The 72,089-nt window shown below is 41.9% G+C and overlaps 2 protein-coding genes across 5 annotated transcripts; both read right to left on the bottom strand.

The window, feature by feature from the left end:
• Window positions 1-25,077: 25,077 nt before the first annotated feature.
• Window positions 25,078-43,182, bottom strand: LOC118779899 (general receptor for phosphoinositides 1-associated scaffold protein-like). Its single transcript, XM_036532220.1, has 8 exons — window positions 42,859-43,182; window positions 35,371-35,408; window positions 34,167-34,221; window positions 29,354-29,456; window positions 27,845-27,938; window positions 26,425-26,491; window positions 25,954-26,020; window positions 25,078-25,696 (listed from the first exon to the last, which is right to left on the bottom strand). Exons 1-8 carry the CDS (start codon window positions 43,054-43,056, stop codon window positions 25,206-25,208), a joined length of 1,113 nt encoding a protein of 370 aa, XP_036388113.1. The 5' UTR covers window positions 43,057-43,182; the 3' UTR covers window positions 25,078-25,205.
• A 919-nt stretch (window positions 43,183-44,101) lies between these two features.
• Window positions 44,102-68,653, bottom strand: LOC118779103 (diacylglycerol kinase alpha-like). 4 transcript variants are annotated; one of them, XM_036530995.1, is made up of 24 exons: window positions 68,480-68,653; window positions 61,429-61,551; window positions 60,725-60,801; window positions 60,292-60,436; window positions 59,661-59,735; window positions 59,400-59,449; window positions 58,923-58,997; window positions 57,886-58,002; window positions 56,927-57,044; window positions 56,618-56,706; window positions 55,724-55,843; window positions 55,132-55,230; window positions 54,640-54,732; window positions 54,312-54,385; window positions 53,590-53,664; window positions 53,002-53,087; window positions 47,056-47,145; window positions 46,758-46,918; window positions 46,610-46,674; window positions 46,289-46,379; window positions 45,892-46,078; window positions 45,449-45,569; window positions 44,995-45,055; window positions 44,102-44,439 (listed from the first exon to the last, which is right to left on the bottom strand). In XM_036530995.1, exons 2-24 carry the CDS (start codon window positions 61,502-61,504, stop codon window positions 44,365-44,367), a joined length of 2,220 nt encoding a protein of 739 aa, XP_036386888.1. In that variant the 5' UTR covers window positions 61,505-61,551; window positions 68,480-68,653; the 3' UTR covers window positions 44,102-44,364. The 4 variants fall into 4 exon arrangements, with proteins under 4 accessions (XP_036386888.1, XP_036386887.1, XP_036386885.1 ...); XM_036530994.1 differs by having other exon boundaries at window positions 45,000-45,055; XM_036530992.1 differs by lacking the exon at window positions 44,102-44,439 and having other exon boundaries at window positions 44,455-45,055.
• Window positions 68,654-72,089: the final 3,436 nt, after the last annotated feature.

Genomic DNA, 72,089 nt, shown 5'->3' with positions numbered 1-72,089 from the left:
AGATATTATGCTGAAATTCTGAAAAGGGTCAAAAGAGGCGGTGGAACTGCAAAGTCATGGCGTGACAGAACTCACGTACAGGAAGTAGAGTGACGCAGTACATGAGTCTCGGCGTGAAACCCATCTCTTTATTCGCATACTCACCAAATATGTAGCAAACAAATCTCCTGTTTACTCAGAGCTTGAAAGAATTACCGAAGGCCAATTTTAAAGCACTTGTAAGTGTTCATGCTATATTCTGTCGCCGACAATACAGCCAGTAACATTTACTAAATCGTAAAGGATGGCCCGGCCTTGAGAAAGACTATTGCATACATGACATCAGATGGCGCTGTGAGCAAACAAGAAGAGACATACTGTATTGTAAAAACTCAGCACTGGTCCCCAAAATGGCATATGCAGATAAGCTGCTTGTAAAAAGTTAACCGTGACTTACTAAAAGAAAAGAACATTTCTTTAAAAAGAAAGAAACAAAGAAACAAACACAGTGAAAAGTGAGCTGAAGTGTTCGACGATTTAAGCTGTCTAAAATAATTCTAGGCAGGCTTCTGTATAACCACGTACTGGTTATGTATGTATATCGTTTAAATAGAGGGTCTAACGGAGAGAGAATGAACGTGATCGCGACGTGTCGGGACGCGATGTCGTACTTGACACCAAACCTGTCAGGAAGAGGTCCAATTATGTTACTTTCATCTCCTTGCGTCTGTCTTCCAATTTAAGCCTTTTTCCATTAGTTGAAAAGAGGAACTCCACCAAACATATAAACCGGCAATTTGATGTTTGTTAGACCAAGAAAATACTCTATGAATATTCATTTTTTTGTGAGTTTTGTGAGTCTGCTTCTGCCTTTCAGAATATCTGAAATACATTCAATATTACAGAACAGCTTCTGCTTATTGTTAAATCTGAGTGGGCAGCAAAATCGAGCGTGAAATACATTCACATTTTATGGTTTAATTCCTTATCCAATATCTAAATACTAGAATAAAGCATGTGCATAGTTCAGCATGAATTATGTAAATTTATTTTGCAACTAAAACGAATGCTAATATACTTATTTCTGTAAACATTTCCATAAAAATGCGAGAACAAATTTCAAATTCTGAGTTGATCAACAAGAAGTGATTGTTTGAAAACAGGCCTACTTTTCATTGTTTTCAGACTACCATGTTACTTCATCAAGGCTCATTTTAAATGAATAAATACATTAATCTGGAATTCCTAAGTGTTGTGCACTTTTCATCTGCCTGTCTTTGAGATATTGTTCATTTTCTCACTCCTTTTGGTTCATGAATTGTTGGCAGTGCCTTTGTTTTTGGAATCAACAAGGACGACTCTGTGCAGTCCTTCCCACATGCACATTCTCTGTGGTGTACCCACATTCTGGGCCAAAAGTGAAGATTAATTCCCAGTGAATGTGCAATCACTGGGAAATTACTGACACTGAGAACAAGCTGAAAATAATGTTCTGTACATCACAACAGTAGCCTTTACATGCAAGTGCCAAGGTCTACTCTTTGATCAAACTGGAAGTTATAGGTACATAGATTTTTTGTCACATGATTAGAGGAACTCCTACCCCTGGCCCGCATGCAATCCTCTGTCGATATTGCTGGGATATGTGTCTTCTGTCAATATTGCTGTGATGTCTGCCTGGTTCATGGAGCCAGAAAATGTTAACTGGTGAGACCAAACCCACATATCTCCTAGATCTCATTTCTCACTGAAGACAAAAAATGCTGTCAAACCACAGAACATAAAAATAAGATGCCAAAACTATAAATTACAAAAAAGGAGGTGTGAAACATCATCTGGCAAAGACTAATATGTATATATGTGTGCATCTGCATGCAAGTGTGTATGTGGCTGTGGATATTTGTGGAACCTGGGGTGTTAATTGCTCAGCCAGCAGTTGGGTATCATGGGGATTTTTGCTAGTTTCCTTGTAAATTCCATTTCTGGCCTTAGAGCCAAATGGTATAACAGCATTCAGAAAAACAAAGCCTTTCCCCAACTGAATGTCACAACAGTAGCTTGGTGGATATCAAATAAACTGATGGTTATGCAAAGTTCTCTTTTCCTCACTGGAAAACAATTGCACGCAGCCGCACTGCTTAATGGTTAACACAGTGCATCTGAAATTACTAAGTACTAAGATATATTACACATTTGTGAGAGCTGAACTGCAATTGGTTGCAACAGCCTGACCAGGTGCAATCTGACAGAGCCATGAACTGATCTTTAACTGAGTGATGACTCATAGACACAGGTTAATGAAGTCCCATCGGGTTAAAAAAATATTGATTCCAGTTGTGACAGAAAAGCATATTACTGCTCAACAATGAAAATAAAAATACATAATGTAAAATTGATGTGAATGCCATTCTCACAGCTCTTGCTGTCCTATTGATTGAGCAATAGTCATAAGTTATATGATTACATACAGATTTCTGTGTACAATTGAATATATTATGCACCAGAGCCATGTCCTGGTCATGTATGCCACCTTGATATATCACCTTGTCAATTATGCCCTTTAATAGACTGCCTGTCTCTACCTCAACCTCTACTCTGTCTGGAAACGGAAACAAAGACATGCCTATGTGCACATGTCAATATCTATCTGCTGGAAAACCTGCCAGCTCACACTTGAGCCCAGTGGAATAAAGATCTCATGAAAAAGCCTGGATTGCTGCTCACTTTGTGAGTTTATGCAGGACAGCTTGCAAGTTGGGAACACACATTTATCATGTTTAAATGTAGCACACACATACAGTGTAATATTTAGTCTTAGCCGTTCAGAGTACACCCCCACTCCCTCCCCCCATAAGGAATAGCTGCCACTCCCCTGTTGGGAAATCCCAAAAAAGAAGTGGAGGTGGAGTAGGAATTACAGGCACACCAAGTGTTTTACCACCTGCTGGGTACATTTAAATAGACTACCATATGTACCCGTTGGAAGATATCATTGCTTGGCTTTAGAGGAGCGGAAGGAGAGACCATCGGTTGACATTGATGTGTACCATTGCCTGGCACCCTGGGGAGCTGCCTGCTTGGGCCAGCCTTGCTTCTCAACCTTGAAGTGTCTCAGTTCTACAGTCTTTGTTTCCCACATCAAATATATATTTGATGTGTGAAACAAATACATTTAATAACCATTTCATTTGGCAAAAGTTTCATACACCTGCATTCATGTTTGAAACACTTCATGTGGAAAAACTGCCTTCCCACAAAAAAACAGAAGGGAGAAAACTTAAAAAAACAACAAAAATTTTAAAAATACACAAATGAAAGAAACAGCCTGACCAAAGAGCACAAAACAATTGTATTTAATAAGCCCTTAACTGAGAGGTAAGGCTGATTAACCAATGGCTGGTTTTGTTTGCACCTACACACACACTTACACAATTAACCTGTTTAAATGCATTTGATGTGAAACAAGCTCAAACACTGACAAGGTTGAAAACTGACAAACTGATGTAACGGGTGGTCTTCTTGCGTTGTGTTTTTAATATGATGTTACGTGGGTCGGCGAGCGAGCGAGTTTCGAACCGAGGTTCTTACTGCTCGCTGCCAACCCCTTAAAGCCAGCGTCGTTGCCAGTTGAGCTAAAGGCAAATTGCCGTTAGCCTGTCGGCAACAACGCTACTTAGCCAGGTCTCAGAGGGAGTGACGTAGCCGCTGCAACCACTCGGCTACCTGCTACCCGCTACCTAAGGCTTTACGCAGGACTCACACGAGCTACTTCAGCTCCGCTACACTCACCCCCCTTTGACCTCCTCTGACTCCTCAGCGACCACTGGCGGCCAAGCTGTGCTTTAGCCAGTGATCCGAGTCACGGCACCAATGTAACGGGTGCTCTCTTGCGTTGTGTTTTCATGTGATGTTACGTGGGTCGGCGAGCGAGCGAGTTTCGAACCGAGGTTCTTACTGCTCGTTGCCAACCCCTTAAAGCCAGCGTCGTTGCCAGTTGAGCTAAAGGCAAATTGCCGTTAGCCTGTCGGCAACAACGCTACTTAGCCAGGTCTCAGAGGGAGTGACGTAGCCGCTGCAACCACTCGGCTACCTGCTACCCGCTACCTAAGGCTTTACGCAGGACTCACACGAGCTACTTCAGCTCCGCTACACTCACCCCCCTTTGACCTCCTCTGACTCCTCAGCGACCACTGGCGGCCAAGCTGTGCTTTAGCCAGTGATCCGGGTCACGGCACCAATGTAACGGGTGGTCTCTTGCTGCGTTGTGTATTAGATTTAATGTGATGTTACGTGGGTCGGCGAGCGAGCGAGTTTCGAACCGAGGTTCTTACTGCTCGTTGCCAACCCCTTAAAGCCAGCGTCGTTGCCAGTTGAGCTAAAGGCAAATTGCCGTTAGCCTGTCGGCAACAACGCTACTTAGCCAGGTCTCAGAGGGAGTGACGTAGCCGCTGCAACCACTCGGCTACCTGCTACCCGCTACCTAAGGCTTTACGCAGGACTCACACGAGCTACTTCAGCTCCGCTACACTGACAAGCAATTCAGTTTTTTTGTGGAAAGGTGAAGGCTCTCCTTCACACTTCCTAAATATGTTAAAACATGTATTTGAAGTTTCAACTATTTACTAAATGTTAAAGATTGATACATTTACCAAATGTGAGGTTTCTAGTAATGAGCTCCACAGAGAACAGGGCAAAGAAATACAGGGTGTATACTTGCTGTAAAAAATGAACATATATAGCTTGGTGTGTATCTGCTGTTTTGGTCTACCACTCAGACACACAGAGGACTGCACTGTAAAAGAGGGAACAGAATTAAACTTACCTTGAGCTGTAAACCCAATAAACCACACACCATACATCAACACATCTGCATATTTAATATTTCAAGTTGCAATTTAAAATCTGCAGGGAAATTTTTGGTTAAATTTGACATGAAAAATGACATTTGCTTTAAAAAAAAAAAAAAATTTATGAGACACTCATATGATTCCCGCCCGCAGCTGGTATCCTTCCCCACACCCTGCTACCAACTCCTGTCCTCCCCTTCCCGGACCCAGATAGCAGGAGTGCAATCCCACACACCATAAACCCTCACACCACACACTAGCCTCCCACAGGGGTATGTACAGACACACACACACCCCACTGCAGTACACTCTGATCTGGTGCCCCCGCCACCTGGGCATGGGGGGAGAGAGGACCGCTCTCCCACAGCAGAGGGGAAGTCCTACCGCCACGGGGGAGGCTCCGTAGCTCAGCCCGCGCCACCGTGGCGGGCCTCGCCTACTTCCCAAAATTTAAAAAAAAAAAAAAAAAAATGCAAAGACAAGCCCTCTCCGTCGCTCCTGCGGATGGGCTGGCATCTTCTCGCTGACCGCTTGCACCAGCTCCATGGGGTCTCACTGAGGGAAACCCCAGCTGTTGTTCTGTCAATTTGTCCTACTTTATCGAAATGTCCTACCGTAGCGTAGATCGACAGTCCGTATCTAATCGATCTTTGCTGCCCTTTCAGGAAATGCTACCACAAGTAGCCCTAGGTTGTGCTACCTTAGAAGCCAAAAAAGGTTGGTAATTTTTTTTTAACCTTCAGAAAATGGTTCTAAGCTAATTACATTGTTTTCATTAATGCTGTCAAGTAAATTTTAACAATTAAAACAAATTAAATTTAAATAATTTATCCATCACGTATGCCTAAACTGTAGGCCATGTCTTTCGACAGTCTAGTTTACATGCTGACATGTAAATTTGTAGTCGTTTGTCCATCACACTAATCAATACCAACGTAAAACTAAGTAGCATATTTTGATATTCTAAACCTTATCAGAAAATGCTACCAACATAAACCTACATAGTGTCAATAAGTAGCTTTGTTTTAAACTGAAATCAATTTTATCAATTTAGCACACTATTTTATTACAGAATCACCACAAGGTAATAACACTCAGCAGAAAATATCTGCTGAGAATAAAACTCAGCAGAAAAAAAAACCGTAGAAACCCTCAGCAAAATCTTATAGTGGGACAGTTAGTCTAAACTACTACAGCATGCAGATTTAAAACTCTGTAACAAATTCTATATTTCGGGGATAGCCAGATCTGAGGTCATTTTCACGATAAATTCCAGAAAGAAACTGGTACAGGACAGATAAACTGAACGAAATACCAATTATTAACTCTGCTGTAGCTAATGTTAGCTGGCTAGCGAGCAATTACGCTGACAGCATAGTCTAAACTACACTAAAAAACCATTGGGTCGACAAAAAGTGCTGAGTCACTCGCCTAGCTTGCTAGCAATACTTGTTTACGTGTTTGAACGAATCTTATTTTGACTGTCGAAGTGAAATAACGTTGTACATTGTTCCTTTCAATACTCCTCGTGTTGCCTGTTAGTATAGCTGGTTGAATTAATTAGGCTAAGCAAGATGTTATGTTTCCAAAGTTTCTAACGTTATTCACTGCAATGGAAATGTTTCATCGCGTAGTTGGATATAAAAGGGTGTTTCCTGCTTTGCGAGCAATGTGAATACTTTCACGAATTAGTATTGTAAGAATCGAAGCGCCCTTGTTTGAACGAATGTTATTATGTCTCAGTATGAAATAACGTTGTATTTGTAAATGAAGACGTAGTTGACCAGTATGCTAGATTCGATTCATCGCTGAAAGTAAATACGCTTAACTCAGCTGCAGCTGATCTTGTGTTAAACTCTGTTTATCGTTGGAAAAAGCGATACGTTTATCACTGCAGCGAAAATATTTCATAATCTACTTTAATGTAGTGTTTGCTGCTTTGATGGTACTGTGAATAACATTCGTGAATGCGTTTTGTAAAACCGAAGCGGGCTTGTTATGGAAGAACATGATAAGTCTTATCAGTTTCATTGCTCAACTTTTCTTCCTGATAGGGAGTTTTTCCTTGCCACTGTTGCCTTAGGTTTGCTCTCAGGGGGTCTCAGGCCTGGGAACAATGTAAATCTGCGTTGTGACAACTTGTGTTTATAAAGCGCGATACAAATAAAAATGAATTACATTGAATTTAATTAATTGTTATACATCTTTTTTACACCTTTGGGGCTTGGAAGCATTTGAGGTGGCTTGCGACCTCTTTTTTTTTGTTTTTCTTCCTGTTTTTCTGGCAGGCCAAACATATTGAAATAAAAGTCCGATTTACACCATATTTGGTAGTCTTGTCTGTTATTATATGAACTTGTGCATGGCCCGAAGGCCCCCTCACCCCGATATTTACAAAAAAACTCTTTTTTTAGGAGGTTTTTCTAAGCGATAAGCCTCCTAGGTCGTAATTCTAGGGAGTGTGAAAACTGGTCCTGGATGTAGCCCAAAGGGTTTATTAATCAAATTGCACGGGGTTTGTGGATATCTGCTCTAATTTGGACGTTACCTGGGTCGAAACCCCACCTGACCCCTAAAACGATGAAAATACATTTTTCCCACGCCTATAACTTCTAAACGGTAACAGCTATTCACACCAAACTTGGTAGGTTTGTGGCATATGTGTATGCAATTCTGTCATAAAGTTTGCAGATGTGGGGGGCGAAGCCCCTCTCTATAAAAAATTCTATAAAATATGATCTCAAAATATAATGGGAGTCTATGGCAGGACTTGCAGTACTGCAGTCTTCCATGAGAGGCGCCAATGAGTGTTCTGAACAGAAACTTATACAAGACTGGCAACAACAAGATGGCGGTGCAAGCAGGCATACAGGAACCTTATAAAATTTAGGGGTTTTATGCTACCAATCTCAAGTTTGGTCTTCAAATGAGCTAAGTACTTACGTTAACGCCAATGTACTTTACAAACGATTACATTCCTGTCCTCAATACACTTTGCAATTCGTAATATCACCGGCTTAGCGACTCATTGCGCCGCCTTGTAGCTAACTGTTGTGTAAACGATTGCATTTTTCTTATTACTGTTATCTTTATAGAAAGGTGAAATGGACGATTACTGTATTATCATTCTTCTAACAAATATTAACACACACTAGCTAACTACTTACAAACTTGCTGGTCAACTACGTTTTCCTTTACAGATACGTTATTTCATCACCGGCTTAGCGACTTAGCCATCAAGCTTATTCTAACATTCTAGCATCGTAGGATGGTAAATATGGTGTCACCCTTGAATCCATAATCATCTCATTGTTGTATTAACATTCTGCGCGCATCTTACAAGCTAGCTAAGTTAATGGTTCTGCACTTTATAAACGATTACATTGTTCTCAATTCTCCTTGCATTTCGTAATATCACCGGCTATACGTTTTAGTCAGCTAGCGTATTGTAGCATGCTAGCATCGTATGACGGTGAATATATTGTCATCGTTGTGTCTATAATCATCTCATTGTTGTATTAACATTCTGCGCGCATCTAGCAAGCGAGCTAAGTTAATGTTTCTGCACTTTACGCACGATTACTTTTTTCTCATTACACCTCGTTATTCATTATATCACCGTCTTAGCCAGCTAGCGTATTGTAGCACGCTAGCAGCGTATGACGGTGAATATGTTGTCATCCTTGTGTCTACAATGATCTCATTGTTGTATTAACATTCTGCGCGCATCTAACAAGCTAGCTAGGTTAATGTTTCTGCACTTTAGAAACGATTACATTGTTCTCAGGAATTCATTCGTAATATCACTGTCTTCGTAATTCGTAATATCACTGCCACTTAGCCAGCTAGTGTATTATAGCATGCTAGCAGCGTATTGTAGCATGCTAGCATCGTATGACGGTGAATATTTTGTCATCCTTGGGTCTATAATCATCTCATTGTTGTATTAACATCCTGCGCATATGTAGCAATCTAGCTAAGTTAATGTTTCTGCACTTTAGAAACGATTAAATTCTTCTCAATACTCCTTGCATTTCGTAATATCACCGGCTATACGTTTTAGCCAGCTAGCGTATTGTAGCATGCTAGCATTGTATGACGGTGAATATTTTGTCATCGTGTCTATAATCATATCATTATTGTATTAACATTCTGCTCGCATCTAGCAAGCTAGCTAAGTTAATGTTTCTGCACTTTTACCAACGATTACGTCGTTCTTTTCAATATTGCTCGCGCAGCTTTTTTTTATACAGCTAGGTAAAGAATTCGTTGCTAGCTAGCCAGCTTGCTAATGTTTTGCTGAGTCACTCGCCTAGCTTGCTAGCAATACTTGTTTACGTGTTTGAACGAATCTTATTTTGACTGTCGAAGTGAAATAACGTTGTACATTGTTCCTTTCAATACTCCTCGTGTTGCCTGTTAGTATAATAACATTGTATCTGTAAATAAAAACGTATTTGACTAGCAAGCTAGATTCGGTTCGTCACTGAAAGTAAATACGCTTAACTGGGCTGCAGCTGATCTTGTGTTAAACTCTGTTTATCGTTGGAAAAAGCGATACGTTTTTCACTGCCGCGAAAATGTTTCATAATCTACTTTAATGTAGTGTTTGCTGCTTTGATGGTACTGTGAATAACATTCGTGAATGCGTTTTGTAAAACCGAAGCGGGCTTGTTATGGAAGAACGTGATAAGTCTTATCAGTTTCATTGCTCAACTTTTCTTCCTGATAGGGAGTTTTTCCTTGCCACTGTTGCCTGAGGCTTGCTCTCAGGGGGTCTCAGGCCTGGGAACAGTGAAAATGTGCATTGTTCCAACTTGTGCTGTAAAAAGCGCGATACAAATAAAAATGAATTAAATTGAATTTAATTAATTGTTATATATCTTTTTTACACCTTTGGGGCTTGGAAGCATTTGAGGTGGCTTGCGACCTCTAGTGTTTAATTTTTTTTTCTGAATGAAGCCAAACAAAGTAAATGTTAGACAATAAGGCTAACTTTACTTTGCCCTTCAATTTCACACAACACATCACATTATACTCAAAGCATAAAAATGTTTTAGCCACAAATATCTATAGTGACTCTGGTCTTAGGAACTGTATTTGGCCTACTGTTCACCATTACAAGGCAAAATTTTGAGTGTTTGAACCAGTGTGAAACAAAGCAAGCATGCCAAATGTATTATGAGAACATGAATTATCAGGACTGGATGATTAACAGCTCAATCAATATAACAGTCATAGAAAGCATCTACTTTAACATTTTGAGTTGACAATAACTTAAATTAGTGGACTTAGACCAAAAAAGGCCCTAAATATTACAAATAACATGAAATTTTAACTCACATTTCTCCAAAGAACTGCAGTTATTTACATAAATAATATGAATCCCATTTTATAATATCTTCATCAATTACTGCTCTTAGTGGCTTCTTGAAACTAGTGTTGATTTCTACATCAGACAACTTTATTGCTCAGAACAGGTTGAAAATTTTAAAATCTGGATAAACAAAGAGCCTGAACGTTTGAATGCATTTGTACAGTTCTGTGAGCATAGAACATACTTATAAAAGACAGCACCAATTCTAAAGCCAATTTTTAAGTGCAACACATCTGGTGTGTAACCAGATAATACCTCAAGGTATATTAACTTTGATATTTGTAATGTCAACACCAGTATATGGGTTAAAACTGTCCATCATGTTGAGACAAATCGAGCAAAACTTCCAACTCCCTCAGAGTGCTGAAGTCAGAAAATACTGTACTTGAGACTCATTACTTTTGAGCTGGCTTTTTGTCCATCAAGTTCAAGGAACAGCTTCTGAAATACCTCAAAAGGTTAACTTCAATTGCTTGGGATAGCTGAGGTTAAGAGCACATATTATGCCCATCAGCAAAGCACAGGATCTGGCAACATCAATCCCCTGCAGGATCTTGGTTCCCTCCACTACAATGGTTGCACACCCATCACTGATGATGGCAATCTTCATTACTTGCATCACAAGGTCTGCTTCAAGCTCCTCTGTGTCCTTGTAAAAAAAAAAAAAAAAATTAAAAAGGTGTTAGAATGTTGAAGAAATGCATGACTCAAGCCCTTTTCTATTGTGACTTTACCACACCTACTTAAATGGTAACTCAATGAAATGATAAATTAAATCCATATTTTTCTATTGCCATAACACACATTTACTATGTCAACTTTTTTTCAAGTGCACTTTTCATTGTGACAATGTTCATGACACCACAGTAAAATCAGAAAAGTGAAAAATAAACAGGTTGACTGCATTTCAGTTTTGTCCAGTAGGGGAAGTGTTGGCTGTAACAATGCTTAATGCAAAGCAAGTCTTAACATTTCAGGAAAGAATGGAATTCTGATTTTGATTCTTTATTAGTGTCAGAATGAATGCTTATTTCTCCCCTACTACATTTTTACCTGCTAGTAAAACAAGTCATACCCAAGGCCCAGAGCAAAGCCGTTATTGGACTATTGACTGTAATCCATTCTGTTACCACTTCTATGGTACATCTTCCACAATTTAAACCATGTGTTATTTAATGAATCCAACTGACCAATGGAGACACGCTTTTTAACCCTGATACATAGACTATATCACACAGTCTCAATTACTCCACAAATTACTACACTACAGTCACTACTACAATAAATTACTAAGGAAATGTGTTCCACCAATATAAAACACAGCTTTTTGCTAGTTGCAGAAAAGGACAAGATACTAAAGAGAAGAAGACTTATGTTCAAACAATCTATGTGACTTAGATCAACATGGAAATAAGACAGCTTAAAGGCTTATGTTAAAGGGTACTGAAATACTTACACTGTACTCTTTAAAAAGGTCCTCCTTCTCTCCAAGATAGGCCATGAGGCAGCGGATGGCCGCTTCTCTCCATCCATCAACTGTGTTGTCCTGATTCATGAAAAAAATGTATCAGGGGTTCAATAAAAATCAGATGTACACGTACCCCAATGATGGCAATTTCTTTGAAGAAATGAAGATATGTTAATAATATGCAATAGACCTTTTTGATAGCAGCCATTTTGACATGAAATAGCAGGGCAAGAACAGGTATTACTAATGACATTAATGAAGGTTCTGTTCCATTTAAGTGTAGCAGAACCTTTCCAGCGAGCCAGCATAAACAATAGCAGGCCCCTGGCTCTGTTAGACCTAAATGGAATGGAACCTTAATTCATGTCATTAGCAACACCTCTGCTTGCCCTACTATTTCATGTCAAAATGGCTGCTGTGAAAAAGATCTATTCAAAATAAAGTTCAGTTAATAATTATACCTAAAGAAGCATGTCCTTAATGCGCCTGATCTTCAGGCCTGCAGCTCCTCCCTTTGACTGGACTAAGGCCATCAGTTTTGGGGTGCACTGGTCAGGCTTGGCCACAAAGGACGATTCAAGGCTAACTGTTGTTATCCTCTTAAATTCTTCATTTACCTGCAGGGCACACAAAAGACGTGCTTTGAGTGAACTACTGTAACCCGTGGACATTTATCTACACCACATCAATCCATAGTACAAAAATGTTAGTCTAATAAAATTTTTCTAATGTTACAGTACAGTCTCACCTGTGCTGCACTAAAAAGAGCAGGCCATCGCTCCATGAAGTCAGTGATGGCAGGGGCCTCATTAACCATTTCCTGTCTGCGAAGAGAGAATGTCTTGACCATTTTCTGAGCTACTACCTTCAAAGGAGCTCCACTCTTTTTCCAAACTTGCAGTAGTTTCACCTTGAGCATGAGGGGGTAGGTAATTTACGTCAGCCTTCCTTGGTTTTTTCACATTCTTTGCAGGAGTCTGCTCATGTGCCGCTTTCCTCTTGAGTGAGTTCACTTCAAGTTCAGGACAGCCGAGACCTCGAAGTTTGAATCTGAAGTTGTTCATCTTATATTTCAAGCACTGTATCCATCCATAACACCCATTAAAGGACCCTGGTTCTTTGAGGCAAGGATGCTTTTGAGTCAGGGCCTCTGCTACTTGACTTATCTGCAGACTTGATGGATAAGCAGTGTACTCATAAATAGCCTCTGCTAGTTTTCCAAGAATGTCTGGGAGTAGTGGGATGAGGTCTGTAGCACTGAAAAAGAGTCCCATCCTTATGGAGGCTTTCATTGGCTGACTGAAGTTGAATCTCTGTATTGGAAGCAAAGCGGGGAATTATAAATTCAGAGGGCCAACACTGGGAACAGCGGCCTGGACTATCTTCAGCTGATGAGAGAAGCAGTGTATCATTGGTTGACCCAGATGAGGTGGTGTCTTCAGGAGATTGCTCAAAAGGCTGAACACAGTCAGTCACGTTGGTCACATCAGTTAAGGTCAAACTTACTGTAGGGTGCTCCAGGATATACACAACCTTGATTGTGTCCTTATCCTTAATGTCAGTTGTTGAACACAGGGAGAAATACTCATTAGCAAAATCATCATCTTTATAGTGCAGACTGAAGTCTCCAGCTATCCCAAATGTATCACAAATGACTGAGTGAAGGTCATCCACTGTCCCAGGGATTCCAGATGGTAATGCCAGTTTACAGATATCATGATCCACAAGGATCACTTGGAGATGGGCCGGTTGTGACAGGCAAATTGTAAGAGAAATATGTTTGACATGTTTCAGTAATTTTTAGTGTTAGTGAAAAGGTTCAGTGAATAACGTTAAATGAGCACTATGTGATTTTGACGACTAGAGGTATGGAGAATAGCAACAAATTTATATGTAAAGTCTTAGCAAAGTTTGTCCTTCACTGGCCTCCACACTGTGGTTATGTGTACTTTTTGAGGAAGGAAGGGGGAGGAATGGCTTTGCCAAGCTCTGTGCCTGCAGGCTAATGGCTAAGCTTAATAACCATGGCGTGTTTTATTATGTTTCATATCAGGTTCTCTTTCTGACTTAGAATGTGGCCTTTTTGGCTCAGTGCCACCACTTGCCTGGGTTATTGTGCTCACTTCATGGATTCTGGTATTGAGAATTGTCAGGGATGGGAGAGGGGATCGCTTCTTTTATACAATAGGGGAAACAGTGGGAGCAGCTTGATTAAGCACAGATTTTGGCAAATTTTGGAGAGGAGAAAAGGGCTGAAAATGGTAGCAAGACTGTCCCATGCCAGTTTATACCATTACATCTCACAAGGTTCTGAAATGACAGTGCAGGTTTACGCTACAATGACTCATAACAACTATGGTAGCCATCTATGGAACATAAATGTAGTGCTTAAGAATCATAAAGCTTTTTCCAAACATGTAAGATATTAAAGGGAATGTCTGACAGCTCAGCTAGCTCTAGGACTTTCACAGTACCCGTTTTCTCAAGGACATAGCTCCTCAGGTGCTCAACTGACCAAGCACTTAAGCATTTCACAATGAATCCAAGGGTACCCTTCAAAACCACAACTTGGATCAACTCCCCAAAGTCTGGCAGACCACCCGTGGAACCATTAGCCAAGATCATTCCACTGGTGTACTTGGTGCCCCTGTAACACACACTATTAGCCATTTGGACACGTGTCTCACCAGGAAACTTAGTCTGCAGTGCTTCTTGGATATCCTCTCAGCACACCAACATCCATTGTAGACAGTGTTGTAGCATGTAGTAGAGGTCTGACAACACTGGAATCATGTTGGTTATAAGCAACCATCAACTGATGCTTGACAGTAACAGCAGAATATTTCGAAAGCTATGAGTATGCCTGACAACACGCTTAAAAAAAGCTGCGTTTCACCTCAAACCGCATAGTCCACAACAACACCAGAGGGCCATGAGCCCTGATCAGTTCTGGATAATGTTCCAGAAAATGATGTTTTGGGATGAGTTTTTCCTGTGGGAAAACCTGGAGAAACCTGTGTCTGTGCTCAGATATCTTACCATCTAAGTAGCAAATACTCTCCTCTGTTTGGGCTTGATTTACAACAAGCTCAACAATGTCTGAGCACAAGAAGCACTTCCCATGCTGGGTCACCCTCAGGGATTTTTGATCCAACCATGAGCGGCAGGAGTCGTAGCAAAGTCCAGTTCTCATGGGCATTCCCGTCCACACTCTTCCGTGCAGCAAAGTTCACAAGGACAAGCTGTGGTGCGTCTGTCTTGTCTGACCATTTATAAGGGAACTCTGATGCATTTGTTCAGCTGTTCAAAAGTGTATTTACTCTGAATGAACACTGAGGCACAGTGCCATTTCAAGGGGCACTATACCTTCAAAGAGAGCATGTAACACATCAGGTGGATAGCCAGACAAAACATCAAAATATTTCAGTTTTCCTGTCAGTGCACACTGCCTCTTCATTCCACACACATGAGCCAAACTGGCATTCTCCTGTACAGCCTGAATATGCAGTGTGTGTTGTTCTTTAGTTCTGGGTGGGAATGCCCCTGTTCTCACTTCTCCTATTTGAAACTGACAGCTCACCTAGACAAAATCTGCAGACATATGAACAGGAAAAGCTCAAATCCCCCCATAGAATGGGCCCCAAGATTGTCTGCACCACTAAACACTGTGCCTTTGACTCTTCTGCCCAATGCTGGAACATACAGCCCTTCCTCCTCTAAGACCACAAGATCTTTGAGCAATGGCTCCAACACAGCACTGTAACCAAATCTCTTCACATCCCCAGACTTGCAAAGAATTGCTAAGATTGAGTTTAGTGCAGATCAGAGCAACGAGGGGACATCAGCTAACACCCAATACACAGCTGTGATTTTGTGCTTTTTCCTGGATGTACCAAGAGGATTGCATCTCTCAAAGTCATCCACATAGAGAATGAGAGCAATGGTAAGGTCACCTCCTGAAAACAGCTCATTGGTTTTGTAATAAGTGCCATCATAAAATGACTTCTACAGAGTACTCTGAGCTTCTCCCTCACGCAAGATCAAGTCCTGTATATCCTTCCTGCACAAAACCTGAAGTAATGACTTCAAAATGGGGACATACTGGAAGCTTTTCTCCCTACTGAGAACATACTCAATGGGTTCAACCACAGAAAAGTGCTCTTTAAAATACTCTTCTTTTGTAGGCAGAGGAAACCACTACCCAGGGAAGAGCTAATGGGGTTAGCACCACAAAGATCCTTCACCATTTCTGACATAATGCCCTCATCAATTTCACAGTTGTGTCTCCTCAAGCAAGACCAAAATATCTTTCATGATGGGAACTGAGGCTGAATGAGAAATAAAATGCAACTCCTCTACAACTACATCAATGCATCTGTTGGGTACGTTAAATATGCTCTCAAGTTAAGTCATGTGAGCCAAGCTTTTTTCAATCAACTTTGGCAATTCATCATCATCCCCTCCAATGTCATCAATATCAGACTGCTCACCCTCCTGATTAACTCGATCACTATAATCATCTGTATTTGAAGGGTTTACATACCTCATTAGCAAGTCTTTGAACTCATCCAGTGAGTGGGGAGTATGCTTACGACTTCTGTGGGAAGCAAACGTTCCATAGATGTTAGTTTTGAAATTGCAATTTTTGAAAACACAGGTGACAGTTTCTTGCTTTTGCAAATGTCGACCAAGATGTTGCCTCTTTCAGTGGAGATTGCGTCTACATTGCAGCACTGGCAACAGAAACTGAGTATTTCAAAAGATCTCACTCTGAGTTGTGTTTTCTTGACAGATGTGATCTGAAGCTACCCCATGTTTTAACGGAACAAAAACAATCCAAGTGAGGACATGGCAGAGGTTGCCCACCATGGCTGTGACGTAACCTATAATGTTTCAACAACTCTGCTTTGGTAGAGATCTCAAATGTACAAATTTTGCAAGCCCAATGCATTGTGTTAGATTAAAAAACACACCACATTTTTGTTATATATGCCAACTTCACAAAATGCTTACCAAAACAATGTATTTGCAATGCAATTACAGTGAAGTGGTGGCAGGCTTGTCAGGCATACATTTTATGCAAGCTTGCCATGAAATTATTTTTTATCAAGCATTAAGGTCAAAGTGAAACAGGAGTAGCGCGATTTTAAACAATTAACACCATGTTGCTTCAGAACACATTGCAAAATGTAACCATTTAACTTGTAATTCCGATTTAAGATTCAGAATCAAATCTGTCACATTAAGTATCATGTCAAAACATGTTTGGTGTAGAGTAATGTCAACTAAACTGTAAATGTCCGATTATGATAATATTTAAAGCTACATGAACGCAGAACTCAAAATGGCGCGATGACTGCTTGATACACTGAACCTTGCACTTAGCCGAAAGACAGCCCATGCCCCAAACGTAAATCTGACAAATTATATGCTTTGCAATAAAAGACTAACGTTTACTTTAATACAGCACTCAATGGATTTCTATTCTGATATGTTTAAATTAATGCTTGTTTCATCCTCTCCAATATGCTCCCGTAACATTAATTAAGTAGGTGGCTGTCTTGTTCTTTTTAGCTACAGTAACATTTCAGGGTAGACTTGCCCGAATTCGATGTTTTATTAGCTCACCAACAGAATTCTGAGTCAATGCAAATAATTTTAAGCATAAAATTCAAACGAATGTGTTGAGAAAATAAGTCCTTAAACAAATTTAAATTATTATTATTTTTTTTTATTTAAGTTACCAGGACTTGAACTTAGCTCTTTGATGAATCAGATTTTAAGTTCGGGTTAGTCATGACAGTATGCTGAAACAATAGGTGCAATTTGTGTGTCAGAGCTCAAGAGAACATTTACAAACAAAAAGTCTAACAATATCATAGAACTTGATTTTTTTTTTTTTATCTCACCACAATATATATTTAATGACTAAAGGTCCTCTGAATTAGTTTAGAGTGCAAGACTGGAGTTGCACAATGCAACTAACATTGTGTTGAAACTTTGCTAACAACGGTCTAAATTGGCAAGCTAGCCATCTTAAGTTGTCAAATAATGACAGTAAATGAGCTACGTAGACAACTCAGCAATATCACCTCATTTTTCGTGTCAGGCAATCGACGATTGTGAAAATGAATAGGAATAGACCGATCTCCGATTAACAAATACTAGCTGATATCGGTGCATCCCTTAGTAGCCTACATAAAGTTGCCACTGATTGTGTGAATGAAAATTACTAATTAGATAAGTATGAGTGTTAAAATGCGTGCTAGTAGCTAGCGATAGTCAGTTATCGGTGCGTTATCACTACCTGAAACCACGATCAACCTTTGTCGATTTAGGCCTAGATAACAAAAACTGAACGACATAACTGAACAAAAACAATAAGCTGGCTTTCTATAATAAGCTTGAAGAAAGGCTGAACTAATCAACCACATGATGAAAAATACTACTAATTATGGACTACACACAGCAGACGGGTTTTCCCTCACTGTATAGCCAGGGAAAACAGGTGCAACGTTGATGAAAATCTATGGCCTTGAACAACAGGAAAGCGTGGAAGTACAGTACATACTGTGTGTACGTTTTTGTTTAACTTAATTAAAACATTTATTTGTCTCTAGTTTCTAAAACTTAAAATGTCGACTGGATACTGGGGTGAAGTTTTCTTCACGAAGTTGATCACATAATTCTCTCACCGGTATTACTAGCTAGCTAGCTGATACCTCACTAACCTAACTTACCTAACCTAAAGTACCTAGCTTTACCTCAGCGATAGGCCTATGTCAGTGACAAAACAGCTGGCTACCTAACGTTAGCTTGTTCATTAACGATCAGCGAAATAAGTAACAAGCTAATGTTATATATGAAATTTTACAACATACTCAAACAGAATACTGTTCAGTAGTAGGCTACAGAGAATCTGATACCGAAAATAGCGTGTGGCGAGTAGCCGAGAATACTTCCTACGTCCTTTTTTAAACGACTGTTGTAGCCAGAGCCTCTGGCTGTGTCGTCCCAGTTAATCTGCTGTCAACGAGCGGGAGCCCTGAGTTATCTTCTAAAATAAAAACCTGTTTAATGGGTTTACTGTGCTTGCGGTCGTCGTTTAACATGAATTCAACGTATCCTGAAATCAACTTTTATTTAACGTAGTTTCAACAGTACAGAAACTAGCTAGCTAATAGCCTAGGCTACAATCGCCCAATTATTCAAAAGATGACTAACGTGAAAACTGGTCGCTAAATAAATCCATACACGCCTATCACTATCATCTACCATACAGTCTTTACTCCAAAAACGATCTAATGTCTGTTTTTTTTCCTTTTCTTTTCCCGGGGAGCGGGTGCATGGTTAAGGCTTAGGTTTACATTTACATTTACATTTATTTATTTAGCAGACGCTTTTATCCAAAGCGACTTACAAAAGTGCATACAGCAAGTATAGCGACAGTACGGGGACAGGATGTGTACAGTTCCACAATCAGACAGTTCTCAGCTCAGAGCACACAGTACTATGGGGGGGGGGGGGGCAATTGTGTGCTGGGTCAGTCCAGGTAGAGTCTGAGGAGGTGCGTCTTCAGGCCCCGTCTGAAGGAATGGGGTGAAGGAGCTGTCCGTAGCAAGACAGGGAGTTCGTTCCACCACTGGGGAGCGATGTAGGTGAAACGCCGATGTCTGGCAGAACGAGCACCTCCTGGCTTGACCATGCAAGGAGCGAGGCGTCCAGTTGCTGCTGAGCGCAGGGGTCGGGCTTTTATTCTAAATTTGCCAGTTGTGACACGACTGCAAGTAATGTTTTTACTTATTTAGATAAATTAATTTACTGGTGAACTAGTTGTCGTCGTCCCCCCCCAAGTTCCTACGCCCCTGGTGTCAGGGTGCAGGCGCAGACTCAGACGCAGACCAGGCGAGTGCGGGTTTCACAGACTTTAAATGGAATCACTGGGCAGACTCGAGGTAACAGTACATGGAGGGTCAAAGACAGTCAAAGAAGACAGTCCAGAGCAAAGCACAAACCAGGAGCGGGGATCAGGGACGAGAACAGGCTGGGACAGAACCGGGTGGGGAACCAGAACAGGTCACTAGGGATGGGACGCTCGATACTGACGTTTCGACGCTGTTTCGAGCTTCCAAAGCGCAGACTTTTCGAAACACTGGTCCGAGATGTGGTTCAAAACGACCATGGCTAAGTGACGCTTCGGTGCGTTTCACCCCTGTTTCGACAGGTTGTATACCCGCCGCTCCTACGTTTGATTATCATTGACAGTGTCTGGAACTAACTTGATCACACATCTATCTCAACCGCAAACTCCCATAATGCTTAAAAGTCGCATCCCAACTTCGAGGGTTTTTATAAGAGGAGAGAGAGTTTGAGACATATTGCGATTGACAGTGCGATTTAGTGAGTGATAGTTAGGCTAGATATAAGGTTAGTGATACATATTGATTGATAGACTAGATTAATGGAGAATCTGATGTAGGATCATTTCCACTTGGAAACCCCAAATTAAGTGAGGTGTATGATTTCCTAAATTCCTTCATGTCTTACACATGAAACTAAAATACCAAGCAATTGAAATAGCCTCACTGATGTTATGTTGTAAACACAACATAAAAAAAGAAATTTATTGAAACACACTGTTCATTAGGCTACAGTTCTAATTTGCTGTCTCTGACAATCTGAAAGTTTTTGTTTCGTTGGTTGTTGTATGCTGATTTCTTCGAAATATGTAATGATCATTTGTATTGATAGCCTGGCATAACCCACCGTTATAATACGCAGTTCAGAATTTGTCAACGCTTGTCTGAGTCGTTATTTCACAGAACAGATTTATCAAGATGTGACGATCGCAAAACTGGCCAGTAGTTGTCACCGTGGAGATGGGTGTCGGATTGTTTCGAAACCTCGAAACAATTTCCGGCACAATTGCTTCGAACGTTTCAGTGTTTCACAAAGCCTCGCTTTGCCCACCACTACAGGTGACCAAGACAGGAATGGCAGGCAGAGACGAGGTCCGAAGTCAGGCAGGAGTAGAACACCGCTGTAGCGGCACGAAAACTAAAGCGGAAACGTAACAGGAGAAATACTGGAACGAGCTAGCAACAAGAGACAAGCAGGTTATAAATAGGGCTGAGCTGATGAGGCGATGGGATGCAGGTGAGTAGGCAGACAGGTGGAAGCGATCTGGAAATGAGGTGGGCGGGGACAGGGCGGAGAGCAGGGCAGGAAAAACAAAAGCACATGGACCACATAGACAGACGGGGGGAACACAACAACAGGTAGGGGGCTGGAGTACTGACACACAGACTAAAGAACAACTGTACAGGTTGAGGAACAAAGTCTATATTACATTTGTATTGTTGTGGGCTCAGGTATCTAATTTATGCACGCAAAGCTTGATATTGGTCAGCCCACTGTCACCAATACTGAGGCAAGGAGGGAGGTCTAGTTACTGGTTGGCTGGTCTTGTTGATGGTCAGACAGCCTCTCGCCAACTCACTGCACCTGTCACCCTAGCATGGTGAGAGGATGCATGCCAGCACAGGCGTTTGTTGTGCATTCCCCTGCTCCTCACCTACTCAGCAGCAGAAAGTGTGCTGTACGTGTGGACAGCCCAGCATCTCTATGATATGTAGTCTGACAGCTAAGTCTGCACACTTATCTCTCTGCTCTAGTTAGTGCGAGGCGGTGTCCTGCCTCAGCTGAAATGAGAGACAAAGCCGTGTGGGGGATTTTCAAGGAAGCAGGTTAAAAGTTTAGATCAGCTATTATTTACATGATTGGAAATCACGTAAGAATCAAGGTGTCAGCATCTGGTGTCATCTTGTTTCATGTATGGACCTATGCTGCCACACAAATGTATTGACAAATCGACACTTGTCTTTAACTTGGACTGACAAATAAATGAAAGTGATACTTTTTTCAACACAAGCACAATTATTTTGATTGAGTCTGAGCCCTGAACTGTGACTATGAAGAATAAAAGCAAAAGCAATTCTTGTGTTGTCACACAACTGTGAGTCAGAGTTAAGGGCAAATGTTGATGAAAACCCAGCCTTTGTCTATCATAGAAGTATAGTATAGGAGAGTTATAAAACACAAACTGGCCCTGACACAGATCGTAGACAAACACCTAAACGCTGTATAATAAGGAACTACTTCAACCATTTCAACAGTAGCGATTGCTTGTAATGTTTAATGGCATGTCATAACACTATTTTTAGTGATATGTATTTAAGAGTAAATTGTGGCAAATTGACATTTTGAATTGGTGCCTCTGATCTCTGCATATTTGGTGTGGAGCTATAATTACAGAATGACCAGAATCCACTGTCCTATAGGCCAGATGAGGAACACTGCAAGTATTCTGCTGTCCCCCTTGCATTTCTCACTATTCTTAAATAAATAAATAAATAAATGAGGGCCAATCTTAACATGTTGCTGCTGTCATGTGATCCACTGACACTTTTTAAAGAATATTTAAGTATTTAAGATTAAGTTGAGGTTTTGTATAGGTGCATCTGACCTCAGTAGTATCATCACCAGCTGTACAAAGAAGAACACTTGCTGTAGGGCTCTTCCTCTCATGAAGCCAAGGGCTAAAACACAGATTGGACCATGGAAGGAAAAAGTGGAAACAGTCAAAACTGATAGTAAAGGACATCATTTCAGTGATGGAGCTGAATATCCCAGACACTACCCTCCAACCCTATTAAAGTACAGGATATGTTTTTGCTTCTATTAAGTTGACACATAAACATTATACATTACTGTTCTTAGCTCTTTGGACCCTGTTAGGCCCTGACAGATTTGGCTTTTCTGCCATCAATTGAAAATATTTTTGGTGAAATGTTGCTAGACTTTTTCTTCTTCTTTCCCGCATTGAACTTTACAGAGAAGTTTATCAGAAAAATCCGGCATGTGCTGTGGAAACCCAGGTTGCTGCGTGGTGTCATGGGTGCTTTATCTGTGCGCAGCCTCACCCCACGCTCTGTGCTGCCCTTCCTGTTTCAGCCCACATCCTCTACACTCCTTCCCTGGCTCAGCACAAACGCTGCTCGCCACAGTGACAGCAGCGAGAATGATCCAGAGACTCAACACCAGACCAGCGCTAAGATCAAAAACCCTCTCGATTCAACTAACAGCCCACCATCACCCCTGGGAGGATACAGTCCTCACTGTGGATGCTCTTCATTCCTTGCTGTTTTTATTCATGAGTGGATATGAATGTGCTGTGTAAGGGCCCCTATGCATTTTCATTTCCGAACCTCACAATTAGAAGTTTTACATAATCGTGCTGACCTCTGAACAATCAAGCATCAGATAATTGATGATTTGGTTAGTTGAGCAGCCATACCCACCAGGTGTTAAAAGGTGGGTTGTGAGGAGGGAAGCAAGAACAGCACTGGGGAGGGTTTGTGTTTTTATAAATTGGGTTTTATACATTTTAGGCCTTGTTTTAACCATCTTACCAGTTTTATCCTGTCTTATTTATGTTTTTATTTTGTACATCTCTGTTCCTGTGTTTTATTTTTTATTTAAACCTTTTTCATGAGAGAAGTCTGAATCTGTCAGCTTCATACCTCCTTGTAATTTTTTGTTGAACAGTGACAAGGTGCTTAAGAAGGATGCTTGAAATGCAGGAGTGCAGTGTTTGAGAAACAGCTAAACTGGAGCTAAATTCCAGCAGAGTTTTAATGTGTTATTAGAATGTTGCAAAGTTATTTGCTCAGCTTTTGCCTATTTACACATTTTTATTTGTAGTACTCATTGGAGACCCAGCTGAAATGTATGAGGGAGCACTGCTTTAGCCAAGCACAGCGCCACCCTCCCTCTGATGTGATTTGTCTGTCTCTGACAAACATTACCAGCTTGACTGTTTAATGTTTTGGCTGTGTCCAGTGGCTAGCGTGGTCACACATGGCTTTAAAGCAGTTGTTTTCATTGTCCCAAGGCATTGTGGGAGAATAGCCTAGTTAGCCCACTTGCCAGCTCCTGTGATATCACAATGCACAATAGGACAGTGGATACAGTGATTCTGTTCTTTTCTCTAACAAAGCAGCCCACCCCTGACTCCCACTAACCAAAAGCCTAGAAGGCAGAAACTTTTCCAATGGTGCCTTTGTGAACAGTGGACACCAGAATCTAGTGCACACACACAAGCCATAAATGCTCGGAGCTCAGCCACAAGTGGCAGGTGAGGAGAAATCCTTAATAGAATCCTTATATTCTATACTAATAGGCCTTTTTCCAGCTGTATACTGCACATATTTTTCCTCTTAGATCCTTTTCTTCCTTGTAAGGTGCACTGACCCTTGAAATCCCAGTTTGGATTTATCCAGTGACAACACCTAAAAGGAGAACCAATTCTGTGCGTTGTGTACACATTGTAATCAAGTTGGATTTCATATTCCCAGGCCGTCTATGGTGTCTGATGCTGCACTGCTGAAATCTCCTACTATAAGTCAACAGGGAATCCTGCCTCTGGCATGGTCACATTTCTCACAGGAGGGTGTTTGAGCTCTTAGACACAAAGCAAGAGATAGCCTGTCTGAAACACTCCTTTGTTTCAAAAGCTCTGAACACGATGAACCAGAGTAAGGGTTAGCTGTGGCCCATAATAGCTGGCTCTTCTGCCACTGTATGTGGCTGTGTGGGTTGTTTTTGATGTCAGAGCTGATGTTTTATTCATATGCACTTTGACAGTGCTACAGCACTTGTTCTATAGAGCAGCATGTGTTCCCAGTGTTCTGGCATTCTTTCTACACTTCCTCTCTGGGCTTTGACCATGGGTGAGGCAGCGGAGTGAATGACACACAACTAAGACCCTATTATCTCTGCCTTCAATCAAACATGCAGAAGAACACCATGCACCCTCTTTGAGATGTAAGAGCTTCTAAAAGGAACACGATATATAGGAAAAGAATATGTTTGAGTGGCAGTGTCTCTTGATTTTCATCCATTTCCTTTGCTGCCATGTGTTTTTTATAATGTCATTTTGAATTAAACCTCTAATATGAAAACCTCTCTCTGCTTGTTTATGATGTTATGATGTATCCTTTTTGTGAGGTTACAGAGTGGAATGTTGTTTTGGGTAAACTGTGACAAACCTTGCAGCATTGTACAGCGTATCTGGAGTGTCTGACCTTCAAAGCCATGGAAACATTGATCAAAATTCTGTGTTGTACAAATGAAAATGACAAAGCTTCCCACTGCCACACTTTTACTTCTCGTCTATAACAAAAGAAATCACCAGAGGATCCATCCGTTATTGTGAAGAATACAAAATTAAATGTCCAGAGAGGCACCGTCACGAAAAAGGGCACTGTTACATTGTGTGATCTGCTGGTATTTTTTCTTTTTTTGTATTTTTTCATTACAAAACCCCAAATGAAGACAAAAAGTGTCATATACAAAAGTCAAAATAAATAACTTTAAATAACTTAAATAAGTGAAAAGAAAAAGTAATGGCATACACACTGCAAAAAGCTACTTGCAAGCCATCTGGTTTAAAGCCCGCAAATCCTGAACCTTGTTATGGCTTGCTTTCCTCCTCCTCTAGGGGGCGTTGTAGTCCTGGCAGGAACTTGAGCAGGTGCCTGCAGATACTGTTCTGCTTGGCCTTATGGGGTAGGGATCTGTAGCTATCCTGGCCGCTGCCTTCCGGCTTCTCCCAAATGCTGTCCCTTGTCGCCCCCTTCAGGTAGCTGCGAGTACTGGCGCTGCGGGTTAGGTGTGTCTTGGCAGTGGTGAGGAGGTCGCTGGCTGTGCGGATGACCCTCTGCCGCTGCCTCTCTGTGGAGCCATTGGAGGAATTGTTGGTGTGGTCGCCCTGGTGAGAGAGGGTGTGGGCAAGTGGGCCATCCTTGACAGGCACGTTTGGCTGGCCACTGGCACTCATGGTACAGTGGGCAGGGTGGCTGGGGGTGGGGCTGGGGGCAGGGCTCAGTTCATGCAGGCTGCCATACACTAAAGCCTTGGCGGACTCCAGGGACTTGTACAGTGCCGCTTCATTTACCCGCATACCTGATGGAGATAAATTCAGACAGGTGGTGTCAGATTGGAGTATTCCGTAAACATGGCCTCCACGTTTCAGGTACAGCACTGATGTGTGTTTTTTTGATATGCATGTGTGTAGGTACATGGGTTAGTATACTTATGCTCGGCAAAGAAAAAAACATAACTTGTCTTTTTCCTTTTTGCTATAAAATTCAAGTTGGATCCCTTTATGGGAACAGAAAGCTGTGGATACTTGACAACTTGTGATCTGGAAGTGAACTCACCGTGCACTAGTCTCTCTTCTCTCCTCATCAGAATCTCATATTCATCCCACTTTTCATGCAGGGTTTGCTGGTAAAAAACACACAAAACACCAAGTCATTTGAAAAGATCCCATTTGATACAGTGGTCACTCATTGACCAAGGAATATCATCAGAAGTCCAGAACAGAGAGACACACATTAGAACAACAAATGCAAAGACCCTCTTACTGACAGTAACTACAGTGGAGATGACCTTATCGCGATGGAAACAGGGGTCAGTGTCACACTGACACACAAACTTCCCTTTTAAATCCATCCTGCCCGCTTGACCTGACCTCCAAACTCTTCTTATTCATACTCAGGTGACCATCAGTGAGATCAGCCAAACTGTGCTAGCTTGTCCTGTGGTGTAATGTCTAGACATCCATGCAGCCATGTCCAAAGAGCAGAGACAAAAAGAGGAACCATACACCCCTGGTCTTCTGGTCTTACCTTTAGGTACTGTAGCTTGGCCTCCAGTTCTGCTCTGCGTATGGAGTCACTGTACACTGTCTCCAGCCTGAGAAACATGCAAAATGGAACATATTTGAACACCTCCAGTCACCTCCCATGATGCACTTTACTCCCTTCTATGTTGAGCTGAATTGTATGGAAATTCATCAATCTGTCATACAATAGATACAATATATGTGTTTTGCCAGCACCACCACACTGAGATGTTGCAAACATGTTCATTATATCATTTTCATGTTTATCTAGGAGTTATGGCCAATTCAGTCATTTAACTGTCAAGCATCCAAAGACAGTGCTGTTTAAATTTACCAGATAGTCTGTGGGGACCTGTTAATGGTATGGCAAGGCATTTATATGTGACTTCCTCCACACCATCTCAGACCACATAACCCAAGTGCATTCTGTACCAAAACATTTGTCATTGACAGAAATGCATCGACTGACTTTTAACTGCTTTTTTATCAACCTACTTGAGAAATGCATTTGAGTATCTTTATACATTTTTCTAAAATAAAAAATATAATTTGCATAAAAAACTCTAATGACTTATGACTCATGAACATTTAAGTAGAATCTGTAAGGGAGATCTCTTGAAACCAGGAGAAACCCAAGCCCCCGCCAGCCTGCAGAGGCATCTCACAGGTCCGGTCATATAAACACTGTTTTTATGGACCGCATGGCGTGTTTGAGCTGGGCCAGTCACCGAAGAGCACTCCAGCTCGCTCCAGAAGCCGGCAGACATACACACACCCTTGGCAGGGGCTGGAATTCTACAAGGCCGATGTATTTTTTGATTCAGCAGGCTGTGTTGCCAACTGCAGCTAGCGGGTTATGCTTGTGGAAATTGGACAGCAAGAGAGAGGCGGGCTTTATCGTGCTCTTAAGTGTTAACAGGCCCAGCTGGGAGACAGCTCCCACTGTTTATGAGGGGGGGTTCTGAAATTTAGTACAGAAGGAGAGTGCGGTCCACCCGATATGTCTGTCCCTGCACAGTAACGAATCTGGTCCAATTTCCAGCTCTTCTTTTCTGACAAAAACCAAAGCTGTTCTCTTTCTACTCAGCTGGGGTGTCAGTGCAGCCTTTCAGAAAACCACACCATTTTTGAAAAAAAAAAAAAAAAATTGAGAATTTTGGAATTAATTTACATGCACTCCTGTGTAGCCCTTCTGCTGGTCTAGTTAATCATTTACATAAAGCAGGGAAAAAAGGAACATGCTGTCTGGACTGTTTGGGGTCTTAAGTTCAACGGTCACACCCTCAACACCTGCACTAGATTATGGGGGAGAGATATGGAGCTTCCCCTTTTCCTTCTGAGCACACATTTTTATCAAAAAAGTTAACTGCGGCTCAGAAGAAAGATAAGATTTCCCAACCGTTTACTCAGAGCAGTCTACCCACTTGATGGTGTTTCCTGAGGACCGTATCAGCTGAACAATTTCCGTGTGTTGAAACCCTTCAACGCTGGTCTCATTGACACTTGAGATGGTGTCACCTGCAAACAAACCAATCAAAAATTAAGAGTTACAATTCTACCAGCAAACCACTTTTTTGCAGGTTGCAGTCAGCTTCATGCTCTAGGCTCCTGTTCATTTTCTGATGAGGCTCATGATCATTAATGGGTCATTAATCTTAAACCCACAGCTTCCCACCTCTCTGTGCCAACGCAACCCATAGGACACATCTTCCCCTCTTCTCTTTAATGTGACATGGCTGCATGGATTTGTTTTTTCCAGTTCTTCTTGTCTCTTAAGACACACACAGAAACAAGAGTCTCTCTTTCCTAATGTTATTAGATTTGTAATCAGTGTAATATGTTATTACTGAAGCAGATGAAAGTGCAGATGGATTCTTTAGAACTCATGTTCCTTTGTAAGAGATGAGCAAAAAAAAAAAAACCACAACGTACGTCAACAATGCAGGAAGTGAAACCATGAGTTACAAAGAGAGGGAGAGACAGAGAGAGAAAGACAGAGAGAGGGAGAGAGCACTTCTCTAAAACCCCCTTTCCTTAAACTGTGTATTCTGGCCACTGAAATGCCTCAGGTGTTAAATGCCGGCTCTGGGTGAGAGGTGGGCAAATGTTGTCGTGCCCGTGAACTTCACACCAACATGTTCCACCTACGCGCAAGACTGCGGCTGAATGGATGAGTAAATAATTCTGACAGTCAAATACAAAAGATAAATATGCTCTGGCAACACTGAGACACATCTCCGCGTGTCCATGCTCCCGGACTATACTGTAAGCCTGAAGAACAAGGAAGCTCTGTCCTGTTTGCACTTTAACGGCTTTTTGCTTGGACGCGTGTTATCTTCTTGTTGACAGAGAGACAACGGGTGGGACAAAGGGTGGGAAGGAGGGTCTAGTCAACATCGACTGCCACACCTCACCTGCTGTGTGGTTACTGTAGGTCCATACACTGCTAAGACCTCAATACAACAGCCTACATTTTGAGAGGAATTTACACTTTTAACATACTAACATAGATTTGATTTTACAGTACAGTTTTGGCATTTAGTAGATGCTCTTATCCAGAGCAGCTTACATCAGTTACAGGCATCTACAATGTTATCCATTTGTACAGCTGGATATTTACTAAGGCAACTGTGGGTTAAATACTTTGCCCAAGGGTACAGCAGCAGTGCCCCCATGAGGAATCGAACCGGCAACCTTTCAGTCATGAGTCCTGCTCCTTAACCACTATGCTATACTGCTGCCCCTATGCCCAAAAACAATGTCCAAAACAAATGTATGCGCTCAGAGGCAGACATGCTGTGAGGTTTGTCCAGTAACATTGTGTCTAATTAATTGTATTCATCATAATAACTACTTAATAACTAACTATCAAGCTGATGGTGGAAGACACCATCAAGACACCAGGAAGAGATGGGTGGAGGGAATTTGCTTACCATCTCGAAGGCCTGCTCGGTGGGCCGGACTGTCCGCACGGACCTCGCAGACGAACGTACACATCTCCACGGATGCCTGGGTCTCCTGGTGGAGCCCATAGGTCTGAAATGCAAAGGTGTGATAGTCAGAGGAACTGACTAAATGATGTGCAAGTCGCTTGCCACGGGGCGTGCGGCACACTTGCCGCGTGTGACCAGTGTGCGATGCTAATGCTGTGAGGCTGAGCAGACACCATCGAACACCAGCTCATTTATGCTAGCCAAGGCTAATCTAATCTAAACGTACTAATCTGCCCGCAATGAAGTCAACTGAGATCAACAGAGGAAGTTGTGGCTATTCAGAAGGTTAATGTTTTGGCATAGAGCTGATTAGATCCACCCCCAGTAACTGAATTTAATTCCAATTTAATTCCAATATCATGTTCAATGTCTCACATTTATAACAAACCAAATTTAATGAAAATAGGTTCAGAATTAAGCAAGTTACAGTTGATTTTGTAGAGAAGTCTGCAGCTCTCAATACACATTGTATTTGTTTACTAGCACATCTTGACCGCTCCAATATGGCGACCACGCAGACGCATAGCGGCGACATACAGCAGCGGCCAATGGGGTATCTACATTTCTATCTATGGTAGTAACAGTAGCAATAGTAAGAATAGTAGTAGCAGTAGTAACAGTAGCAGCAAGCAGCTGTGCTAACAGTAACAATAGTAACAGTAACAGTAACAGTGGCAGTAATATGAGTTTGAGCTGCATCAGTAGCAGCAGTACTAGTGAGTGACAACTCCAGTGGTTGCTGAATAAGCTGAATGGGTTCTACAACATTTGCTGTGTGAACAAAGGAAGCTGAGCTCCAACGCAGAGGAATAGATAAAGGCAGATAGAGGAAGACAGGCACCAGATTATACTCAGAAAGGTATGCAGGACATCCTGTTTTCCGCTCACAAAGGCCCCATTTGCATGTGTGATAATTTGAATCCTGCGATACTCAGTCTTGCGATGTCTAAGATGTCTCAGTCCTCCCTCTTCTAACATATGTTCAGTGGTCTTTTATGTAATAACCTCCACATAACATTAAGAAAAAATTGTGTGGAGTCCACATTGGGCTAAAAAAGGCCCTACTGTAACATAATCTCAAAATGGAACTGAAAATGAGATCATCAACATTTCCCACTATGACTCCACCTCGACAAGGAGAAAACAGTACTGATTTGGTTCTGGGGCTGCACACCAACAGATTTCCCTGTACAGGTGACTCATTATCAGCTGTTTCCCTGGTAAGTCCTGAAGTGCTGCAAGTGACTGTGTTCCTTTCAGACTGGAACTTCCCCTGAAACGTGACAGCCACCAAACATGCAGGGGACTTTCACCCTTGTTTGGCTTCACACCCCCCAGGAGCAGGTGAAATGGGTGGGCATAGCACTGCAGTGCTGTCTTGTACGGTGTCACAGCTTGGATGCAGTTACCTTATGCGGAGGCAATTTCAGCGTAATTGAAAACTGTCACTGCTGATACAGCAGATCTTTATCCGTGGTTTTCTGGTGGTACATAGCATTATGGTACCAGTGAGGCATTTAAACTGAGGCTCTGTGCTGTTTAGGTGAAAGCCTACAGCTATGTTATTTACAACATGATGTGAGTTGGAGACATCAGATTAAATGTTCAGTGCAGTGGGGGAAAGGCCCAGAGGTGCACACCACACAAACGGATATCACAGATGTAAATGGACCATTGCCTGCATTTGCATGAGGAACGCTGATGGTCAAACACAGCCTGGCAAGGACCTAAAACAATAACTACATTCGTAAAAGAGCTGGCTCTTGGCATTTTCTGATAAAGGAGAAGCCAGAGACCCAACAGTCTTGGTATATTGCCTACGCTAGCGAAACTGTGTTACTCATGTGGGCAAACTTTATAAACCAGACTCTAATGTGTGTCTACAGGTGTACTAGTTAAACAGTCATCCCTGACATCTGGCCCAAGGGATCTCTTTGTGTTCCTGAAACCAGTGCATGGCAGGGTGGGATATATGCAGGTTCACTCTAAAACAGTGATGGACATTTTTATCTTAAATATATCCACATCTCAATAACATGATCCAAATAATGTTAATAATAAACTAGTTTGTGTGCATTTCCTGAAGAAAATGCGATGTGTGGTTGCCTGTTTGCATTATTGACCATACGTGCGAATTTGTGTGCATTAGAGTTGCCATCTCCCTCCCCCCTCCCTCTGTGTGTGGTGCTGAAGCCTGAGACAGAGCAGTAACTTAACCTCAGCTGTCTCTGATTGGCTCTGTTGCAAAAATTTAAATATCAACTGTTAAACTGGTCAGAGTGAGGGGATCTCAAAGACCGAACAAAGGCTCATATCTCAAAAACCGTACATTACAGAGCTGAACCAAAGACATTGTGAGATTCTGCACATTTTTTCCTCCGGAGATACGGCAGTTTAAAAAAACATTTTGTTCAAACGAGGGAGTGAAATCCGCCCGCTGTCCAGTCCTATACTTTTGAATGTGGGTAAAATTAGAGCGCTTTTTAAACATTGTTAAAATGATTTGGCATTGGTTTGGTATCTGTGGTGCGAACGGTTTAGGCGGAAGTTTTGACAGAGACCTCCTTTTAAGGAGGAGGAGGAAGTTAGAGGACTCGGAACAGAGAGCGTGGTAATGCAATTATAATAGAAGAGATAGAAGACTTTGTCTTCCTGATGGTCCCATAATAAGTTAATTTAGGATTTTTCTTTGCAGGGGCACTGAATGAATGCCATTTTTGAATATGCATACAGTCAATGCAGTGTTTGCACTACAAATCCTACAATGCACCACAGGAAGGCAAACACTTAATGGATGGTGTGTGCAACTCTTGCGACATCACCTGAGAAACTCAAAGATGCCTGATGGTAGGGCTGGGCGGTATGGCCTAAAATTTATATCACAATATAATTTGAAGCACAGACGGTAATGGTATATATCACGGTATATTTGTTTTTCTTAAAATTTCAATATAAATGCTTCTGAAGGGGTAAAGCACTGGTATGGCAACTGCATGGCAGCTATTACTGTACTCTTAACTGTATTACTAGGACATATTTCACATAGTACACAGGCATTTTAAGAACATTTATTGTGCAAAACTGCAATAATAAATACAAAAAAATACCTTTTCACAAGTAACTTCCATCTCTGAAAAACACTTTTTCATGAAATACAATGAAATCAAGCTGCACAGAGAAAAAAAACTGACTCGGGGATTAAAGTTCTCTGTCGCTACGACGGATTCCAGAGAGGCCATGTATGAGATCAGTATAGAGCCGAAGGGGGAAAAAAGCAAGCGGAGGGGGATGTTATGGGACTTAGGAATTGCACTACCAGGTGATAGGTAGCTGATTTGTATACGCATACAATCTACTTGGACATCGTTAATAATAATAATAATTAGCGGCAGTGGAAAGCACTAAATAAAAGTGTAAACGACCACCAAGACATATTGTGATCCGATCACTCAAACCACTTGCTGAGGTGGCCTGGGACGCATTTGACCATATATCTTTTGTAGTGTAAACGCTAGTGCGTCCTGATGCGTTCCGGACAAGGACGTAACAGAAAAATACGTCATCAATGCAGGATGTGGTGGTTGTTTGGTGACAGTGCGCCAACGCTGGAAAAAATGCTTTTATAACATTCTTCCTTTTTCGTCTTGTCCTGCACTCTTTTGCAAGTTGCAAATGACTTTGTCCTGCCAATCTCAACAGTTGGAATAGCCCATACATGTATATTAGTTCTTGAAACATTTCTGTTTTCTTAGCCAGCTAGTGCTAAACAAATCTGGCACTTGTCTGGCGACACAGACTGACGTAGGTGGGGTGACGTAGGCAGTAACAAAATCTGAACACAAGTGGTCAGCTGGACACCTTGGAGACGCATGTTAGGCACACGGCGATGTGTCTCGGCTGTCCACTTGGGATCTGATGGCCCAAGATGCATTTTCAAACCAAGTGTAAACAGGGCCCAAGTGTAAACAAGGTCTTAATGTCCAGCAAGTGAAAGAAATAGTTCAATTACGAACAAAGTTAATCAAGATTGCAATCAAAGTCAAAGTTTGTGATGAAGAAGGAGCGAGAAGCCATGGTTCATGACAGAGTCATGACAGTTTGCAATTAGATGAGCCCAAACGCTGTGTTCACCTGCATGCACACACTAATTTCCCCTCATCCCTAGTACTTGGCCTGTGTAGGGTTGGGTTTTGGGTTTTGAAGGGTTTTGTCATGTCGTTGTATATAGGCTACATTTTGTGAGGTTAGGCTACTGCTTTGTGTGTGTGAGCGAGAGAGAATGGGTGCGCGTCTGACAGTAGCGCAAACTCACAGTGCTTCAGAAAAGATTAATCACTGTCAGGTCAGCAAAGATTTGTGTATGTAGATAAAGCAATTAGTATTGTGTCTTTTCGATGAAGTTACACCTAGATCTGTGAGGTCTCTCCCTGTCAGCATGGTATAGTTAAAATCCATACCATAGGGCAAATTCATACCGGTGTACTTCCTATACCATTTATACTGACCACCCCTACCTGACAGGACACCAGAAGGTGCTATAGAGCTAAGGATCTTTAACAAATTGACCCAAAGCATTAAGCCCCCTCGCACCCCCTCTCCTGCTTGGGATTCTGGATTAAGTCAGATGGTTGTAGTGAAATTGAAGCTAATCTGCTCCTGATGCTCTTAATCTGAAGGATAATATGGATCCTCAAAGCACTGTTATCTGGCCCAAATCGCAGAGGATCTCCAGCCGCCCAGACAATCCTCTTACCTGGATCTCAAAGCCGAATGTCTCCCCATCCTTCTTCTCCAGGACAATGACTTTCCTGAAAGGCAGAGGAGGCACAAAGTCAGATTTGTTTTCCTAATCAACAGCCAAATCAATTCCCTGAGGAGATTGGCCCTCGTTCATGCAGGGATCCGTGGTGTCTTGGGGATGGTTAAACTAAAAACAAACTAAAGGAAGATTTGAAATGTCACAGGTTTATCACAGACCACTATTGAGCTCAAATGTAAGGTGCAAAACCACTCTGAAATTCAGCTTCTGTGAGTTTTGTGGGTTGAAAAAGGCAAGTAAGTGCCTTATGAGTAGCAACAGAATTGTTCTGCACATTTGAATGCAATGTGGCAAGCAACTGTTGCACCTTGGGAAACCCTTGGTAAATAGAGGGTTGAAGTTGTAATATTTTCTGTATGTGAATGCAGTTCCAAATCTGTGTCCAGAGTTTGGGAGTTTACCTCATTTTGGGCTTTTTCAGGTTCAGGTTTCCAGTGTCCCTGGATTTTGCAGAAAGAGCTTTTCATAATTAATATTTAACAATTAATCTTCTTATTCTCCATGGTACATGGTACTTTGCTTTGCAGAGAGGTTTGGCTCATTACATTTGAAACGTGGGAGAGAAAAACAGCTGTGACATACAGAAAGAGGTCTCACAGTGGGGTGGGGGCCGACCTCTATCTCCAAAGATGTCACATGACTTACGTCTTCTGGGTGATAAGCATCATGTTTTGACCAACAAAAGAGGGACCAAAACAAACATGTAATTGTGAGTGACTTAAAAAAAGTTAGCTGCACAGCTCAGAATGAGTCTAATCCCAGGAGACTCCACTGGAGACAGGCCCATGTGTGATGCCAACAAACCAATGCCGGCAACCATGGCAGGGGAGTTCTGATGTGAAGCAGTGCACTATGGACTGTTTGCCATTGTACCACAGAGTGGGGTTTGGCATGAGGCATGCATGAAGCATGAGTGATTACAATAGTGCATATTTTGTAATATTTTGATATTTACAGCAGTGCTTCACTAGATTAAATCTTTCCACCTCCTCATGTGAGAATCCCAAATCCCAAAGGATGAGAGCATATATTCACCAACTCTGGTTCCTACTGGAGGAGGATCAAGACAGTAAACCTGTATGAATGTTCAGGGGGAATGACTGAGAGACACAGTGGACTACAGAGAGAGTGGGCTTACCTCTGTTGCTCAGGTGACTTCCATGTCTGCGACCCACCCTGTCAAGAAGAGAGAGAAATGAGACACTGGAAGATAATCAGAATGTGAGGATTCTGACTGACACAGTCAGAGAGTGAGCTGATGAAGAGAGCTGGCGCTCTCTTCTTCCACCCAGTGGTGCCCCCAGAAAATGTTCAATGGGGTGGCCAGGTGGGGCAAGTGAAAATCTTGGGGTGGCACTAGCATGGTAACCACTGGGGGTGAGGAATGTAATAACAGCAATTCATTTCCACGAAAACAGACTCAGATATTTCAATGGCCAAATGCAATAGAACAAACTGGATTTTTGGATTTAAACAAACTGAATTTATGGATTTAAATCTTTGGAGTTAAAACTTTGGAGATACTGAATGCAATATTTTTCTCCTCATTACGAAACAATTCTGTATCATATGGGATGCTTGGCAACACTAAGTGACACAAGCAGGCTGTGGCATCTGGCATGAGTGTTTTTTTTTAATGTTAGCTAGCTACATACAATGCAATTACGGGTAAAAGTTATGTAGATAATTTGATTCTCTAAGCCTAAACACGATTAATGGCGATGACAAAATATATCTTAACTGAAACAACAAAAACACGCTTATGTTTTAAATGCCAATGTATTACTAAATTGTGTGATGTAATCAACTGGCTAAGAGGCTATCCGCAATCAACGTAACCAGCTAATTTATTTATAGCAACCTAGGGAGACCGGACTTAAACACATCCGTCTTATAAGAGGAAAAAACAACAAACATCTGAAATCTGCAGTAAAAACAATAAAATACGCATTTTTCCAGTTCGAACTTGGACAAGTCCTGTCATTAGTGGTCAGTGTCTGATAATTCTGCGGAGTCGAGGTTGAAATTGCGAAATTGCGGAAATGTGAAAAAACAATACAATACAAATCAGTGGTTGAGAACTTCTCCGAGACGAGTGTATGCTTAATTAGGGGCCAAGCACTGAAGGTGCTGGAACCCTATTGTAATTGTTAGTTTTCTTATTATTATACATCTGCCATGGGAGTCTATGGCAGCCCATAGATCTGGTCGTACTGTTTTTATGAAATTTGGCACACTCACAGAGGACAGTCCCAGCTGTCCACTCACCAATTTTGGGGTCAGTCAATCAAGCCCTCTAGCGCTACCATTAGGTCAAAGTTCAGCTGACATTTTTGGCCATAACTCCTGACCCTGTTGGAATTTTTTCAAATTTTTTTTTCCTAGATTCCTTAAGTCAAGCCGAGACCAACGCACCCATTGCCGTCAAAGTCCGCCATTTTGGATTTTCCGCCATTTTGAATTTTTACAAAAACTGTTTTTTCGCTACTCCTCCTACAAATTTTGTCCAATCTTTACCAAATTTGGTACATATCATCTTCAGACCACGCCTGACAAAGTAATCCAAATATTTTAGATATTCCAAAGTGTTCGCCCATAACATGCAAATGCGTTTGACAGCAAAGACACCAAACAGGAAGTGAGGTTTTTGTGTCTTCACACCAAACTTGATATATGGACTTCCTACACAGTCCTGAGAGTGTCCAAGAGGTTTTATGTCATTTCACCACTAGGTGGTGCTATAAGTAAAACAACTGAATTTCTGCTCATAACTTGTGTCTTTATCTTAGAATTATGATTCTTTTTTCTTTTGATTTCTTGGGTCATGTCAAGTTGAACAGATGTAAAGTTTTCATTTCCACCATATTCGGTTGTCCGCCATTTTGAATTTTAATGAAAACAGTCTTTTCACTACTCCTCCCACAGATTTTCTCCAATCTTCTCAAAAATTGAGTCAGAGCATATTGAGAGCACGCCACACAAAAGTTATCCATGATTTTATGTTTATGAAAAGCATTCACCAGTAATGTGCTAACAAAGTCAACAGCGAAGACTCAAAACAGGAAGTGAGGTCATATCTCAGCAATGCTTTTGTGTCTTCACACCAAACTTGGCATATGGACTTCCTACACAGTCCTGAGAGTATCCAAGAAGTTTTGTGTCATTTCACCCCTAGGTGGCGCTGTAACTAAAACAATTGAATTCCTGCTCATAACTTTTGATGTCTTTAGCTTAGAACTATGATTCTTCTTTCTTTTGATTCCTTGAGTCATGTCAAGTTGAACAGATGTAAAATTTTCATTTCCACCATATTTGGTTGTCCGCCATTTTTAATGTTAATGAAAACAGTCTTTTCACTACTCCTCCCACAAATGTTCTCCAATCTTCACGAAAATTGAGTCAGAGCATATTGAGAGCATGCCACACAAAAGTTATCCATGATTTTCTGTTTATGTAAAGCACTCAGTAGTAATGCGCTAACAAAGTCAACAGCGAAGATGCCAAACAGGTAGTGAGGCCATATCTAAGCAGTGCTTTTGTGTCCTGACACCAAATTGGGTGCCTCTGTTTGCGACTATTCCCTGAGGGTGCCCAAGTGTTTTAGTGATGTTTGACCACTAGGTGGCGCTATAAAACATATTGCATATCATTTGTATTATACTTATATTCTACCATATCTTTTGAATTGCATGGCCTAAAATCATAATTCTTTCTTCTTCTGATTCCCTCATTTATGCCAAGTTAAACACACTTAATGGTTTCAATGTCTGTCTTATTGCAAAACAAGCCCTCATTGTGCTTGGCCCCTATATCGCTGCTTGGGCATGAGCACAAGTGCAGCCCTTTGCATCATCAGCACTTCCACTGACAGCAATTGGAATTTGCGCACGTTAGCAGTAGCAGGTGGCTTGTGTGTGAACTGGCAGCATACCATTTGGTAAGACAAAGCAATGATCGTTATACCATTATCTGTAAGATACGTTTAAAACAGTAACCTGGTATAGCATCTGGAGTAAAGGCAATTGTATGAAACATGTTAAATATGCATACTCTGGCCATGATGAAGGCTAGGCTATTTCTTTCATATTAGTAGGCTAGCGACCTTTTCACACAACCTCATTGATTAAAAAGCAGCTTATGTAGGCAACAATATCAATAATAGTAGGCCTACAAAACATTTCAAAGCCAAATTTGGAAATCAATATAAGTGTATAATGACGTTTGTAATGGTGTTACTCTCAAGCATTTTTCTTTCATTTTTATAGCTAGCTAAGGTTACAAATAACCTTAGCTTAATTATCATGTTTCATGTTGTAGACCTATGTATTTTGATACTCTAGATAATGTCACGCCCTCCCTGAGCAGGGATATTGCAAGCCTATCAGCATTGGCGGTCTACCTTCCTACAGATACGCCAGGCAATACCGTTATCTTAAGGGGTTATCAAAACTATCCCCGGAACCTCTCAGGGCGGTGTGCAGCTAGTACACATTCGGCTTGCTTAAATACAACAGAAAGAAATGAAGAATTGACGTTACCTAGAATTTCGGGACACGGACGGCAAAGCTTCACACATTCCGTGACCTAAAAGGTCCCCGTTAGCTTCAGCTGCGCTATACTTGTTGGTGCTCTTCGGTTGGTCGCCTTCCCAGGACTTAACGCAAAGAAAAGGAAACAACGCAAAAACACGTCGCGGTAGAGTGGTCGGTCACAAACTGCAGTAGGGTACTCAGTTTTCCCGTGGGAGACCAGCTTCAGCAGTCCGCATGGATCCACAGTAGCAGCCACACCGGTGCATGCGCAACCCCACCAGAAATAGCCTCATTCCACGTACCGCCCCGGGTCACAGGGTCAAACCACTCATTAATTAAACAACGCCAACCCTCCTTTCATATTGTACCAAGCAAGCCGAAGTGTTTTAGGGACCCACTAATACTAAAAATGAAATTTACTTAAATAAATCTGTATGTGTAAACAAAATGTGTATCAATAATAACAGGCTCATCTGGGGACTAATAAGATCTCCTGGAACTCTTAAGGGTCATTTTAGATCTCAAAGGAAATGGCCTGTCCGTAACAATAATGTTCTTATGATTTATTATTCATCTAGCAATGCATATTGCAGTACAATCCAGTTCAGGTGGTGGACCTTACAATTAAAACACAAATAAAACTTGTTTCTTGTAAATAGCAACAGGTCTGTTTCTATGTATGTAATGTTTATATGTGTAATTTCGACAAAACCTACCCACCCCATACCCATTCTCATGGCCATGGCCACCCCTAGCCACCCCTTGGAGGTGCCCCTGCTTCCACATCTGTACCCTTCTCTTAGATGGCCCCTTGGCAATAAAAGATTTTATTTTTACACACGTTATTTCCCAAAATACTGTCCCAAGCTTTTGAAATGACTCGGTCTGTTTCCACATGCTACCCACCCTTCCCATGAAAGGCCCCTGCATTGCTCTTCTTCTGCATTGTTGTGGTTATTGTGTAGGAGGCACGGGCAATGATTTGGACAGCCACTTCATTCTGTCCACTAATGGTGCAGCCCCTTGGTTCGCAAATCTTGTTGTTCTTGAATTTCTGGCAGGGAAGCGGCACACTTTTCATGCGCGCGAGACACTGTCTATACAACTTTCCGTTTTCCCTTACAATTACGATGGAAAGCAAATTCAGATTGCCCCATACAATCACACTAGTACCTCCTGATCTCTCTTTCTGGTCTGCTTCATGCTAACATGTTTAAATATCTGTTTATGTCTATCAGCCACATAACCTGTTCACCTTGACTACTCCAGCAAAGGTTCCACTTGGACATAACATATCTGTGCAAAGGCAGGTAGAAGAAAACAGAACAACTAAAATGCTAGTTAAAAGATGCAGTACAGAGTAGATAAAGGTGTTTTTATTGACTTGACCCTCAAACACCACCCACTGGAAACTGGAAAGCTTTGAATCAAAGGGACATTGTACTCATGCTGGGACTAATAGGTACTTTCAAGCCTTTATTTTGGGCTGGTAAAAAGGCTGGTGGCTAGAAAATGGCAGTAGTACCATATTCTTTGTTTACCACAATGGCCCTAAATTTCAACTATGGCTCTAATGATCAGGTATCTATATGGCTATTTGCCTAATCCTGCTGAATGCAATTTTTGTAGGTCACTCAGGGCAAGGGTGTTTGCCAAATGAATAAATGTTAAAGGGAAAAATGAAAATATATTATTAAAATACATTATGATTAGATTCATTAGCCTTTGTGATGATGGTGGTTACATTGTGTGCACACTGCTACCATTGTGTGTACTCAATACATTTAATAATGACAGGCATACAGCAAGGTCTTTGGACAGCAGGCCTGCTTGGGGGGGGTGGGTGTTGGTGGTGAGGTGGGTTGGGGTCAGCACAGGCTCTAGGACAGTTTAAGAGATTACAAGAAACCATTGCCAACAAACTGTTAAAGTGCGTACCAATACTATGTAATATTCTGACGACCACCACTATGAAAAAACTGACTTATTTTTTGAGAGCATAAAAAATGTACCCAAATCATTCACAAAGTGCTGACAGGTGCTTTTGTATGAATGGATGACAAAATATAAGGATATGTTTGACAGATGGTCAAAATCAATTTATGGGGAGACAGGCATTGTTATGTAAATGAGAACTAAACAGCAGACTGTATCCAAATTCAGACAGGGGCAGGCAAAGCGCTACAAAAACCTCCTGTTGACTGTGGAGGTACAACACTTATATATTTTTTTAAATATTTAATCTACTGTGTCAATGTGTTAATTTAAACACATTATGGGGGTAATGGGCATCCGAAGTGCTGTTTTCCACACAACTCTACCATTACAAATACATATTATGACCATAAAACTGCCATTTCCTGTTACTAAACTGTAACTGAATATTCAACTAATAAATGTATTTGTTTTAAGATGCAATTTCAAACTGTACGTCTTTTTTTTATCGATCTGGCTCTATCCTACTGAGTAGCACTGTATTTTGCACTGCCAGTCAGGAAAGAACCCCCACGCATCTCATTTAGAAAAAGTGCCTGTAGTCTATCCCTATGGAGTCAATAAACTGCATCAAAACTACAGTGCTAATGACTACAACAGAAACAATGCATCCATTAAATGGATAGACTAACACATATGCTGTAGTTCACCCTCATTTTGTGTAGTTAAAAAAAAATGTTAAAAAGGTGCTATTGAGCAAGGGGCCAAGCCAGACTGTAAGGTCTGAATGGCGCTTCTATGGCAAGCCATTTTAACATTTAATCAAACCACACTCCTATCTGTAATTACATTTTAGATATCCATAATAACATTTCTCCTAGTCAGAATTGTATTCTCACTAGTCAGAATGGCAATTAAAGATATCCACAATAACATTCTTACTAGTAGAAATTGTATTTCAAGATGTCTACATCTAAATCCTTAAAAAGTATAAGTGGCCATTTAACATTTAATAGCTAAAGTGGATATGTATTGCAAATATCCGTAATTCAATTCTTCCTAGTCAAAATGAACATTTCAGATAGCCACAATGACATTCTTCCTATCCACAATTGACATTTCAGACCTCCACAACGTCATTCTTCCTAGGACAAATTACGTCACTTTTGCCATTCATGTGTATTGGGCTTTCATTTTAAGATGCCCACAATGTCTTTCTTCCTATCCAGAATGAACATTCTGGATGTCTGCAATAGAATTCTTACCAGGAAAAACAATCTACGATAACTGCAATACATATGCACTGGCAGTCTAGCTATTAAATGTTAAAACGGCTTGCCATACGCTTCGCTTCTCGCAGAGATCGACTGCTGTCGGTCTGCTTAGTAATGTCTGCTCTGACAAGCGCACACTGTCTATGACGTTGCATGTCGCCTGATGCTCTCTAACTGCACAGCCCGTTCATTTTTAACAGCAGCGTTGTCTGTACCCTGATCACCTGAGAAAATATAACTGGGCACAGAGAACTCACGGACTTGCGAGTCATTTGCCAAGGTGCCAACACGCCGAGCTAGGTGTCTACATATGTAGATCAATCGCACGTGCATGCATTTTATGTTGTGTGCGGTGAAAAATTCCACACGAACTTTGCAAACCTAACAGTAAAATTGCTTTGGGTGGTATTGCGGACGTCATATGTTCCAGTTTGCATCCAGCAAGACAGAACCACAGCAGTGTTCGATTGTTTCCCTGTCCCAAAAGTTTATTTTCTCGACATTCAAGACTTTCCAGGACCCCTGTCTCCGCTCGTAATGAATTCCAGACACTCCACCTGAGCATGTGCACTCAATGTGAGCGTAGGAACATAAACACTCCTGTGTTTAGATAAAAAGAACAGCAAGTCAAATTATTCCGAGAGAATCATCTGGCAGCAGTGCAGTAAATGCACGCGCGCGCGCGCGTATATGTGTCTTCCAAAGTTGCATGTAAAGAGCACATCTAATGAGATGCTATCGGCATCAGACGACTGTACTGTGCTGAATGGTGCCCAAAACAACACACTTCGGATGTAACTGGATGCAACTGGCTGGCTGGAAAAAAAACACACTGCAGTATACAACAATAGTATTTTTAAATGCTGATAAAAACAGAATACATACTTTTCTGTGGTGTCGGGGCAACGTTTCCCCAGAATACGCCAGAGTCTTGTAATTGTAAACATCCGATGAATTCTTGAGGGAGACCAAGGTTTTGCAATTGTCTGTTCTGGAAGGGGGAAAATGCATCTCGGCGCTGTCCGGGGGAGCCGTTCTATTGGAATTATGCTTCTTCAACCTCCGGAAAGTCATGTTCCTCATCTTACAGTGTCCACCAGCTGGTGAGTGACAAGAACTAGAAAAGTAGTGTATAGCTTCACAGTCACTGCCATAAAACTCCCAGACAGTGAATGGGAAAAATGTTTGCGTCACTACAAAAGTTGCGTTTGTCACGCCTTCAAGCTATTGTTGGTAACGCCGCTGAAACGAAGGCGATGTTTTCTCAGTGAAGATGCGGGGCGGGGCGATTCCTGCTCCCAGTTCAAAATTAGTTGCTGAGGTCATTTGATTGTTTACTTTTGTTTTGTTTTGGCTTTGATAAACTGCATAGCACGTTTTAAGTGCGCCAACACAAATACTCGTGTTTGCGTTAAACTGATATTTTATATTACAATATAATTACAATATATATTTTACAGTGAAGTTTGTTTAAAGCATGTTAACACGTCACGTTTCCATCCGAAATCCTCATTTTCAGCTGTTTCAAAAATGTACATGGCTCATTGAATTTCAGCCTAGAGGCGCTCAGGACAATTCTGAGTTTGAGAAATGCGAATATAGTTATTGAGAACAATAGCGTGGGTGGTTCTTCGAGGCACAGTTTTTTTCAGAGCCGGTCAGACAGTTCTGTACCAGAAAGGTGAAGTGAGCGCATCCTGGTGTACCCAGCATGTATTGCCTTCTCTTCTGAGTGCGGCCAATGCCTGGAATAAACAGAAACTTGAATGTCCGAGCACAGGTATGCCCCACATAATTGACCAGAAACAAAGGTTTCGATATATAATTCCACCAATTTTATTTAAATTAACACGTTTTCATCAAGGATACACAGTCTTCAAATACCTCTGCACGTGTTTAACAGGGGTTTAAAACATATGAACTAAAATGGCAGTCTGTAAGTGATCTGTCTTTTTAAGCAGCTAAAAGATTAAATAGTCAGAGTATAATACAGGAGTTCTGATTGCCAAAAGGGGATTAAAGGAACCAATATTCACATATTGATCGGCCATTTATTCCATCTTTTTTGAAGACTGGTATCAAACAATCAAAACAGAAACATGCTAAAACACATTTGTGGTATATCATTCCTAACTTGTTTCAAAGAAAGTTTCAAAAGAAACTTGTTTCAAAGAAACAGTGACAAATCTCAAATTCAAAATCCAGAGTCAGGCCAGTCAAAAACCGGATCATTTGAAGCAGAACTCATGTTTTTTTCATAATATGATCGCCACAAAGACCTCTCTACAATACAGACACATTTCACGATAAAGATGCTTTCAGGCTCACTGCATATTTTACAACATGAATGAAATGTGTGCAGGGCACTCTTTCTCTGCTGTCAGCAGAATCCTACTTGAAGAAACCACAGGATTTCGCTGGAGGGGCGACAAGCATTACCGCCTGGTTCTTGTGGTGGATGTGAATCTGGATGTGGGGTGATGGAAGACAAGAGGACACGAGGTTACTTGACTATCACTGTCACAGATAAATGTGTGAACAAATTTGTCTGAATATCATAGTCAAGAACGAGGGAAGTCGCCCACTCTTTCTGAGTCCGATTAACTTTGATATAGGGTGGCAATGTGTGTAAGGCAATGGTAGCCTACATGCGCACATCTAATGGAACTTCACAGGACTGGACACAAGGATACTGCACAGTAGTGAAATAATGAGTACCTGTACACAGTTCAATGCTCCAAAAAGTGTAATTGGGGAAAAAAAACAATATTTCAGCTGAAGAAAATGTAAAGCAGACGAAGATGTTCTTTTCAATAAATCGTTTTGGGCACATCATACGGCACATGAATGCTCATTATTTCACCCCTATTAAAACACAATGACATACTGGCACGGAACCCCCTTTAAATTTATGGAATAAAGTGAATCAGTCTGTGCTGAATCTATCTGTATCTGGGTGGGTGTATGCGGTGTGTATCTGCTGGCACTTTGTGATTCGCTGATAAGGAAGCAATCCCTCACCGTACATGGGGGTTGCATCCACGGCTCCCCATCTATCTGCATAGGCAAGGGCTTCTTCGTCCTGCAGGGCAAGGGGTTGGATGGAGGATAAGAAAGAACATGTCAACCAGACATGTATAAGCATAATTTCCACCATTCTGAGAAAGCTAACTAAGGCAACCTTAACAATATCCTGGCATTCATGTAAACCACTGTGAGGAATGGCTCTGCTGATTTAGTTTTCTAGCCTCACTTCATGCTTATCTTTAATTAACTGAAATGAAAGTCAGGGAGACAGTTTACACATCAAAAGACACATGTGAGCTGAGTAGATGCCCTCTGTACTGGCTATATATGTGTGTGCATATGTTTGGAATGTCTGTATGTGTGTGCATATATTTGGCATGCCTGAATGTGTGTGCCTGTATTTGCCATGCTTGTTTGGCATGCCCGCACATGTCTTTGTGTCCTCTACCTGATTGTTATTTGTGAGGTTTTGGCCAGTCTGTGTCCTGCGCTCTTTAGTCCAGTGTAGATCTGGCCCATCTCTACGGCCCCCTCCAGCCCCACCACCTCCAGCCGGCGGTCACTGATGTCTTAGAGGGTGGACAGACCATACAACATAAAGCATGAAGCACAGACTCGCATACACATGCTCTCTCTCTCCCTCTCTCTTTCAGTCACACACACACACACACACACACACACTCTTCATTTCTCTCTCACAGACAAACACACATGCACAAACACATGCATGGGCGCGCACACATACACACACACACACACATACAAACTGTCTCTCTCGCTCACTACTGCACAGACACATACACTCTTTCTGTCTCACACACAAACAAACAAACTCACAGATATATATCTGTAGCAAACATTTCACTGGGTGTATGTGACACTAGCCCCTACCTTGAGAGCTGTGCTTCAGGATATCAGGGTCAGTGATCAGCTCTGGAAGTTCGTGGTCAGTTGCGCCCTTGGTGTCGGCCTTCTTGGGCTCGCCCCACAGGTTGGAGCCACCATGCATGCTGGGAATGTTGAGAACAGCAACTCCTTCCAGAGAGAGACTGCTGAGGTCCAGAGGAGTGCCGCAACACTAAGTAGAAAGAAGCATGCAGAGACTGCATCACCATCCATGCAAGACAACTCCATCCACAGATATGCACACACAAAGGATGCCATTAGAAATTAAGGTACAGTGTCGCCAAATAAAATGTGGACTATCGAATTCAATGAGATTGCCCCCTCTTGCCCCCTTCAGTAGACTATAGGAATTCATCATATCAGAGGGGTGACTGGTCTTCACCTCAATGGTAATATACTCCTTCAGCTTCTTACAGGAGGCAGATATGGTCTCAGAGGTGGCCAGCTCAAAATACCACAGCTTGTTCTTCATTCTAGAACAAAAACAGATATTTCAGACAAACAGAAAGAAAAGCTTGTTGCCACTCTATAAGACAGGTAGATAAAACATTCAAAGAAAAGGTTTCTCTGTGTAATTTATGCAACAAACACATTGTTTTTATTTTACATATAAAGCAAATAACATTTTGTGAATGTAATATACTGTAAAACAACATCCTTGGTCCAGATTGAGCTATACATGCTTGAAAAGAACCATGTTCACCTGCTGTTGAACTTCTGGGGATGCTTCTCTCTCATTGTGTGAAATCGATGGGCGATCGAGGCATCCTGTGGACACAGAATGTCAGCACACCAAAATGTCACAGCCAATCAGGGGTGAACAGGCTGTTTCCATGGAGACCCTGACTCACCACTCCAATGGAGAAGTAGTTGTTGATGATCACATATGGCACAGGGTCCGCTTTCATCTGGCTGTCCTCGGGGATCACCTGCACGCTCCAGCGGTCCATGAGCACCTCTGTGCTGCACTCAATCTCCTTCAGGATCTGACTCAGATCCATCCCATCATAACCTAGAGGGAGAGGTCACACACACACACACACACACACACACAGACACCCATACATACACAAACACACATATGCACGTTATCTGTGTTGCCCGTCAGTGCTGAATGTGATTAAACAGGGGGATTAAACAGGCCCTCACCTCCTCCCCATCTGAGTGAACGGGCCAGGTCATTCCCTGTGCCGAGGGGCAGCACGGCCACCGGGGGGCGCACCACCAGGTCCGCCTTGTCTAACAGAGGCAGTATATGAAGTTAGAATTGTGCCTTAAATACAAAGAAGCGCAGAGTAAGGCTTGTGCTTGTAAACAGCAAACTGTAAAAGCAAAACACTAATCGCACTTGTAATTCACAACTTTTGAATCTGCATTTTGGAGTTTGCAATTATAACTTGCAATCTGCAAAACTGCAAAAAAACAAATTGCAATTGTAACTTCATACTTGCAAAACGGTACCACAGGATTTGCATTTTGTAACTACCAGTCTGAGTGCTCAGGAGCGTAATCTTACCACGTGATTTTTGGCCGCTTTTTCTCACCAGTCTGAGTGTCAAAAATTAAAGAAGTGCAACTCACGATTTCCAACTTCCAACTTGCTCTCAAGAAACCATAAGCTGTGGTTGTTCTAACACAAGCATCCAGTAGGTGGTAGTGTATGTGATTGATTGGCCAGGAACCTTGCAAGCGTCATGCAATGCTGTTCTGCTTAATGCAAGATGGAGGGAAGAGAAGCTCCACAGCTTAGATAGACTATGATCATTTGCATTAAGAATCTGTTTATAAATGTTTCATTTCATCCACAGGGATGAAAATGACACATTTCAAAGTTTGAACTATGATGTAGAACAAAAAAAGTATCTAGTGTCATTAGCCAATTAATACTTAGTGCCATGAAGTTATTTACTCAATTCTCACAAAAAGAGTTTCCACTTAAGTTTTCTTGGAGTCTTCTTGCTGTTCAACATGAATGATGAAGTGAAAAGTATACGAGAACCAATGCTTATAAAACTATGAAACTTGGCTTAAACCATATGAATTTATTGCTTTAAATGAATCAATGCCTCCCAGTTACAGTAACTACCAGGTCCCTCGCTCAACTGGGAGAGGTGGTGGTGTTGCTGCTGTATATAACTCTAGTCTTTGTGCCACTTTTAAATCTGGCCATAACTTTAATTCATTTGAATTGTTAGTACTTAGCTTTGCACATCCTGACAAGACTGCATCTCAGGTGTTTACCCTAGTAATTGTTTACAGGCCACCTGGCCCTTATACTGTTTTTTTTTACAAATTTTTGTAATTTGCAGACTTTCTTTCCAGCCTGGTTGTCAACACAGAAAAGGTTGTGGTAGTGGGTGATTTCGATATTCATATGGACAATGTACAGGATCCCTTCAGAACAGCATTTTTGTCCATTATTGACTCCATTGTAACCTTGCCACACAATCCCGTACTGTCCGACCATTACCTGGTGACTTTCAACTTTCCTTTTGCTTGTTACATTAACTCAGAGTCCATATTTTCCCTCAGGCGCACCATCTCTTCTGCTACTACCAAAGGCTTTATTGATGAGCTCCCTGCTTCATACAGTCTGAACAACGAAGAATATTTAAATTTATGCTCGAACCCTAGTTCGGCTAAAATAAATCAACTCACCGAAAATATTGAGTCCACACTGCGTAACACTCTTGACACCGTTGCACCCCTCAAAAAGAGGAAAGTCCCTGACAAAAGACTAGCACCCTGGTATAATGACCTGTGCTATGAAACAAGCTTCACGGAAACCTGAAAGGAAATAGCGCTCCACCAAATTACAGGTCTTTCTCCTGGCCTGGAAAGAAAGTCTTCTACACTACAAGCATGCGCTCACAGCTGCCAGATCAGTGTATTTTTCTACCCTAATAGAGAAAAACAAGGACAATCCCAGGTATTTGTTCAGCTCCATCTCCAGACTAGTGAAGAGCCCTGCGTCAGCCAACCCCTGCATCCCAGCAATTCATAGTAGTGATGACTACATGAACTTTTTTGACAGCAAAATCACTAAGATACGTGACACAATTAAAAAAAAATCCTCTAATTCTGCTTCTAGCCTGGCCTGTCCAAACTCAGATAGCGTAGAGATGTCCAATAGGTCAGCCACATGCCTTGACTCTTTCACACCCAATGAATTTAGCGATTTCTTCTCCCTAATTAATTCGTCTAAAAATGCTACCTGCCTACTAGACCCCATTCCAACTGGAGTCTTAAAACAGCTGCTACCTGAAATTGTATACCCAATTATACATATCGGCCAAACCTGATGTCTCCCTGGAAATATCAAACATTGAAGCCTGCCTCAAAGACATAAAGACATGGATGGCCCATAATTTCCTTCTCCTAAATTTGGACAAAACAGAAATATTGGTCATTGGCCCAAAGTCTGTCAGGAGCAAACTCACCAATATTACATTAAATCTTGATGGTGTCTCACTGGCCTCAAGTGCAATCATCAAAGACCTTGGTGTCACGACTGACCCTGAGCTCTCTTTTGACACCCATATAAAAAACACCTCCAGGACTGCTTTCTTTCATCTGAGGAATATTGCCAAAATCAGGAAAATTCTATCAATACACAACGCTGAAAAGCTAATCCACGCTTTTGTTACATCCAGATTGGACTACTGTAATGCCCTCTTGTCAGGATGTGTATATGCCTCCCAAAAGTCCCTTCAGCTGGTTCAAAATGCAGCTGCTCGAATTCTAACCAGAACAAAGCGCTTTGAACACATCACCCCAGTATTAGCCTCTCTCCATTGGCTACCTATCAAATACCGCATTGATTTCAAAATACTTCTCCTTACATTTAAAGCTTTAAATGGGCTTGCCCCTCCCTATCTTAAAGACCTTCTCCGCCCATATACTCCAAAACGATCTCTACGTTCCCAAAGTGTGGGACTTTTCATTGTTCCAAGAGTGGGTAAAAGTACTATAGGCGGTAGAGCCTTTTCGTACCAAGCCCCTCTTTTGTGGAACAGTCTACCCACCGAGGTTCAGGGAGCAGACTCTCTCTCCGCCTTTAAGTCTAGGCTAAAAACGTATCTTTATTTCAAATCTTTTAGTTGAGGGACACAGCACGGTGCTGACATTGATCATAGAGTCTCTCGTGGACTAAGCTTGCTGTCACTATATCACGGCCTGGGTACTCTGTGTTCAGCTGATCCGGCTGTGATCAGCTGTGGTCACCCTCATGATTGTGCTGGCCCCTTGCCTCTCATCCCCTAGGTATGCTGCCATAGTCCTTATCTGCCGGGAATTTTCCCTATTACGCACATGCATCCCTCTTCCCCCCTCTGTTCCCCCCTTTGCCTTTACTTAACATCCACTAATCACTGTTCTCTGTTTGTTTCCTACCCCTGTTCCAAGCTCCTGCCCGGAGCTGTAGCTCAAGCATCACACCCCGACTTCCAGTCCTGCTACCTCACTACCCTGCCCGTCAAGCCAACTGCGTGCTAAGAACCGAACAGTCCTGCTACCTCGCTGCCCTGCCCATCAAGCCAACTGCGTGCCAAGAACCGGACATTATACGATAGATTTCATAATTACTATGTTGTTAATTACTGCTGTCTATCTAACCCAAATGTATTAAAGTACATTGTACAACTTTAAGACTCTCTCTAATTCTATCTGCCCAGTGCTGGCCAGAAGCAGATGGGCTCCCCCTCTGAGCTGGGTTCTGCTCAAGGTTTCTTCCTGTTAATTGGGGAGTTTTTCCTTGCCACCTTTGCCTTAGGCTTGCTCTCAGGGGGTCTCAGGCCTGGGATCAATGTAAAGCTGCTTTGTGACAACTTGTGTTGTAAAAAGCGCTATACAAATAAAATTGAATTGAATTGAATTGAATTGAATAAAGCTACCAAAAGGCAGACAGCTTTAACATAAACTTGTTTGTATGGAATACAATATGGAAGTCTACCCAATCGGCATATAAGGTACTGTTTATGTACAAAATGAGATATGAGAAATACAGATCACTGAAAGTGGTTCAGTTATTTTCTTGCAAAAAATGGGACAGCCAAAACGACAAAGCAAAATCTACTTTGTGTCGGATTGGCTGATTTCTCTTTATTTGGGGAATCAGCCAATTCCCCCTGGGTGCTTAGGCCAGTGCAATCCTGGACTGCCCATTATAAAATTTGGGAACAGTAGGCCATTTCAGTTGTGCAATTATAAATGCCCTTTTACCTTTTAGAGATCATTGAATAGCATTCAAATAATATAATGTAGCAATTGCCTTTCAGATTACTTTGCATTATGAGAAACACTGCAAATAGATTTGCATTTAAATGCTGTCGGTATATGACGTTTGCAAGGTTCCTGGCCAATCAATCGCGTACACTGCCACCTACTGGATGCATATGTTAGAATAGCCACAGCTTACAGCTTCTTGACAGTAAGTTGCACGTTGCAAATCATGAGTCACGCTTCTTTCATTTTTGGCACTCAGACTGGCGGGAGAAAGCGGCCAAAAATCATGTGATAATATTACGCTCCTGAGCGCTCAGACCGGAAGTTACAAAGCGCAAATCCTGTGGTACAGTTTTACGAGTATTCGCTCATGTCACATGGCTGCCATTTTGAATATTTTATGTGCGAAAACGAGGCTGAGGTTGTAGGAACAAGGAAGTTCGTGAGAAAGTTGCAGTGAGTGAAGCAAGTGATTGACAAGCCATGGCTTACTGCTGTGTGCCAGGCTGCCATTCTTACCAAAGACGCAATCCAGAGCTGTCTTTTTACGGTTTCCCAAAAGACAAGGACACCCGTCGGCAGTAGATTGTCAAAATAAGGCATGATGTTGGACCATATTTTCAGGTAACTATGAAGTAATGCAACAAGATAAGCTAGCGTTAACTTTTAGTGTTGGCTAATGTGTGGGGTCGATAGATGCTGAGGCACCATCGAGTGCAGCAAACTTAGTTATTACGTTAGCTAATGTGGAAAGTTACCTTTGCAAGTAAATTAATAAATAAAAGTGAACTATTTTACGTGCTAATACTGATAATACATCTCTCATCTCAGATTATGGACAACACAAGAGTGTGTTCCAAACACTTTACTGATGACTGTAGAGTCAGGTCGCTCACCGGTTTAAAGAAACTTAAGAGTGGGAGTGTGCCGACTATGTTTTCATGGTGTCACCCGAAAACCAGAAGGATAATTCAGCGCCACCAGAGGTAATCATCATCTGACATTACGCATTTTTATGTGTATAAGCATGATGAAGATAATAAGGATGAGCATTGGTATTCATATTACACTAAAACACAATGTAATGCTACATAAAACAGGCCTACATCATATTTCATGTCTTCACTTTAGTGAAAAGTATATATAACGCTACGACTTAAGTTAGCTCTTCACGCTACCAGTATTTTGACGTTTGCTAAGCTAGTGCACCGATTGTTTACTTACATTCTATATCAGTGATGTAGCCCCCTATCCAGTTGCTGTAACCTTTCAGTAATACTGATCTTGGGATACGATTCCCTTCTTCAGCCCACTTCTCAACATCAGAAGCCCACTTCTCAACATCAGTCAGAACTTGACGTGACAGCTACCACCTCTGCCTTGTTCTCACTGCAGCGTGACATGAGCAAATTAAGTTACAATTGCAATTTTTTGTTTTGCAGTTTTGCAGATCACAAGTTACAACTGCAAACTCCAAAATGCAGTTTCACAAATTGTGAATTACAATTGCGATTAGTGTTTCACTTTTATGCCGTTTAGAAGCGCAAATCTTACTCTGCGCTTCTTTGTATTTAATGCACGATTCTACCTTCATATTGTGTGATACATACAATTTTAACGAGCACAGACAGAATTTTCACAGATTATAATGGAAGGGACTGAGATGGCACTATCATTAATACAGGGGTGTTGAAGGAGTATTTACCCTTCTCTGTGTCAAAACATGCAGCACTGCTTATAAAATATGTTCTCATTCATACGTTCTCATGCATGCCCATATTGGTTTATACAAACATCCCTGTTTTCCTTCAGCAGTAGCTCTGGTATTGGAGAGTTCTGAATCTGAAAGGGGAGGAGTCACAGAGTTCTCACCAATGGCGTCCAGGATCCAGCCCACGGTGCCGTCCCCCCCACACACCAAGATCCTGTAGTTCTGCAGGTTCCTGAAGAAGTGCAGTCTGACAGGGGAGATAAATCAAACAATCCAGTTTACTCCATAAATAACATCTAACTATTTAAATCATAACTTTCCATCCACATAAATCATAAATAACATGTTCCAACATTTGCATCATAAATAATGTGTTCCAAGTACATTTCCTGAATGAATGACTCTCACTTTGCACTGATTTATCTCAGACCTCAGCATATTTTGGGACTTAACTTGCAAACACTCCAGGAGCAAGGACACAACTTTCATACAATAAAAGTAATCCCCTCCTGTAGAGTGTCTCATATTTTTGCATTATCTTTTGGAGGAGGATAAGAATACATCATGTGACAGGATATTTACAGTCAGATTACACGAATGAATCCACGGCGCTGCATTTCTGAACTGCCGCCACAAGGGGCAGAGAGCTGGCACTTATAAATAAGAAAATGCTAAATGGGAGAGGGATTAGTACATTTTCCTGTACTTTCTGCTGCATTTCTCTACATTACTGGATAAGTGATTCTCACCCTGGACCAGGCCCTCCATTGGAGAGATTGTACACTTGCCGGGGGTTCAGTAGGTACTGAAATTTGCGCAGGACCCTGGAACACAGGCACAGTCTGTTAAACTCAGATCCTTTACCAGGAGCAGCAGGTTATTCCTCTATTATGGAATGCACCCCTAAGGACAACAACAGAGAATACAGAAACAGATGCAAAACGTATATTTATCGTGTGAAAGCAACTTCACATGGCTTTATCAGTAGCAGAGAAGAGAACTGGATGTGAATTTTTGGAGCCAGAAGGATCCTATTGGTTGGAGTTTTACTTTTGAGATAAGTGACATGTGTACCTTGCTAGGTAAGTATATTCACAGAGTGAGTGCTCAAGAAAGCTTGACATGAAACATCAGTCTTTAAACATATTGCAGTGAGACACTGTACATGTCTTGTCAGAGTGAAGAGGCCAGTTTGATGTGCCATGGCTGTATTGGCAGAAATTAAGATATGGTCTGCATGGGCATTCCAAGAAATGAATACACAAATCAAAAAGGGTTAGTCAAGATTTCTGATAACATCAGACTATCTGGACTATCTGGATGCTTTACACCATCTAGAAATCAAAGATGCTATTTTGAGGAGCACATTGCTTCCAGCTTCCACTTTTTGATTCGGTCCCTGACCCACACCCCGATCCGGTCCCTGACACAGCCCCAGACCCTGTGAGGTTGTGTAGAGGGTGCCGTTCACCTCTCGCCCTGCTTGCCTCCACTCTTGGGGTTCACAAACACTAGGAGAGGGTGCGTGTCTGGAACAGGGCTGATCTGAGTGAACAGAAAAGCAGTCATCTCTACAGCTGAAGAGAAAACAGTGTGCATGAGTGCTCACTGTGGACACAATCCAGAAGGGACCTTACGAAACCATTCTGAGCAGAACTATATGTTACATGACACACCCCCCACTCCCCCACCACACACAAACACACACACACACACACACACACACACACACACACACACAGGCTCTATGCAGTAAGCACTCCCACATGTGATCATTGCTGTGACTAGCAGGGCAGCACCTGTAGGATGTGACCGTCAGGAGTGTAATTCTGCAGCTCGTTGCCATCCGAGATGCTGGGGCAGCAAACTTTCTTACCACCGGGATTGTCCTCCTTTAAGGGCAGTGACAGTAGTGGCGATGGTGGGGGGGGTGTGGTACAGAGGGGCGAGCAGGATGGAAGCAGGAGACCAAAGACAGAGAGCAAAGGGAACAGATGGGATCAAGTTAGCACGTGGAGGTTCCACATAAAGTATCCCTATTGATCTTCAAACTCCAGTTATGTATTTACGTTGACATTCACTTAAATATAACTCACTTTATTACATGTGCACACATGATTGATTAATTTCTTCAAAAGGCAGAAACCCTATTTAGGTAAGGTTGTATGGCTGCAAAGTTTAAGAGGTACAATATCCCAATAAGTTCTCTATGGTAACTGGTTCCTTCCTCAGGCCCCATGAAGCCCCACCCCCTCTCAGTGATCTCACACAGTGCCGTGCAACACACCCACCTTGATGACGGGGTAGATGGCCCAGGGGGGTAGGATGTGGTCTCTGAGGGGCCCGCAGGTGCACTCGATCGGCTCCTGTTCCACACACTCGTCATGACACTGGGAGGTGACAGATGACAGAGATGTCAGAGCACTTGTTCAGATCATCAAAGCCTTCCAGGAATGACAGAGGAATGCCACAGAACCAGAAATAAAAGCCATGAGAGCCCTGAACCAGGTTTGGCAGAACATGGTGCTTCAACCTGTGGCTCTTTTCTAGGGCTGGAGCCGCCCAGAACAGACAACAGAGATTTGATTAGAGCAAAGGTTCTGAAGTGGGGGTGTCTGGGCCCACAGGGGGTAAGGGGGACCTCATCAGGGGGTGCTGACAATCAAATGATCATGTGCTAGTGGGAGTATGAATATGAGATATTTACCAAAATAAAAATGACTCCACAAAGTCTCCACTAAGAGAGGGCACAAGAATCCTTCTACCGTGAGCAAAGAATACAGCGACCGAAAAAGGCTGAGAAACTCTGGGCCAGAGCTCCATTGTCCCACAGTGATTTATAAAAACACAGTTGAACCCCCAAACACACACGGCCTGCCTCACCATGGTGTGGCACCACACGCAGTGCTTGCCAGTCAGGCCTTGGTAGCTCTTGATTTTCTTCTGGCACCTGTCACACCTGCTGGAGTCGTAGCTGCCGCGGACCCAGTCATGAGCTGCCACCTGTAGTGCAGAGAGAGACAGATGGACAGACAGACAGTCAGACATACATACAGACAACCTCATTAATCCCACTGGTACCATTCATCCCTTTAGCAAAACCCCATAGAGCTTAAAAGGCCCATGAGTTAGACTGAGGAAGGTAGCACACATTAACTGCCTGTCCCAAATGACCCCCAAGCATGTCCTCCTACATGGGGGTCATTTGGGTGTGCATGGCCCTAAATGCCTTCAAAGGCAAAATCAAAAATTGAGCTGTAACATCTGATCTCTCAGCCACAGGAAGAAATACTTTGATCTAACTGGGTACCAAGAGAAACACAGCAGTAGGGAAAAAAACTAAACACAAATTATATGTATACCATCATTTTTCTCCACAGGATTCTACTGTGTGAAAACTCACATAGTCATGCCTAACAGATTGACCACAATAGTGGCAGAAGTGTGGTGTTGTGGTAAGAAGCAGGGCTTGTAACCAAAAGGTTCCTGGTTTGATTCTCACTGTTGTACCCTTGAGAAAGGTGCTTAACCCAGATTTGGCTCAGTAAATATCCAGCTGTATAAATGGATAAAATTGTGACCTGTGTACCTGGATAAGAGCATCTGCTAAATGACAATAATGTAATGTTCTTAAGTCATAACTGGAAACAGTAAAAATGAGTTGCAGTTTGCAGGTCAAGTCAGAGCACTTTAAAAGGTAAACATTTTCACACTGTGTGCATATTTACTCACAGCAGCCCACAGCCTAGCATAAAAGCTGTTCAGCCAGAGACTCACCCCTGCCTCTTTTTTGGACTTGACATAGGTGCGGGTACAGGGAGCGGGGTTCTTATTGGCACAGTGACCATGGACTGTATACTTGCAGCCTGTGGGAAAGAAAAAAAACAGTTGGACGTTTAAAAAGCCGCTCATCAGTTTGCGGAGTTATTGTCTGTCACATTGATTTGTCATGTTTTGTCTTTCCAAAGCTCTTGAAAATCATTTCGTGAGTGTCATTTAGAGCTACGGGACCATAATGTGCAGAGAGTGGCCACACGTAAGCAAGCTTGTGAAGGCCGCACTCTAGTGGCTGAGCTGAGTACTTACAGACACAGCACAGGCCCTGTTTGCGCAGGCCGAGAAGCATGCTGTGGCACACGTTGCAGTAAACCGGCCTGTTGAAGTTCTTCATCCTCCACAGATGCTGCCCGTCCTTCTGGGTCACCTGAGGGGATGGTGTGACAGGGAGGCGAGGGGAGGTGGCGGAGGGATGTGTGTATTTAACAGTCACCGGAATGGCAACTCTTTCCCCAAACAGAGGCAGACACCCATCCAGCAGATGGGTATTGACATACTGACATTATTGTATTGACATTTTGGATGAAATATATAGGAATACAATAAGCACAAATTCATTTTATGGAGCTAAAGGCATTGTCATAAGGCCTGCTGTCTGCACTCTTACAACCAGGCCTTTGTATGTTCAGCGTCATCACAGTCTCACAGCTGAAATTTCTCACCACGCTTTGTTCAGTACATGAAACACGGGCAATCAACTGCCACAACTGAGCCAACGGCTGGTTGGTGTGAGACAACAGAGGACAATAGCTGAAAATTGTGGTTAACCTCTGTACTATTGCCCATAAAACAACACAGCGCAGCGTAATCAACTCAGAATTCAATAAATCGTTTTTCATTTGATCAACGACTTATGATGGGTGCAGAAATTGTGATATTTGGGGTTTGATTCATTCCTGTTCTGGAGGGATAATGAAACTGAGCAACAACCGATGCTGCATATATGGATCTCCTACTTACATGAGGGTAAATGTTTGAGATTTTTTTTCTAATGACCAGATGACATGTGAGTTACTAGAGTAACTAGTTACTTGACTAGGAGAGTGCATTCATCCAGGCGAACCAGTCTATGCTACCTGGCTATTAGAGTGCATTCATGTAGGCGAACCAGTCTATACTACCTGACTAGGAGAGCACATTGATACAAGTGGGTAAGGCTGTGCTACCTGGCTAGGAGAGTGCTATCTGATGCCGTCATCTTGTCTCACCTTGAGTCCCAGCAGAACCAGAAGTGGCACATTTTTCATGCCACCCTCAATCCATTCCTCAAGGGACACTGTGCCACTGCCATCCGAGTCAATGGCCGCCATCATTTCCTTCAGCACCTGTCCAATCACAGCACACTGTTCAGAGCTCCAGAAAGCGGACCAATCACAGCACAACTTCAGAATTCTGAAGATGTCTGAACTCAAAGCACCAGACCAATCATGGAATGAGTAACCCTGAGAAAGTCACAAACCTAAAATGTTTTCATACTAAATTCAGCTGTTAAAATTAGTTAATGACTGTATAAGTCTCTGTGTAGGCATTCAAAGACAGCCTAGAAAAACACACCTGCTCAGCAAATGAAAAGTTTCAAAATGACCTGCCCAAATGACTATACAACTTTTGTGGTGCATTTTTTGGGCTGAGTTGAGTGCACAGTTCAACAGTGTGAAGTGGGGAGACAGCATGGGAAGGCAGAGCAGACAGACACAGAGACATACAGACACAGCAAAAAGACACACTGTGGAAACACAAAGACACAGCAGAGATGCAAGAGGCAGCAAAGCTACACAGCACAGAAACACAGCCACAAAGACAGTAAAGAAACTGTGAAGGGAGCTAATCAATCAAATTCATCTGAACAGGTTAATTGTTTAATTGTTAATTGTAATTGTCAATATGTGTAATTTACTTGCGGGCAACCAACCACTGGTTAATGAGCCACACCTGCCTAATTAAAGGTATTAAATACAGATGTGTGAGTGGAGAGCAGGTGGCTCACTTTTTCAGCTGACTGTGTACTCAGGTTGGTTCCTTTTGTTTCTTGGCTTTTAAAATATTTTTTTTTACATTTGCTCTTTCTGTTCATTTTTGTGGAAAGTGTTGGCCAGTTTCTACAGAGACACATGGACACAGCAGAGAGACATGCCATGGAACCACTGAGGCACACAGACACACAGCAAAGAGATACAGTGTGGAAACACAGACACAGAAATGGCAAAAACACACAGAGCACACACAGACCCATGAAATCCCTCACCGGTCTGAGCTCCGTGACGTCCCAGCCCAGGTAATCCGCTGCTCGCATCATCTGAGTGATAATGCGGTCCACCTCCTGAAGAGACAAAGACCAATGAGAGGAGATGAGCATACAGCTGCTGAGCCATTTGAAGCAGAGCTGTCAGCAGAGCTGACAATAGCCTGATAAAGTCACCAAACCCAGAGTGGCTCAGTGTTTAATTACATCTTAGCCATGCTCAACTCACTTGGGCACAGATTTAGCCTAACCACAATACCCTTTGTACTTAAATTTCAGATAACTGATAATATGAATCTGGCCCTCACTGATACGAAAGAAACATGTATAAGTAACAAAAAACAATATTTAAGACCAAATTTTTATTAGATGTGTTCAACCTGTTCTTTTCCCTTGACACATTTGAACTACCTGCAGGATGACCCTTGCACAACATTCACACTTGTGTCTGCTTGTGTTCTGAGGGCATCTGATGCTTACCGAGCTGTCCAGAACTCCATTGCCATCTTTGTCATACAGTTTAAAGCTATCTGCAAGAAAAAGAGAAAACAAAAACTGTTGTGTTGCCTGAGTCAAGATCATCTACTCATGTCTCCTCTCACCAGTATCCTGTGCCCAGAGCAGAAATGGTGGCTCAGTGATGCCCGTGCGAGAGCAGGCAAACTGATAACGGCTGGCAGTGCCCTAAGAAACATGAGGCAGCGTGGGAGGTCCAGCAGGTGGGTGCTAATCCAGACTCACATTCAAGTTTATCATGGGGCTGCCCGTCTTCTAGCAAGGAGAAGTAACACGACACATCCTTAGGACAGACCACCTCTGAAAGTGAACAAGAATGGGGAAATTGCATGACATGCACACATGCACACACACAGGGGCTGTCTCTCCAAATACTGATAAACCTGTTCATGAAGTGGGCATGGATATCGCACTACACCTATCATACAACGGAACTGTAGCAACTGTCTGTATGTGGACTTATGCGTCTTAAGTTATAGTTGAAAAAATGGAAGACCTGCAAAAGACCTCTACAGACCTTTCTCTGTGTGTACCATGTCTGTTTGACTCGCAGCAGTAACCGTGTCCCAACTGTGGTGATGGATGCCTCATTGGAATGGCAAGTATATGCTATGCAAAAATTTAACACCAGTGTAATCTTCACCATGTGTTCATGGCAGCACTGAGTTTTCAAAGTTCATTCTGATTTTTGTTGCAGAAATGGGCAGCAGTGGGCGGCTGTGTTGTAGTGGTTTGGAGTAGGGCTTGTAACTGATAAAATCATACGAGCGTCTGCTAAATGACAGCAATGTAACGTAATGCTCCAATAAGACAAGCACAAGGGTGGCGTGACCCACAGCAGGACAGGGTAACTCACTCGGCGTCGAGCTTGTGGTCCCGTTGGTCCTGTCCTGCTCAGGGTTCTGGAAGGAGCAAAAGATGCGCTGGCAAAGGTCGAGGGGGAGGTCATCCACCTCCAGGTACATCTTGAGAAAGAGACTGAAGCCTTCCAAGTCAATGCACTAATGTAGCAGGGGCAAAGTGACAGAAAGGACACACCATCACAAGCTGTCTGAACGGAGTACAGGGAACATTACGAGAGAAGCACTCCCATCGAAGCAACAAAACAACCTACAAAGTGTCGGTGCTGAAATTTTTAACACAACAAAAGCCAGGAGACCCAAAGTTGTGGGATTGCAGATGAACGTGCAGTTATTCAGGGGCGCAATGGGATATTGGTGATGCTGTACTCTGAGTCTGGCAGTGTCCTGTGTACATAGTGCAAGCCGCCAGTACTGCTGGGGACTCACCCCTCCATGGCTGTGCGCAGCTAATCTTCCACCTGCCTCAAACTCCTTCATCATATCCTTGACTTTCAGCCTGCCATCTGTCAGGGGAACAGACAAGGTGGAGAATAACTAATGAAAAAGTGGTCAGACAAAATCAGACCAGAAAAATGTATGAAAAAGGGGTTGGAAAAGAGGAATACTGAATAATGAGGGAGGGTGAAACCTGTAAAGTAGAACCCATGACAGTAAAAATAATTTATGTGTGAGGCATTTAGGCACGCAACAGATCAATGCCAAATATAAGGAAGAACCAGGTTGGTACCAACACATTGACTACAGTGCTTACCTAACTGCTAGGAGAAACAGCAAGACAGAGAAAATAGTCTTGTCAAGAAAACCACACCTTGTTTAAACAAGCATAATCTCTAGTACAGTCTTTCAGCCTTTGTGAAAGGTTTTGAGAGAGAATGGGATGAGTAAAACATTATGGTCAATATTTTTAACATGGTTCACCAAATGTGTGTGATGGCACATGTGATGAGTATGGTATATGTGTGGTATGTGGGTGGTACATGCGGATGGTGTGTGCGTGTCTGTCTAGATAAGTGTGTTTGCAAAATGAATGTAATGTAAAAATATAATGTGTCTGGTATATATGTGTGGTGTGCAGATGGGCTTAGTGTGGCAGGGGGACACTGGAGAAGCCCACAGCGACTCTCACTTACAGTCGATGTGCTGCTGCAGTTGGATGAAGTCCACTGAGCCAAGGTCCTTCATCTCTGTGTCCGCCACAAAGGACATGGTGTCTGGGGACTCCACAGTCTCTGCAATGGACTGAGAAGCCAAACCTGCACCAAGGAGACGTACTCTGAGGCACGAGCTTGTGTTCTACCAATTCATCGATCAATTGATTGGTTTATCAATCAACAACGGGCTTCTTTGACCAAACCTGAGAGAGGGGTAGAAACCTAGATGGGGTTTTCAAGTTTTCAAGAGAAATTCAAATATGAGGCTGCTGCACCTGGAGGAAGCACTAAAATTAGATTATAAATACAGGATTAACATGAAATACATGCCCTGGTAATGTCAACATCCAGATGGGGGCATGCACTGCAAACAGCAACTGGAGGATATGAGATATATTTTTCCTATTTGACTTCAGTATCTCCTTTCATTTTACAGAGATAAACATTAATGTGTTACATGTTCCCAGGATTATACACAGTACATTTCTTCTGTTACTCTGTATACTGTAATTACACTGGCTTTCCTTCCCTCAGTTTATCATTTCAAATCCTAATACAACCATCACTGTGCATTGGCAACTGATAAAGTGTAAACTGTTCAAACTGAAACCAAGGACTTAGAATTCCAGTGCTCTTGTGGTTTGGAATCTGGGGGTGAAAATGCAAGAGACCTGCCTTTTTGCCACAACATTCACAGTGCCTGCAGGGGGCTAATGGGAGGGCCCTTTATGCAATACCACGAGGGAGTCTGGGAAATCTCCATTTCTTTGTGTATACAGAGACTGTCCATATCTATTTCTCTGCCTAGAGGGACTGACCCTCTCTATTTCTCTGCCTATAAAAAACAGCGCATCTATATTTCACTGTGTATAGAGACTGTCCTTGTCTATTTTTCTAGCAGTGAAGAGACAGTACATCTGTATTTTGCTGCCTGTTCATACCGCTATTCTACAGCAGGGAACCAGTATGGATTTTTAAACCTGATTCAATACTGGCTTTACAGAGAGAAAAGGTCAGTAGATCTACCAGTACAGACTTATCACTACTTTAGACAGCTTCCTCAACTGATTAAACAACCAAAACAGACAATAATCAAAAATAAAACACAAGTGGGCTGCTGACTAACCTGCATTTCTCATCCAAGTCTGCAATAATGATGTGTCGGTCGCAAACGAGTTGGTTCTATGAGCCGGCTCCTTTACGTGAACGATGGGAGCCGGCTCCCGTCTGAGAGCCGATTTCTTTTCTTTCTTTTTTTTTGTTTGTTAATTAATACAAGACAGAATAATAGGATGATCTTTTGCCACACTGCTCGGCCACAGATACTCCATGCACTGACTGAATGTTAGAATTGTAACGTACATTTATGCATGAGGGCCAGATGCACTGTGTTTAGTGTTTGTAGCGAAACGCTAATTTACAACGTGCAATATAAATAAAACGTTCCATACACATGTGTAACAGTGTTTGATGTTTTTACATTAATGTTTTTATACCAGACTTAATGTAAAATAATGGTATTCTGGAAATGATAAGGTTTAGTATAATTACATTGCATAATTTAAGTGATATACGTGCACACATACCAATCATAGCTCAAAACATTGTTAAATTTGGCTGAATTATAAAAGCCTGATGAAGAGCCGTTTGGGAGCCGAAAGAGCCGGCTCTCATCGATGAGCTGAGCCAAATGATCCGCCTCACTAAAAAAAGCTGGAATCACTAGTCTGCAAGACAGTTTTGTGGAGCTCACACAATCAGGCAGAGTAGACCAGTAGATTGCAGATCAACTTGACTGATGACAAAGCCCTAATTGTTTCAGGGCTCCACAGTCCTCTTCCTTTGAACTATTGACTTCTGAGAAACAAGGAAGTGAAACTTTCACTTTAATTTCCTTTAGGATCTGAGGGAGGGGAGACATGGCCATTTACAATAAAGGGTGGTGTAAGTGTAACTCTATTCAAATGAAGCAGAATACTATGTCCTACATGTTACCCCAGTATTCTGTCCTGAAAATGAGCTCTTTAGGAATGCTTTACACAAACAGTAGACTGTGAGACAGTTTTACTCCCTCAAATCAAATACCTTCCTCTTTACCCTTGACCTGATTCTATCTTTCTCTCAGCTTACTGAGCTCACATCCCCATAAAGGCAGAGGTTCTTAGCCTACGTAATGATTAAGGGTCGACTGATTGTCTGGTCGTTAGATAATCGGTCCCCATATTTGCAAATTTTTGATTATCTGTCATCGGTATATTTTTATCTAAATTCCCGATTTAAAAAAAAATGCATGTACTATTCCGACGCATCAACTCTGTCAGAAAAAAAGTGCTATTGGCTAACATTCTGTCCATAAAATTCCCTCATTGGCCGAGAGAGACAATGTTATCTGACCTTGAAAATCAAACGTTTTCAGCTGCTGGAAACAAGGATGGAAGGTGAGTAGGCCTATCCAGTAAAAGGGTCGTTGTGCTCACACCGTGCCGTTAACCAAATTGCACTAGGCTAATTGGACCTTTTTGAATCAGTATAGTCCACGTTTAAGATAAAAAAACAAGCTTGGAATATAAAAGAAATAACGACTTGTAATAAGGACTAATTGATGCACTTATGCTGGAAGTTGCAATAGTTTGACACAACACATTTAAGAAATTGTAATGTAGGCTATATTTATTCTTTCAAATGAAACTGTCAGTACTCCGCCTCCCTAGCTGTGGTGTTTTCGTTTTTTCCCCCCCAGTCCATGTGCTTTTGTTTGTTTCACCTTGTGTTCCAGCCTGCCCCGCTCTCCGCCCTGTCTCCGCCCTCCTGATCAGTTCCACCTGCCTGCCCGCACACCTGTTTCCAGTTCCTTCATCAGCCCAGCCCTATTTCTACCCTGCTTGTTCCTGTCTTGTTTAACAGTTCGTTTCAGTGTATCTTTGCTTGTTTCGTCCCCGCCGGTTTTCTCTATTCCGTATATTACCGTTTTCGACTCTGCCTGCACATCGACTTCGTTTCTGTCTGCCGCCTTGTCCTGTTGCCTGATCGCCTGCCTACCTGGTTCCTGACCCTGCCTGTTCCTGTTCTCTGCCCCTGATTCTGCCGTCGGGCTGCTTTCCTGGTATCGACCCTGCCTGTTTTTGATTTCGCTTGTGTTTTGCGTTTTTCAATAAACCCGCCTGGAACCTGAAGCTCCCGTGGTCTGCGACTGAGTCCTTACCCGAGTCATTACAGAAACATTCAAATAAATTTACCCTAAAGCACAGCCTTTCTGAATTACGCATTTAAGCAACCGTTCACGAAATTAAACTTAAGCTCGCTTGCGGTTGCACTGGATGTCGGAACCTCGCGGCAAAGCTGAAAATAGGCTACCCGTTTGCCGGGTTTGATGTTTCTTCATTTGGCTTCATCATCATCATGGAAGTCGAGTTATTAAAATAAAAATTTGCAGCACAGTTTGCACTTCGCACAGTTGCACACAGTTTGCACAGCATTTTCGCTAACTTTATCACAGTCCTTCCACACGGTACCCTTGTATGAGCTGTCCATTTTTCACAAAATGTGTGAGCAAATGGGTTCCTAGAATCTCCCCGCAGCTTTATAAAAAGCGTGGAAGCACAGGCTAGTTTTAAGGTTTGATATTTCATACTTTATGATACATGCAGCCTAAATGATGTATCAATTCGCTTTATTCCTTATGCAATGATTGCCATCGTTCGTTCGATAATTGAATGCTTTTGAAATCGCGATAGGCATCTGTTGCGTAGCCAAAATAAGATAACCATAGAGAAATTTACCCACAACGTCAATATTACATTGCACATTTTAGTTATTGCGATTTTTAGATTCTTTCGAGAAAAAATTAACTTTCATAGTGGTGATGTATGCCTGAAAACATGACTAAAATAAAGAGGGTTTGTAATTAAGTGCATGTTGTCACAGCCAATTTCTTTTCACACCAAAAAAAAGTTAAAAGCATTCAAACATCGGCCTGAAATATCGGTTATCGTCCTCTTTTTGTCACAGATAATCATTATCGTATCGGAAAGTAAAAGTCCTGCCTCGTATTTGTTCCACCCATGCACTACACCAACTAAATTTAATTAGCACAACACTTCAGCCTGGTAGAGGAGCTTATTAGTGAAATCACCTTGTTTAACGAATGGCTAGAACACCATGCTAGGACTTATACTTCCTGAAGCCGGGGTTTTCCACCTCTGGAAAAAACCACATCGGTCGACCCCTAGTAATGATAGGCTATGTGTATCCGACCGTGTGCTCGTGCATATGTATGATGATAGATGACATCAGCGATATCGGTGATGATTTGGTAAGACCCTGTGCATGTGGAGACAATTAAAGAGAGGTTGACTGAGGAGATGAAACACTACAGACACTCATAAATCACAACAGATATGTCAAAATTTGGCTGCTAAAGGGAGAGAATTTGCTTTTTTTCAAGGGCAGCCCCCCGGTTTATCTCATGGCCTTTAAAATTCAAATTTATAAATAGTGTGTAGCCATATAGCTTTATACAGTATATGATTTAGATGCATCTCTTAAAAGAAATATAAACAAAGATCTGAGAAATTCTCAGTTGAAAGCAGTATTATGCAATCTATATGAATTTCCATCTTAGCAAAGAAGTCACAACTTTCCTCAAATGTTCCCCACTGTAAAATATTTGCTAAGAGTTTTCTGATCAATTTATGAATTGTTGGAATTGTGGAAATCTAAAGCATTAGCATTTCAAGTACCCTTCCTAAATAAGAATGGATCCTTTGTGGTTTATCTTGATCAGCTTTCCTTATGGTCTGATACGTAAGCATTTGCAGAGGAAGAGCAGGTACAGACATTCCAAGCCCAATGTAAACAGGGATTGGTGGAGAAGTATGGGCATTCCAAACCCAGAGCAGAGGGATTGGTGGAGTGGTATGAGCATTCCAATCCCAGAGCAGACAGGGACTGGTGGACAAGTAGCAACTTTGGCTGAGTGACACATGTCTAATTTCAGTGCTGGTTGAAGATTGGAATGATTACATTTAAAGAAGAAAATTATGAGATGATACTCTTACCAGTTTGGAGTTTTTTGACTGTAAAACATACAGGCTTGTAAAATAATCCTCAATAAAAAAGCCTGTTTTTTAAATATCCTGAGAGGTAAGATTTGTATATTCAGCTCTGTTGTTCAAATTTCTCTGTTTACATGCACAGTAAATGTGAAGCATTTAAATAATAAAGAACAAACAGAAAGACTGGGAGAGTGTACGCTGCCTGACAAGAATGCTTTCTTTGGTTAGGCACCCACAGACACACCCTGTCTTGTGATTCAAAACTGGTAATTCCTCTTCTTCCCAAAGGCAGTTGGTCCGGATTAGTGATGCAGCAACTGCACTATTTCATATGTCTGCACCCTCCAACTGCAAAAAGCTAAACATGATGAGGACAAGATGTTCATTCATCTTGCAGTTAGATTGCTAAATCATTATGTAAAAATGCAGTTTGTGCCTGACCTGCAGACATTGAAAGTGGAATATATGGTGTGATCTAATCAGGAAAAGCGCAGGTGGATATCAAACTGTTGTCCTTGTTTGTCTGTTGTCAGAGAGATTATTAATTTATAATGTAGTAGATTGCCCCTACAAGAGTGATTTAACAGAAGGGAAAATGCTTGGTGGATTGGCACAGACACTTTTCATACAGAAAAGAACAATAGATTGCCTTTATGCTGTTTAATTCAAGTCTGTTAATACACGTGAGTGTTGTGTCCACTTGAAAACCCTTTAAATTTGGACTGGATGTGTTAAGAGTGAAGTGTGTGAATAGGGTGAAATCCATCAAATATGCAGTGGTGATCAATTGATTCTATATACTTTGAGGCAGAGAATCTGTTTACTGATTTTGACTGGATGACTGAAAACTGAGCCAATCAAATTATTTTTTTCTCAGTAGGTATGGTGTGTTTTTATATTATGAAGTAACAATCCACTTAAAGTATGAATGAACGTCTTTCCCCTACCGTGTTTAAGTTTTTCTGCAGGAGATTTTGGGAATCCAGAGCAGTATAGGGGCTGTGTCATCCATCATGATATTTCATATACATCACAGAAGTCAGAGGTTCCCTCTATTCCTATCAGAGACCCACACTGCTGAAATTTTAGAGATTCCTTAATACCCATCCCTGACTGAACCCCAGAAAGAGCAAGTGATTTGAGTTCCCAAGTGAATAATTACCACCTGAACTGTGCAGACGACGAAATTCCTGTAGCTCTCTCACCTACATCACACAGGCTGGGGGAAAAAGCATGCATCCACCTACTTATACAATGAAATCGATATCTGCTGTAGTCATCTAGTGATAGTGGAGAAAAGCAAAATACTAGTGATCTCCGTCAATACTATATCGCCAATACTTGATTTGAAAAACTCACTTCAATCATCCGACTAATCTCAAACCAGCCGCTGGCACATCGCACTTAAATAGCTAGTTGTATTATAGGGCTCACTGGTAGACATCAAGAACCGAACTCGCACGATAGCTCGTTCTGTTACGCTAAAATGGCATTCATTTATAATTTAATTTCGATTCATTGATATTTTTTTTTCGATTGCTTGGATACCCTTTGTATTCCATTCTTGTTCCACCATCAGACTTTCATGTGTGGTTTGTTTCCTTAGAATGCTTTTCCAATTCCAAAGTTTTCCACTTCCACTACAAAATCTTACTTTATTTTTCCCACGCACTCCATCTTTCCTTTGGCAGGGAAGACCTCATTTACACCAAAGTACCTCCGACAGGTGCAAAAAAAAAAAAAAAAAAAAATCCCCGAGAGAGAGTTGAAAGAAGGGGCGGGGTACAGAAGACGGCCAGAATTAAAAAGAGAATGAGGGTGTTTCTGAATTGTAACAAACTGCGAGCAGAACGGTTTTGCAGCGAATACTTGTGACAACGACTAGGCCTACATGTTAGTGGAAAGGAAGCTGAGAAAACAGTCTTAAAATGACCGCCGGTAATTGGTTTGACTGAGAACCCACACGTGAAAAATACCTTAATTACCCGATATGCGCCTTCTGTCTTCTGGTTCAGATGTCGTGTTGCTTGCGGTGAGAACAGCAGCTAGCAGCACGTGGAAAACGAAAACAGTTTTCTATAAAACAGTGTCAGGACTGCAGAGAAATGTCGCTGCTTGCAAGAATACAACGTGAAAGAGAAAGAGCGGAAAAAACCCTGTCGCACACGCCCGACTGGCAGTAGGCTATTCTTCTCAACAAAAAGCACCGCCTCAAACTCTTCCCCCCAGTGTTCAAATCGCGCAATCCGTAGGTGTCACATTTGCCTGTTCACATTCCACGCTACTCACATGCGTGATCCTCAGATCGATTCGGTTCCACAGGCTGTAGATCCCGCCTAGGCAGATTATATATATATATATATATATATATATATATATATATATATACATATATATATAATTACTCTAAAGTAGTTATATATAATCATATATCAATATGACGGCATCGTAGAACTAATAAATTTGCCCACATCAGCATTTCCTTTGATGGGATGGGAATAATAAGAAGCGTTTTGAACATACGGTGATGACACTTGACTCATTCTATAACCTTGAAAGCTCTGTCCTTAAAATGATTTTGATTTTGCAACCGTACTTTAAACCTTTTATCAAAAGAATCCCTGGTATCACATACCCCCGGCTCCAATTCCTCCTGTCATACCTTGTTCCTAAATATGACCTCACACATATGCCCCCGTTGGCCTTGCCAGCACATCATTTTGAGATCATACAAATGGCCATGGGTTAGTTATTGATTAGATAATATAATCTCATTTCCTCAAGGCCACAGCAAGATAGTCGTTGGCTTCAAATTTTCCTGCCCACAAGACATCAAGAAACTTGACACGGCAAGCTGGTCGAATGTTTGGTAACGTCAGTAAAAGTATGACGTTAACCAGTGTTGAAGTAAGGTTACCCGTGTTGTGATCAACAAGCACTTGCTGAGCTGTCAGAGGTCAGCACTGGTACGCCCTGCATTACGCTTACCCAATAATCACACATTAGTCAGCAGCCGGTTTTGGTATTTTGATAGTTCCAGGCGCAGTGTAAAGCACGCTGATGTGTGACGACAAAACAGGGATTAAGACAGAAACCCTCGGTGAAAAGTAGTCTGCCTAAAACAGCAAATAGTTCAAACAGCCAGGGATTATCAGAGTGCCGTGTGTGTGCTCAGTGGAGTGGACAGCAGCGCTTTGATCAAAAAGTGTGTGTGTGTTCATAATCATTATGTCATTGCAGTTTATTTCATAATAAACTGGGGTCATTGAATGTGTGTGGTATTGTGCAAGCTGACTTTACAGTTCTGGGTGGTGTGTCATCTGATTTTCACTTAAATTGTAGTTATGTTTCACTGAAATTCTTGTAGGGGTAAAAAGTAGAGCTCCTAACCCATGGGTTACCGATTCAATTCCCTGGTGGGCTACTGTCTGTATGCATGGGCCAGCTACTTAAAATGCATTGCTTCACTAAATATCAGGCTGTTTGAATGTAAGTAGCTATGGATAAGACTGTATGCTGAGCAACTGTAATGTAATAGACCAGGCTCTGATCCACAGTCAATATATACGCTTTCTTCTGCACCACTAAAATAGCAGATCGGTGATGTTGACTATGCCGCGTGCACAGTGCTATGCACTGAAGGATGGCGTCTAGTGGCGTGATGATCCCCTGTCCCAGAATTACATAATATACTCTGCACATCCATTCATCTGTGAATCAAGGAAAGAACAAGTGAACAGGTGACAATGGCAGGTCAAGGTTAACAGTTTATTTGGTCCATGACTCATACATCATCTACACATGTATTACTATGTCTCCCACATGTTTTTGGTGACATGAGCAGCCCTGATAATTGCGCATCTGAAAATGAAGTAAGTTGTCTTAGGAGTGCATTGTCAGATAGCAGAGGTCATTGGGTAGCTCTGACTTCATTTGAGTTTATTCTTGCTACCTGATTTAATATTGAAAAACCACCGAAAATGGAAATTACTGATGCATTTTGGTCTCCAAACATGGCAGTAAGTCACTGCACTAGGGCAGGGGATATCACAGACGCAGAGGAAACAAATGCTGCAATGTTAATGACTGATAAATCAATCCTAAAATCAGTTATCTGAGAGAATCATGCAGTTTGGTAAAATACATAATATCCAATGATGCATATTTAAAGGTTATAGCATAAAATGAGCAGAAAGTGACTGCTGTGTATTCACTATGCCCCTGGCCATCCTCATCATAACAATCAATATAGAAAATGCCACAATTTTCCATTTTAGATACAGTTAACATGGGGAAAATTCTTTTGTTCCAAGACGCCATCATATTTATATATTCCGTAAATGTCAGGCATGCCACAAAGTGTTTCCATTGAAACTGTGCAAACCCTAACCCTGACAGAAAGTCCATGAATATGTTTGGACCCAGGCCCCTGCGTCACCCACTTGTTATTGTTGCCAATGGAAATGAAGTTTAATATGCCACTGGATGAGCCACCAGATCTCCCGTCACAGCGGCATTCCTGTTGGTATGAGAGGGGGGAGCAAGACCTTCCAGCTTGATATCTGAAAAGCGATTCACCTGATCAGTTTCCCTACAAACAGCGATGCCTTTTACTTTAGGCACTCAATTCCGACATGCCTGAAACCCCCTATCTCATCTATGAAACCAATGGTAAACTCAAGGTGTCAGGTCACATTTGAGCAGAAAAAGAACTTATTTGGTAGAGAAACAGGTTGCCCTGGCAGGGACTGAGGTCACCAAAGGAAACCATTTATCTGGTGAAATGTGAACTAGCTATTGATTGGCTGAGGCACACAGCTTTAGAGAACATCCCCAAAGCCATGTAAACATCAGGCAGTGGAAAAAAAGTAGGTTTAAAAAAACTGGATTAAACTTCAACTACTGATCATAGCCTGCTATTTCTTCCAAGCAAGCGCAGAAATACTGTATAATCTGAGCACCAGGAGAAATGTATCACCGTGTTTGATTGATGGATCATTAAGTGGCTCTATCGTAAAGGTGTTCAGAGGTCATGGGGCACCAGGGCTGGGCTCATTCACAGCTCATTCACAGCCTGCTAAATGGAACCTGACTTCACACACCGGAGAGGATGACATACGATCCAGCAAATGTAATCATGTTTTAATAAAACAGAAGAAAACACAAAATACAATGTTAAAGCCAAGCAAGTGAAACCTGAAAGGGGAAATGTTGCTTGAAGTGTTTCTGAATACATACATAAGCCATCATATTTACAACAAAAATCTCTACAGAAAAGCTATATAAAATCAAAAATAATAAAAACATTATTAACACATTTCCCCAGACTGATTTCATTTTGAGTCAAGAACAGGTCAGTGGTAGAGTTATGCTGAGGGGTGGTGGCTGTGACATCACCTGCAGGACCACAGAGAAATGAGCTGAGAACCAGAGCAGCACACACGCTACAATAGAACACAACTTAAACAGTCTTAAAAAGTCTTAATCAGCACTTACCCTTGACTGCAACCCCGTTCACCTAGCCCGATCGCATCAGATCTTTATCTGTAAAGATCTACTCAGCTTAAAAAGCTCTTTATCCTACTG

The sequence above is a fragment of the Megalops cyprinoides genome, chromosome 6, assembly GCF_013368585.1.
Source record: "Megalops cyprinoides isolate fMegCyp1 chromosome 6, fMegCyp1.pri, whole genome shotgun sequence".
NCBI lineage: Eukaryota > Metazoa > Chordata > Actinopteri > Elopiformes > Megalopidae > Megalops > Megalops cyprinoides.
The sequence above is the reverse complement of the archived record's forward strand: the minus strand, read 5'-3'. Positions and strand labels throughout refer to the sequence as shown.

Bases quoted from the DNA above. Each gene is read 5' to 3' on its own strand.
- LOC118779899 (XM_036532220.1), bottom strand. From the start codon at position 43,056: ATGAGGAACATGACTTTCCGGAGGTTGAAGAAGCATAATTCCAATAGA. The intron at 34,222-35,370 runs GTAAGCCCACTC...TCTGCCTTTCAG, and splicing joins AAGTCACCTGAGCAACAGAG to GAAAGTCATTGTCCTGGAGA. The intron at 25,697-25,953 runs GTGAGTTCACTT...TATCTCCATCAG, and splicing joins AGAAGAGAGACTAGTGCACG to GTATGCGGGTAAATGAAGCG.
- LOC118779103 (XM_036530992.1), bottom strand. From the start codon at position 61,504: ATGTCCTTTGTGGCGGACACAGAGATGAAGGACCTTGGCTCAGTGGAC. The intron at 59,450-59,660 runs GTGAGTCTGGAT...TTTTTCTTGCAG, and splicing joins GCCCCATGATAAACTTGAAT to ATAGCTTTAAACTGTATGAC. The intron at 55,231-55,723 runs GTGAGGCAGGCC...GTCACCTCCCAG, and splicing joins GCGTGTGGTGCCACACCATG to TGTCATGACGAGTGTGTGGA.